Raw genomic sequence first — 72089 nt, 5'->3', positions numbered from 1 at the left:
GTTGTGTCTTACTAAAATCTGAGTCAAATACATCTATTGAAGAAATGCCCAGTCATAGTATAATAGTATAATATTTATATATGTTCATTTATGTCAATGAATATTTTTAAACATAAAAATAAATCTACTTATAACAATTTATTTCAACTTCAGAAATGGGAAGAAACAATTTTAATAGTGATGGAAGTAGAAACCAAGTGTTGCACATGAACATTTTATTCGCGTGAATCATCCACTTTACTTAAACATGAATTATAATAAACTGTTGATATCTTACTTGCTTCACTTGTTTGATTGGGGAAACTGTTGTACATCAATACAAAAAATATTAAGTTTTCATTATCTAATTCTCTGTTTATTTTTTCTGTATACCAATCACATAATAAATGCAAAACAAACAAAATGAACCAAAATTATGTTCGTCATTTTATGACGTTGAGACAATTTCATTAACAATATGAGGTTGTGTCGACGTTGTGTGGATGGTCGTGTTCACGCACCCTGGAGTATACAAAATTACGTTGAGATAATGTAGTAATATGACGTTGCGACGACGTAAAGTATTACGTTGTGACAATGTCCACCCAACGTCGAATTGTATTAGTGGCGGATGAGCGCGAACATTTTCAATCAATAACAAATATACTTCCGGTTAATATTTAAAAAAAATGTCAATGAATTATGAACTGTAGTAATTAAAAGTTACTCCAAAACAATCTTGTTTAAAAATTATTTTAATTGCTGTCATAGAATTATATGCACGTTGCTTGCACAAAAAGGCAGAACAATTTTGATTGACCAATTAAAATTATTCCCTCGTCCCATTCCAAATGCCCTATTCATTTATCCCATTCCAAATGCCACATTCTCCATTGCCCCATCCCTCATTCCCCATTCCCCATGCCCCATTGCCCCATGAAATTGGAAGTTTATCCCATACAGGTACTGTATGTGTATATGTTATGAATACATACATGTAAATACTACCAACATAACAGATATATCCTATTACGGAAAACAAGGCATCCGTGCAGGTGCGGGTGTCAGAAGAATAGGCCTGCGGCAAGGCTAAGCTTGTCGTAAAAGGTGACTAAATAGTGCTCAGAACCTTAGCCGGGGGCTAGGGCGCTCTGCCTCAGGTGGTGGAATGGGGTACCCATGGTGTGTTACATGCTGGGTTGTCTGGTTTTAATACGGAAAACCTGACCGCAAATCATAGTGGTATACCATGTTGGGAAAGATTCCACGTTCCTCACACGTTAAAAAACCCTTCTGTGGTATTCACCCGGAGTGGGAACCATAGGGTTCCGCCACAGGAGGCTAAATTGCCCGACTCTACCCACCTCTCCCTATTTCCAGTGGCAATTAAAATTTGTCGACCCCATTTTCCTTGTGTCCCATCCCATTTTTCATTTCATCATCCCTCCATGTTCATTTTGTCATCCACTTCATGTTCATCGCCTGAATATAGCTGAAATATTGCTGCTCGGGCGTTAAACCCCAACAAAGAACAAACAAAACAAACAGAAAACAAGGAACATATTAAATAAATGTAACATTAAGGAAATGGAGAAATTTACTACTTGTAAACCTGAAAAGAATACTTTTCAGTTGTTGCAGTGTACATGTACTATGTTTAATATTTAAGAAGTACTAAGGAACTGAAAATTATCATTTTCAATGGCAAATTACATTTGTTAAATAATGAATAAATTATAGGTACGGGTCGAATGCACTAAGTCTTGTTTCTATCACTATCCACACATACATTTGTACATGTACCCAGGGTAACAATCTTCATAGGGTATTTGTTGATATTGATAGAAAGAAGTGCCTGTGCTATGTGCATGCACTTTCAGAAAAAATTGCTAGTTCAAAATTAAACTTTTAATAATATATTTAGTTTACTAGTAAAGAAACCGACCATTTTTATCTTCCAGGAAGGGGGGGGGGTTGTGTGCATAGATTTTATTGTCAGATTATAATTGGTTTTTTTTCAATAAAAGGATGAGTTAAGAATCATAGAATTTATTTTCAAAGAGACAATACGATCTGGTCCTTCTTCGCTTACAAACATGGTGCCTATTACTAGATTTCTAATTTTCATGTGCTCGGAAAGTAATATATATAGCGTCTTAGCATAATATAGAACCTAATCCAAAAATGGCAAAATCGGTAACTTGTCATCTTATAAGTATATAAAAATCATGCATTAGCTATATTATATTCTACTTTAATCTTGAATGATTTTAAGATCGATACGACTGCCGTACGAGAATCAAGAATGAAGCTATAGGACAGTATATGTACGTTCTACATTACAACCTTTCACCCTTTTTGTTTACTTAATAATGTACGTGAGTTATGTCTTCATCGGTAAAATTTTAAGTTAAGGGAATTACCGCATATGCGACTTCGGAGGAAAATAATTTTTACTTTCTAGGAAACTAGAATCGTGCGCAACTTCCGGTCCAGATTGTTGAGAAAAATTTGTGAAAGGAAAATAACTATCAAAATCGATAATCATCTGTAACAAATGGTGACATCGTCCACAATAATTATGTGATAATGGATTACTAATGATTCATGAACAATATCCAGTATTGACCTTTCATCTCCATCGTGTAGTTCGAGTACAATGTCAATTTTGATCGGACGATACAAAAGTAAAAAATAAAAACTGTGCCGCCAGTTTTGAATTTGGATTTCTGTATTCTGTTTTCATGTGAACTACTATGTTATTGCCGACAGTTATTAATGAGTACAGAAAGATTACATACGAAAGTTTATTCGACGGTTTCAGGAATTACACGCTATTTGTGACAGATAGTAAAGGACATTGCATCAAGCGCGTATGTCCGTCTTTCTCTAGATTTGAAATCTTGTCGAAACCCGGCGCTATAGCAGCAGACGCAGATTTATTACAAGAAGTAATTGACAAAGTCAAGAACAGGAAAACGCCTATCGTCTAAGTTTGGTTTGTTACCTATGAAATAACACGGAAGGAAGGGAAGTATATTAAAATTAGGAAACCCTATGTCCAGAACATTTAAATCTGTATTGATGAATCCCAATACTTCAAAGACCAGATATTAAAAGCAAACCCAAAAGCAAAGGTCATATTCCCAGAGTGCCCCTCTTACTGCACAAATAAATTAAACAAACAGGGTAAGCAAAGGTCAATTAAACACAATATTGACAAAGAAAAAAAACACAGGTTGACTAAAACAACAATAATGGCCGCCAAGTAGGCAAGGGCAAAGAAGGTAGAATACAAGTACATATCAAGGGGAAAGGTGTAAAACCACAGGTAAACAAAACATCACAAAACAGTAAAAAAAACTCAAAGTAACAGTAAAACACAGAGAACAAACTGAACCTCTTTACGAGGAAGAAGAATTAAGTACCGTGGTTAAACGGAAAGGTCCAGGTTGACAGAATTTCACAGAACGAAATAGTAGGCAAGAAAAAGATAAAAAAAATCCTGGAACGGGAAACAAATTCAAAAAAATTACGGCTTCCTTCACGATTGTGTACATCCAGTTAGAAATCTCTCGACGCTCTAGATGTACAAAATTCTCAGACTAGCAAAGAAACTGAATCACCAGTAACCAGATAACTGTAGGTTTCTATTTACCTGTGGGTATATATTTTTATTACCTTTTATAAATCCAAGCGGGGAATCCTCGTTTTCCTTCGGTGTAACTATAAAAAAACGTGCAGAGCGTCACACATCTAAAAACGGGAAATTCTTGATTGCTCCATATTAAACTGCAAAGTGTAAATTAACTTTTATGTTAGTATAACTTCATATACATGTACATGATATGTTTTGTTTACTTTTATAAACCGAAGCGGGGAAGCCTCATTTTGTTTTGAGTGAAAATACATATCTATAGAATGTGCCTAACAGCATACGCATTCGTCTAAAAACGGGAAAGTCTTGTTTTTCGATATATATATATATATATTACCAATGTAAAACAGGAGTGGGCACGCCTTACTCGCAATCAAAAATAAAAAGGTGGCCTGCTTTCAGTACGTAACTAACTTGTATCAACCAATAACTAAGTCAATACTGGAAGTAGGAAAGCCTAACTTTCTGTTTATCAGTAGTACAATCAAATAAAAATACTAGACGTAGAAACGCATCACTATCCGTAATTTGGAGTGGGGAAGCCTCGCTCTCAACTTAAAACTAAAAATTCAATAAATACAATTGACAAAAGTATGGAAGCCTCGTTTCTACTGTAAATATAACCAAAGTGTATCTAGGGACGGGGACGCTTTGTCTCTTGAATAATATAAATCAATACTAACAACAAGACAGGCTATAACACCTTACTACAATGGCACAAGGACGAGATATGCAAGTATCTAATCTTATAACATCAATACAATCGCTAAAATTAAAAAAAAAAAAAACAAACAAACAAACAAACAAACGTTGTAGAATGGGAAGTAATATATGTCCAAAGTGTGATACGACATTGGATGAAAACCAAGATTCTATGGCGTGTTGTGTTTGTGAACTAGACTTCTGCATATAATGCGCAAACATTTCGAAGATACTAACTGCCGCTTTAGCAGAGGATATAACTGACAATTTGAAGTGGACCTGTAATGGATGTAAGCAAAATTTCCCTTGGATGACCGGTGTATCACAGCAATTAAAAACAATGGAACAAACTACACATGATCAAATGGCAATAAATAAAATTGAAACTATTGATAAAGAAATTAGAAAGGTAGAGTTTGGACTCACTAAAAGTTGATTTAGCTAATGAGGTGAAATTAGAAATTCAGAAATCCTTACAAAACGATGCTCGAAAAGAATTGCTAGAAATTGAAAACCAAAAACGTCGACAATTAAACCTAACATGCTTTAACCTACCGGAGAGCACCAGTAGTAACAGTCGGGAAAGCACCAGTAATAACAGTCGGGAAAAGCACCAGTAGTAACAGTCGGGAAAGCACCAGTAGTAACAGTCGGGAGAGCACCAGTAGTAACAGTCGGGAGAGCACCAGTAGTAACAGTCGGGAAAGCACCAGTAGTAACAGTCGGGAAAGGAAAAAGTACGATATTTCACATTTCAAAGAATTGTGTAAAGCAATTCGGGTACCAGACGTAGAAATTACAGTGTCATTCAGGCTAGGTAATAGAAAGGAAAATGTAGATAGACCGCTGAAAATTGTGTTAGACAACAAAATAGGGAGTATAATAGACAATACAACAAAAATCAGACAGTTAGAAGGCACAATATACTAAAAGTGTATTATCGTGAAAGATTTGACAGTTAGACAGAGAGATGAAAGAGTAATCAAGGGAACCAAGGTTATAGCAGTAATGAAAAGAATGTAATCCAGGTACAAAGACCAGACATGGAAAATAAACAAATAAACAACGAAAAAATGTACAAAAAAAGCAATTCAAACCGCATGAAGAGTGGATCGGAGGATCAAAGGTATCACGAAAAAAACCTTGGTCAAAATGAATATGAAACAACCATCCATAATATAGATATGCAAGAAAATAAACAAGAAGATCAATTAACATTTTCTCAATACCTATCACTGCCATTACTACATCCGCCTCAACGCCCAGCCAATGTGAATATGACAGAAGGATTCTAGCGATGTAACTGTAGTCGGAAATATAAACATTGACCCCCACCAAAGAAAGGTGTCAAACCAATAGATAATTTTAACGTTTTTAACCAGAATGTAAATAGTGCACTATTGTCAATAATGTACACAAGTGCAGACAGCCTGTTTAACAAAATGGATGAACTCGTAGTGTTGGTCACAGAGAAAATATGGTGTCATAGCAATGACGGAAATATTTCTTAAAAACCACTCCTTAGAATACAGTGCTAACATATGGAACATTCCAGGATACACACTTCAATGTCCAAGTAAAAAAAAAGAACATTTACAAGCAGAGGTGTCATAATATATACCACAAACTCGTTGAAGGGTTATGTAATTGATAATCCAACTATGAAATTTATTGAACATATCCAAATAGGAATTAACATTGAAGGTATCAACATATCAGTCACGTGTATATACAGAAGCCCAAGTACAATGGACATACAGTGTGTGTAAGAACTATTCCAAATTATTATCCAAAAGAAAAGTGAACAATATCAACTATGAATACATACTGATTTCAATTTTAAGGAAATTAACTGGGTTTTGTTTGTTTGTTTGTTTGTTTGTTGGGGTTTAACGTCCGAGCAGCAATATTTCAGCTATATTCAGACGATCTACACATCGCTTACGAATTGTGAACATCTAACAACAAAATTTCTTTGATAGAGTAATGGATACGTTCTTAATACAATATGTTGTTGAACAAAGTAGATATAGAGGGGACAATGTACCAAGCATTCTACACCTTATCTACAGTAACGGAAAAAGAATGATTGCTGACATCGAACACTCCATCTTCTTAGGAAATAGTGACCATGAAACTTTAGAGTTTATATTTGTGTATAATTCAAATAGATTACCAAATGAACATAGACAAGAAAAGCCACGATATTTTAAGGGCGACTATGATTCCATAAATAGGACGCAATGTAATGTAAATTTGGAACCGATTTCAGACACAATCAGTGTGAACGACCTATGGAATAGCTTTGCCGATAGGTTATCAAGTATATGTAAAAAGAATATACCAGTGTGCAAATCTACACCAAAGTCGCATAACACGCCATGAATGGACAAAGAAACATTGTTATTAGTCTGACAAGACCGTAAACTATGGATGAAATACATTCACTGCAGGAATCTGCAAAATAAACAAAACTATGATCAAGCAAAAAGAATAGAAAGCGCCAAAGTAAGGGAAGCTCGGATAAAATATGAGAAATCAGTAGCTGAAAAAAACAAAACCGACCCGAAAGCCTTCTGGAGATATGTCCAATCAAAAACCAAGGTTAAGAAAACATAGAATGTATTATGGACGAGAATGGGGTGATACATACAAGTAACAGTACAAAAGCTGAACTTCTAAATACATTTTACCAAAGTGTCTTCATAAATGAAACAAATCTAGACAATCTGCCACCCTTCAATGCCAGAACAGAAGAAACGATAGAAGAAATTGTCGTTACAGAAGACATGATAAAAAAAAAAACATCTCAACAAAGTAAACGAGAATAAATCGCAAGGTGCACACGCAGTACACCCAAAACAAATGAAAGAGACAGTAGATAGCTTTACCAAACCAGTAACAAAAATGTCTTTAGAAACTGGTGAACTGCCTGAAGATTGGAAAACCGCCAAAATCACACCAATACACAAGAAAGATCCAACTATAGACCAATAAGCTTAACTTCAATCATCTTTAAAACATTGGAGAGAATAGTGAGGGGTCAATTGGTAGAATATATGGAAACAAGCAAATGTTTTCAAAAGCACCAACATGGTTTCAGAAAAAGGTCGATCCTGTGTCACTCAACTTATAGAAGTTGTGGAAAAAAGACGAAAGAGTTAGATAAACAAAATGCTATAGATCTCGAATTCCAGAAGGCTTTTGCCACATTTCTGCACCGGCGTCTTATTCACAAATTAAAGAGTTGTGGTGTTTCTAGGAATCTGTTGAAATGGATAGAACATTTTCGGTCCGATAGAAAACAACGGGTCGTACTCAATGGTGAACACTCAGAATGGACTCAGGTCACAATTGGCATTCCACAGGGGAGTGTGCTCGGTCCTATCCTGTTTACGATATACATTAATGACCTTCCAGATGCAATCGAAAATATGGCAAAGCTATTTGCGGACGATACAAAAATTTACGCAAAAGTGAATACAAACGACGATTAGTACAGCTTGCAAAGGGATATTGATAGCTTAATGGACTGGTCAGATAAATGGCTTCTCAAATTCAACAAATCAAAATGTAAACATCTCCACCTAGGTCAAGATAACGGAGCACAAAACACCATGAACCAAGAAATAATTGAAACTACTACACAGGAAAAGACCGTGGCATAACCATAGACAGTAAATTAAATTTCCAGGATCATATTAACTTACAAGTTAAAAAAGCCAAACAAAAATAAGAAATGATCAACAGAACATTCAAGTATATGGATAAAAATATGTTTCTTGTGCTTTACAAGAGTATAGTGCGTCCCCATTTAAAGTATGGGAGCTCAATATAGTCGGTCATAAACAAAAAAAGAAGCAGTACAAATAGAAAACGTACAGAGAAGGGCTACAAGACTACTCAAAAACATCCAACATCTAAGTTGTGAGGAGAGACTGGTGTATCTAGGATTACCAACACTACAGTATAGAAGGGAGATATCTAATAGAAACATATAAGATCCTCAAAAATATTAATAAAGTTGAATGCGAAAACCTATTTCCAATGCGTGAATCAAACACCAGAGGTCACTAGCAAAAAATATACAAGCAACACTGTCGAACAAATAAAAGGAAGGCAAGCTTCTCACAAAGAGTGGTTGACAATTGAAACGGATTACCAGACAATGTTATAAAATCCAAAACTGTAAATAATTTTAAAAGTTCCCTGAACGCTCACTGGAAAAATTATCCAGTAAAATTTTGACGAGTTTCTATGGGCCGGACGTTGGCAATAGAAGAGTATACTCTATCAATATGGATCTAAGACGCGATGAAGCGTATAAACCGATCTCGGGACCTGATGAACCTGATGATGATGATGAAATAAAATTAAAACGTGTGATCAAATTTGATCCAGGAGATATTATCAGGAAACCGCCATTTACCACCAATATAAGATTTTTTCACAACTTATCCATCGAAAGAAATCATCGTTTTATAAATCTGTCAAGAAAACGGCACGATCTACGCTTGTCGTTTCATGTTTACCATACATGTAGAAAGCACTTCCGGCCACTCATATATTATCAACACGTGAATGTCGTTCCAGCTAAGAATCATGCAAAATGTGTTCCATGGGCAAAGGCGTACATATTTTTGTTTTTGATATTTTGTTTGAATTGCCATAGTAAACAGAAATTAACATTCAGTTTTTCATATAACCCGTGTTCATAAGAGATAAAAATTATATAGAATGCACTGTAAATTTCAAAGTAAAGGGAGACAACTCTGTAAATGACACTCAAATACAAAAGAACCTATTGGATTTACAATGTTGATTATCTCCTAAGAGCAGGCAGATTTGAATGAATAATTATATATTTCATGGTATAGACCCATAAAACAACTTAATTACAAAAATAAAAATATGTAGCCTTTTTTTGGGGTGTATCACATTTTTCAGATTTTGCATGATTCTTACAAAGACAACTACTTATTAGGTAAAATGTTTCATATATGAGTTTCCTAACCTTTTTTCGAAACACTTGATTCCAACAAAGTTAATAGGGTAGAGAGGTTTCCAGTGTATTCAGGGTTTGGTTTAAAGCTGTTTCACGGTATGCAAATGAGAACGTCCATCAATTCATAGAATCTTGAGTTGCTGACGTCAGACAAAGTTATACCGAACTGATAAACTAAAGGCGACAGACAGAAGCAATCGTCAAAAAGGAAAGTTTGCATAATAAATGGTAGTTTCAAGGGAAAAAACGGGAAGTTTTGGTCCTGACTTGGTACAGGTATTTTTGATTGAAAAGTGGTTTAAACCAGGTTTTAAAACGTGCTTTACCTTCCGCTTTCATTACGTTTAATTATTTCTGGTATTTTACAAAACAAACGGGCAGCACAAGCTTTCAACTAATTCAATAGCCAAAACAGTATAGAAGATATGACCTATATATGAAATACAATACAATTTCAAGGAAGACACAATTTGAAAAAAAAAGTCTTGAACTTTTGGGGAAGACAGGCCAAGTTCAAGAGGGAGATAATATGGTACAAGTTAAATTACAGGAAATAAATTTGTTGACACTATTAAAATCATCTGTTAATAATCTGTTTGTCGGAAAATAAAGATTTCTAAACATTATATGGATATATTGCTAGGTAGTGTATCAGACGTTTTTTCATAATTTTATAACCTTGGTCAGAAAGCATGTTCCACAGGCAATAATGGCGCATTAAGAAGTCAGAATAGTGGCAGCTAGCTCTAGCATTCCGAAACAACTGAAAAATATATACACAAAATGTAGAGGAAGCTGAAGTATTACTGCATAAGAAAACAATTTTTTTTTTAATTTTAAAATCAAGATTGCTGTCTTGTCATATGTTTTGTACTAAGATGACTATTGTGGTCAATTTCAAAGTAAAGGTCTGAAAATGACACGGAGGAAGCTGTGTCAGTAGTCTTTTTAATTTCTAGTTCTGGTGATTATGAACGGAAGCCATTCTCCAAATAAAGGATTAACTATAACATCGTCATGAAATTATCGACATTCGAAATTAAATGACCACCTTTTTTATCCTTATTTATACAAGTAGATGTTCCTGCTATGCAGCTTTGTGTGTATGGGTTTTTATGTAGTTATGGAATCCAATACACATAAGGTATAACGAGAATATATGTGGTGTATATGTCAATGAGACAACAACCCCACCGCGATTAAAATGTCAGCTCAAGGCCACCCATTGGTTTTCAATGAAAGACGAGGAAACACTCACACCACAGGGAAAATTGCGGCTGGCCCCAAAACATCATCATACACAGGTACAGTGAAAGAGTTACCCCTTTATATTCAAGTCAGATAAAAATAAACAAAAAACAATAAACTAAAAGGTGATAACGAAACAACACATACAGAGGCCAGAAATTATTGACTAGCGATAGGAGCAATAATGCGGCGGGGTTAAAGTTCTTTGGCATGATCACAACCCCCCTCCTTTAAAATCTTGCCACTATGGAAAATATTACACATTTAAACGCACCGAAAAATCAGTTCAAAAAAGCCTGAGCCACTTGTTACAACGGAAATAAAAAACACTGAATATAAATTACACAAATTTGCAAACTAAGGACTACATTTACTGGGCGTTAACTGACATGCCAGCTCCAGACCAGTTTTAACGTACTAAAAGTTATGTCCCCATCGTATGTAAAATAAATTCTAATTCTTCCCATGCGGGGTTGAGAATCACGGTATATTATAAATTGTAAAATAAGGACACGACTCGTGCCATGCCAAAAAGTGCTTATACATATGATTTTAAATTCTATGTAAAGTTCCTATGAGCGAATCAATTTTAATTCCAAACAAGTAAAAAAAGATAGCCGACGCAGTAAAATTTGTTCTTTTTATTTACAATTTTCGTCAGGAAATAACGCATGGCATGCAATTTCAATTTACTTTGTCCAACCTCACTAAGTTATCAGTATTTGGCCAATCTGTAAACAGAATTTTGATCAGATGACTTGCGTTTCCATAGAAGAGCGTCTTTAAGGTCAAACGGTAAAAAAGCAAAACTATACTTGTGTAGAAATATTACCGTAAAAAAGGGAGTGAGTGATACCCGCACGTATCAATCCTTAATAAACAATGTAAGTACATCACATGTATTTGAAAGTAATTTCCTTGTATTGATTGAAAAATTTTGTGAATGTTTTACAGCTTTTGATATCAAAAACCTTGATGTAGTAATTTCTTGGTTACACAAAGATTCCTTCCATTAAAATACGAATACGAGCAAATAGAACCAATGGTGATATGTAAACACCATATGATGGTAACAAGAGGACGTCACAATGTAAAAACGGATAGTTGACAATAGGGAAAGGTACATGTATATTAAAGATGATTTAGCTGTCCAATTTGTTCAGTTTTGATTTACTAAATTTGGCTGATAGAATGAAATAAGTTTGTAGTAATGCAACTGAAGCAGTAGCTGTAAGTAATACCTACAGAATACTGTGAAAACAACGTTTTTTAATCAAAGAAGATCGATAGCTTAGATCTAATTATTTTTCGCCTTTACTTCCTAAGATTGCCGACAGGACATTCGCCTGGGTTGAAAATACTTTAACCTTGGTAAAAAAATAACAATAAAGGATACACAGGTAAGCACGTGTGTTGTTTACATTTCATGTCATCAATTTCTTGATTAGTTTTCAAATAAATAATGACAGTTACTGAATATATTTGTGCCACATTATATCACAATACGTAAGCGACCCTTACAGCACATGCGTGGATTTAGGTCACCAGAAGTCACATGCATAAGAATTTATCTAGGTCGATTTTTTTTATCTTGCAAGACAATAAATATATAGACACTTATTTCATGTATTTAACGCATTTTATTTCTGGATATTAAATGAAATCATACAATTTCGTAGAAATAATTCAAAGTTAAGGCATATTTCAACAGAAAAAAAAATGAAAATGATAGCTAATGCAGCTTTAAGTCCTCAGACTACTTAATTGTAGGAACATTCGAAAGACTCATTAAGGCATTGTATGAATAGTACCCGAATTATTTTTGACTCCAAGTTATTTTATTAATTATTCGTAGTTATATGCTTTACACACAACAACATTGTTGTAAGATGCTTTATCGGCAGGGATGACAACACGAAGGGAAGAGAAATATTTTGCAGCTTCTTCGTCTTTGAACACTGTTTTAGGTCGATCGATCATGCATTGCATGAGGTTGCAAATGCAACTTTGTACCAAAGACATAACTGCTTTTACCCAATCTCACAGTGGGACAAATTCTGGTTCCCATTCATTCTCTCTCTTAATATTATGCTCTTGCATAATCTTAAACCAAATTAATTATACATTTAAATTATGGTACCAGTTTACTTGCCGCCGTACTCTAAACTTCAAGACATGAGATATCACTTTTTAGAGATTTCACATACATGCGGGGGTTTCCAACTTGCCGATTTTTATCCTGATATTTTCATTTGTTATATTGACTTTCCTTTTGACTATTGACAAAATTTATCAGTTCAGTAATTCTATTCATACCCTTCATTCTCATTTGAATAATGTTCAGATTACCAATAGTTACAGCGGAACAGACATTACAAAGAACAAAAAAATTTTCATTGGCATCCCATAAGAAAGCGGTTTTGTAAGGGTAGGCATATATTTCATTTTCACAAATTGCAAAACTGTGTGTGATTGAAGGTCTCGTGCGAATGGTATACTTTTGTAAAAAAAAAAAAACCTGATAGATATTCATGCTTCATTCTCATTTTTAACCAATACCGGTAGTATATTGTAAACAACTCTATTTCCAAAGCTTATTTTATCGCTCAGTCTTAGTTTATTTATCCCTTAGTAAATTATTGGTTTGTAAAAAGAATTTAGAACAACATTTACCTTGTATTCCAAAACCATAAGCTTTAAGCCCAGTTTAAACTACAGGACGTTTAACTGTTTAACGACCTTGAATTTCCACCAAAAATTATTGGTTTGCAAAACAAGTAGTATTACATGTATTTCAATATTTGCAACAAAACATACGTAAGCATTTTAAACGGTTTTAATAACAGTGAGTTTAACGACCTTATTACAATGTACGTGTAGAAGAACGTTCATGGTCATATTTTTTGCTTTTTCAGGTTCTTATTCGCAAGCTCAAACAAACATATCAAACTATATATATATATATATATATATATATATATACAACGTCTCCGAATGTGACGACTCTGTTCGCTACACTGCTCCATCGGATCAAATTGATACAGGGAAGATAACGTAAACTTATAGAAGGGTCTGAAAAATTCCCAACGATGTTAGAACTGTCAAATTTGCGAAGCAAATTTTTGGTCGTTCCCTCCGCGGGACTCGAACTCGTACCGCTGTGACATCTATGGCAACACCGCCTGCACTAAGTCCAGTGCCCTAGACCACTCGGCCAGCTAGGCTGTATAATATAGTTTTCGCTGGCCGGGTCATTCCTCCTCGTAGGAATAGTCTAGGGCTGTAACTTAGTACACGATGTATTGTAGTACGGGACAGTTCATCTGGGACAGTTCATCTAGGTGTTATTGTGTAGGATAGAGGATCAAATTAATGATGCATGTCACAACAAATCAATATTATACAACGTCTCAGAATGTGACGACTCTATTCGCTACACTGATCCATCGAATCAAATTGATACAGGGAAGATAACGTAAACTTATAGAAGGGTCTGAAAAATTCCCAACGATGTTAGAACTGTCAAATTTGCAACGCAAATTTTTGGTCGTTCCAAAATATTATTCTTTTATATTTATATAAAATACAAGCACAGTGTTTGGATATCAACTCGCCTTACAGTCCAGTACAACTTTTTATTAAAAAAAATCGAAGTATTACAGTATCCTATGAAACTGTCTTCCTAGGCTTAACATTTTGTTAAACATCAACCTAAAAATAATACATAACTGTAAAAACTAAGAAAAAAATGACTGTAAGAAAGGCAGCCGTCGAATACTAATATAATAATACTACTTCTATACTTGGTCGTTACAACTATTCCCGCTGAAATACCATTTCAAAACCTTGCCTTAAACCACTATATAACAAGACTCATTTACATAAATGTACACATTTAAATACTATAATAAACAAACACACGTGTTCATAGTAACATTTATAAATACATTGAATAAAACTTCGGCTTTTCAAATTATTTATTGATAGACGATCAAATCAGAAATAAAACATTCATGTAATAATAACTTTTTTATTGAAGATGGTTTTTTTGTGGTGTGGTTGGTGGTGCTCATTCTTTTTAATTTTTTTTATGGGAAATGTTGTTTATTTGTGTATTTTCTTTTACTTATTTTGCATTTTAATCAAATCAACTGTAAATCGGAGAAATGGTCAAATAGAAATAGGTAAAATTGTATTCAATTAGAAAAAAACTGTAATTTGTGTTTTAAAAGTTAAATTAGATTAGTATCAGTCCACATAAAATTCAGACACTGCCAATGGTAAAGTGATTCATGGTAAAGTGATTCATGGTAAAAGAAAGGCAACCACAAAACAAACAATGCATTTTTTCAGTCTACATACGCTATACTTCCATATAACGATAATCATTTCTGCATTTAGATCTGCACTTTTTAGAATACCTAGCTTGGTACTTAAACGTCATTAAAGTCGCGCATACGATTAGAATAATACCAAGCAAAATAACATTTGATTAAGAATCAGTTATTTCAAATATTTCCGACAGTCGACTATTACTCATTAGAAATTTTAATCAATTTATAATGTTTCCAATTTTTCAAAAGACTGTACTCAATAACCTGGTTTTGGTCAGTTTACATTTATCACAACAGTAAACTGCCGCTAACTATGTTATTCCGTATACATGCAATCTGTTCACAAAAAATTAGAAATATTCCTAAAATAAAAAGATGTATAATTTCCATCGCAGCACAGTATTTTGGTTTTAAAACATTAATTTTATTAAGAGAATATGTACATATTTTTTTTTATATAAGAGCAAATTTGTTTCTGATTATAAAAAAAATATACAAATCCCATATTGCCGGTCACCCGTATCCCACATTAAAAGAAAGTTATTGATGTTAATGTTTAATAAACAAAATGTATAAGTGCAATTCCTTAGAATATAAGTTATTAAATTAGGTTAAGACTCATTTTACATGTAAAACACTAAAACACTATTCACACCCCTTCTCTACAAGACACCCCAAAACTCAAAATTTCCAAATGAATATAAAAACCATTCCTCATTTAATAGTTCAAGGGCTGAAATAAGTTATTTTCCGAAACTCGATAAATAAAGTATTTTGAGTGGTATTCATACAAGTTTAAAAGTTACGTTTAGGTTAATAAAAACAGGACTTCCTCCCAGAAAAAAAATCAGCTTTAAGAAAAAGGGCTATTCGTATACCCAAACGTCCACGATTTCGTGAAGAATTTACCTTTCTTAGATGAACCTTTCATTAATTTTGTGAAGTATACATGTAATACTTTGAGAATTTTGAATGAAATGAACCCGGATAATACTGCATTGTGTCAACCACGGATTTTTAATTGCGTATTTTTAAGACAGTACGTTGTTTTTTGGCCTTTTCTGATCTTGGTTCAAAATTTAAATACAAATTTGTTTATTTTACAAAGATACATTTCGTAGCTTTATAACAAAACTACTTTAATCTCACTAAATTTACGAGGTACATTTCAATTTGATACCCTAAGGCGATAAAAGATGTCATAGAAATTAAAAGAAAACAAAACATATTTGGGGTGACTAAGGTTCAGCGGTTATACTGGGAAGGAAAGCGATACATGTTTGTCCACTATGAACGAATAAACGTGATCGATTCACGCTTGATTTAGTTGGTCGATTTTAGGTTGACGTCAGTGAGTTGATTTCAGACAGATTATATAAATACTGTTAAAACTGTCAGTTTCTCATTATTGCATAAAAAATAATCATGAACGTCCGCAAAATTTTGATGGTCCTAGCAGTGACCGTTGTCGTAATTTATGCGCAATGTCCCCACGATGATGCAACGCTGCTGGACTGGAATGATAGTAGTGCATGGCAAGATGGGCAGGTAGGTTTTTTTTATTTGTTTACCTGTCTGTCTGTGACAAATAAAGTGTGTCTGTTACTTTTATTTTAACATATTGTGACGCACTTTTATGATTTTTTTGGCTCCTATATTGTAAAATAATACAACATGCACATATACTACATTACACGATTATCACGACTTTAAAGAAGATCATATTGGGTATAGGTACGTTGGTATATATGTGTATAATATATGAAGGGAAGTTCTTATATTAAAGTTTTCTTGAACGTCATTAAATGCCGCGTAACTGTACTATCGAAACAAACTCGGAGTCTTTATTACTGACATGTGTAAAATCTATCCGGGGGAGGTGGGTCTCGCGGTTGAAACTGCACTTTTAAATTAAAGTTGTTAATTATTTCTTACATTTGGACAAAAAAAAAAACTAAATATAGCATCATTTATCATGTGATTACACATCGTCTTTCGTTCGTTTAATCGCACGATAAACGCACGATAGAAGCGTTTGTTTATATTCTTGTTGCAACTTTTATTTTAATATTTTTTAAATAATATATTTTCATTAATTCTTTTTGTTTCTTTTTTTTATCTTTCTCGGTTATTCGTTATTTGCTAATGTTATTATTCTTCATCGTTCGTTTATCGTGCATTTAAACGCACGCTATGAGCGTTCGTCTATCGTGCGTTTATACGCACGCTGTGAGCGTTCATTTATCGTGCGTTTAAACGCACGATTGAAGCGTTTGTTTTTCGTGCTTTTGGTGAGCGCTTAGCGTGCGTTTGGGTATCGTGTGTGCGGAACACCTAAACGTCTTGAGGAGTGTATACATTTGTATTTGAATAGGCAAAGTAGTATTAATGAAGGTATTGGAAAAATCACGCATTTTGTCCAATATCATCACCGTGTTTACATAAGTTTAGAATTGAACCTTTGACCACTGACATCATACAAGTAACACCAACTACATGTGATTAAAGTCATATACAATACAAAAAGTGTAAACCCACATTGTAATGAACTATGACACATGCAAATGTCAATTATATCTTTTCATCTTAAACATATTATAATTGTTTATTTGGTAGTTAGTAGCATTGAATTAACTTGTAAATAAATTTAATCGCTTTAAGTTATAGTATCTTCATGAGAACAGGCCGATTTTCCATGCGAACGTACAATTGCTTGCGGATCTTTTTCAATATTCACATAGAATATATTTCTTTCTTTTTTTTTTTTATTAAAACACGCCAATCTCATTTAGAATTATGAAGTTTCAAGAGTAGAGAAAACACATTTCTAGCTATTTATATAAACCACGCCGACAATAACCGAATCGGTGTTCGCCAGCACGGACGCTTAGATACAAGATGAAATATAATTGAATAAATATGTGAAATGTAATTATGTTTCACTTTTTTATTTTTCATCGGCGAGTAAAAGTTTTGACCGTTACAATGAAGCGCGCTAGCGCCATCCAGTCGAGCTGTTATGCATGGATGTCGAAACATGTCACATACGAGTATATATTCAAGAAAACTCATTTATAATAGTGAACGTATGAAAACTGTTCAACATGAATAATATGTTTAATATCAGCTGCAATTTTTGAAATGATTGAAGATGCTTGCTAATATTCCTATCGTTACATAATCATTTTAAATTTCTAGAAACATCATCTTGAAGTGAAATTGTATTGCCCGATCAGTGGGTCTTTGACATGCATGTTTAAAATGTTTTTTTTTTTAAATTTTTGCGTGATTCTTACAACTACTTATACTTAATCAGCAAAAAATTATTCTCATACACGTAAAAATAACACCTACGTCATGTTTAAATCGCTACAACAAGTAAATAACTACGGGTCTCTTTTAACGATTAAATATTTCATATTAACAAATTATATATTTGTAAATGCTCCCGAAGGGTTAACAATACACGTTGTATTATTTTATCACGCAATCTCGCCTCAAAGTTATCGCGTGTTCTATAATAAAATGTGACTTTTTGGTAGTACCTACGAAATATATATATAGTGGGCGTACCTCAAACATGACTCTGATCTCCTAGAATGATAATGCAGTTTTAACAGTTTCACTGTAATATAACATGATGTAAAATATAATTAGAAATACAAAAGACAGTACGAACGAAAACAATCAAACAAATACAAACATCAACAAAGAACAACAAAACAACACAAAACAAAGAAAAACACCTCCTCGAAAAAAAAAAGTAAAAAAGACCCAAGAACAACAAAAAGAAAGAGAAACCGACGCTCCAATTCTTTTGTTTACTTATGATTTACATAGACAGGTGTTCATATTGTAATTTGACAATATTTTCCCTAGGTCCCAGCAGCAAATACCGATGTCATACTAACGGGGAGGGTTTTATTCAATGCCCAGCCTCCAATTTTACGCCACCTTACCATAGCCCCTGGGGCCGAGCTGGTTTTCGACCCTAAAACAAATGTGCATCTTAGAGTCCAAGCCATATATATAGAGGGTGCAGTGCATATTGGTTCCGAAAGCTGTCTTTTCCAAGGAAACGCGAGAGTGTCATTTTTGGGTAAGATTAAACTGTTTTATGTCTTTTAACAGACAGTTCAAGCGTATTGTACGTGTACATGTATTATTTCATAACCAATATCCTTCTATTGTAATTCTACGTAAACGTGTATACATGCAAAGCTCAAACACTAGGGCTTTTCTGTCAAACATAAACCCTGACTGGTGTTAGTGATGGAATGTTTACATGTAATCGTATCCAATAACAGGATCAGGTGTACCTTCGATTTAAGCTTGTATTAAAACTTAGTAAATACCCATTTTCTATCCATTTTCCTGGTTTTTCTTATTTAATATGCGAAGCATACGCCATATAGATCATTTTATTTTTTTACAGGAGAAGTTTTTGAAGATAAAGTGTTACTGGTCAAATCAGGAGGTACTTTAGAAATACACGGAGAGAGAAAGTTACCATGGACCAAGCTTGCACAGACTGCCCCAAAACTAAAAGAGAAACCGGATGTATTGGACGGAGAGGTAAATCATTGCCATAGGTTTTTTCATTGCACGTTTAGTATTAGATAGGTTACTACTTTGTATCCATAGCGGATTTGATGCCCATTATTTCTGATGGACATACACTGTCTGTCTCACCGTTCATTTTCACAGCGTAGGATACATAACTACTTTAAAATTGAAACAAAAAGCATCTAAATAAAGAATAAAAACAAAAACAAAAACATTCGTTTCATTAATCCAGATTGTATTTTCATACATAATAATAGTTTGTATGATACATGTAGTTCTCTGCACAGCATTTGGATTAATTAAAACAAACTTACATTTTTGTATGTACATGTACATTGTATATTGACTGTGGTCATGCAATGTAATATGCGCCCATCCGTACGATAATCATTATAATATGTGTAACTAAAAATAAGCATGGGTGATAAGTCAAACAACAGATTTTCTGTCATCCCTTGCTCTAATATGTTTTTGATATATTTTTCCCACCAGGATAATCTCGACTTCTGTAACGACAAATGTAATAGAGGATTGCTTGTATACGAACTGAACCCTACAGATGGCAAACTGATCCAAGCACACCGATTTGATTTTATTGTCCACAAGTCTGAACTAGAGAATAGAATAAACCAGTTTTCAAAAATGATTGCTAGTACGTATATACATGTACTTATACTATATAGAAGAATCGACCGATCTATGTGAGGGTTAGGGGGTGTGACACCCTTTTGGTTGGAAAACTTTATGCAGAATATGGAGACAATGAGTGAATAGTAAACTGTAGTTACTTTATCTTAAACAGATTTCTGAATTTGACCCACTTTGAATTTCTGGATCCACCCTTAGAAGTGTAAAAAGAATACTAAGATGACAAAAGTACTGATACTTGTACAGTTATAAGACCCTGCTTAAAGTTCAAGTACATTTGCTTAAGTCAAGCAGATAATTTTTATTGATACATGTACCAAGGCTAAAAAAAAGATTCAGCATTTTAAAATCTGTCTACCATTGGACACCCTTTCAAATTTTCAGAAATGATATTGCCATTGTTTTGCTTCGTTGAACCCCATTTCGTTTAAAACTAATAACCATAATAGACTTAATACTTTCTACTATTTTATTGTGTGTTAAAGCGTTTAGGATTAACCATCAAAGTTAACATTTGTTATTTAAATTGCAATATTTTAGTATACATCAACAAACATGTATGAACAAGTCAGAGTTTGATAAATTTCAATTAAAGTAACACATAAAATATCAAAACTAAAGTGCTATAAATCAAATCAGTTTTTGTTGATAAAGATAAGAAAAGTTAAAAATGACGAAAAATTAATAATGATTACCCAATCTCATATATGAAAGTACATATTCATGGAGTATAAGAAGCATGTACATGTATCAATTCAATGTACAAGTAAATGCATGTACCTTGTAAGTTAAATTTTAATCTGAAGAGATAAAATTCAATATTTTCCTTTATCACAAACAATAAACTGCGACGAAATTCCCAGTCCAAATTTCTCTTTCAATTTCAGATATCCCTAACGGCAATATAATTGGTATTGGAATTAAAAAGCAGATAGTTCAAAATAATCTGAACTACGACTTGACTGGTGTCTTTGAAACAGTTGAAAAGCTTTTACCACAGGGGCAACAGACGCAGCTCCGTAACGTAGACCAAGGAAGTGCCTATGCTTTATTAGCAGTGAAAGGTATGATTTAACCTAAATGGCTGAAGTCAGCGACAAGAACGCGCTAAATCCTCACGTATTACGTGTAACATTGTTTAACGTATTGAACGTTGAACGAAAATCATGAAAGAAAATTCCTTAAACATAACAAAACATTCAAAATACTGACCATACCACACAACCGGTACATTTGGTCATTTAATCTTTTTTCTCTTACGATTATTTGTTTCATTTTGTACATGTATTCCCGATGTTTTTTTAATGTTATTATTTAAAATAAAACCTAGACTATAACCGGAGTCGTCCGCTTCTTATAAATCTGCACCTATGTTGTACTTTTTGTTAATTTGATATAATACATGTATATGTAGAAGTTGTTCAGGCAATGTTCCCCTGTTAAATGGCTTTCCTTCACCTTTTTTGATTTATTACATGCATATAGTAATGTAAGTTGAACAGAGGGCCGTGCCGAAAACATGTATCAGCTTCTAGTGTGTTTCATATGATATTTGAAGGAAGTATTGGGATCGTTATAACAAAATATTCTAGCGTCAGAGCGTCTCAAATCATTTTGCTTTTAACATGGTTATAGGTCTCCTGGATACAACAGTTGAGGCGTTTGAAGAGAATATCAAGACAACACATGAAGTGACCGCAAAACTCTACTACACACAGTATGCATACGTCATGGTAACTAACGTTCGGAACAATGCAGGGGGTTGTGAAAATAAGGTGAACTTTAGAGTGTATGACGATGCTCTGTACAGACCAACAATTACTCTTCTAGATGACGTCAGCACATGGCGTGCAGGTAATTTTTATGAAGAGAGAGAGAGAGAGAGTACCCAGAATGTAACGTTTTGTGACTTATTTAAGAAGGTAGACCTAAGGTAAGGGACACAACTCTTACAAATCCCCGGAACGTTTGTTTCCAGCATTTTACACCTATCACATGTATGCATCAAAGTACAGTGTAACTTGGATTTGTTTCACTCTGTTTCAAATGAAAGCTTGAAAGGCTTTGGTGGAATTGAATATGACACAAACATATCACCGATTTCAAGAGTTATGTCCCTTACCCTAGGTCTACCTCCTTAAAGCATCTAAATTATTATCACAATGTACAACCGAGAAATTAAACAGGCAAGTGAATAATCAAAGGGTTGAATTTCTTTGCACAAGAGGGTTCAACTCGTGGTCTTTAAAGTTGCAGTACTTAAAATTTATTTTTCACACATCTTGGGTGATTTTGTTTTTTTTTACGTTTCTTGCAGCTGTTTTTTTTTTATAATTCCACTAGAAACAATATTAATGTATCGATCACACGTATAGTTTGGTTTTATCGAAGCACGAACAGCTGTTGATGCACTGGTTGAATTGAAACTGATACTTTGTAGGAGACAAGTTGGTTTTGGCCTCTACAGACTATAGTAACAACCAAGAGGAAGAGGTCACAATACTCTCTGTTACATCCTCCTATGAACTTCGTCTTACAGGTAAGGGCATGCAATTTCTAATATCTTCGTGAAGTAATACATCCAACTTGAATTTTCGTAATAATGCTTATTGTTGAACCTTCCTAGATTTTCCATTTTCCATTCCACTCTCACAGAACAAAATATAGTGATCCTAATGTTGGCCACAATATACAAATATAAATGTAGTTTGTTAAATGTTATTTTAATAGTGTACATGTATTTAACGTAGAGTGGAACATTATATAGCGCCTTTAACTTCGAAATTTAGGATGTAGGGCTATCTGTTCAATGGATTTGTTTTTTTTGCGTTATAACCATACACTTTCATCCTCCCTCTCCTTCTGTCAGCTCCATTGAAGTACACCCACTTTGGACAGATATATAAAGGGGTTGACATGAGAGGAGAAGTTGGTCTCCTGACGAGGAACGTTAAGTTTGATTCAGAGGAGGCTTCTACCAGCAAATTCTATGGAGGTCACATTAAGGTAAACTAACCAATATTTGATATACATTGTAATGCTAATTGGAAAATATGCTATTTGAACATACACATGTACTAAAAAATCTTTACATGTACATGTAATAACATTGGGAAACTGTTGACAACATTAGCAATGAATGCTATATTTTATCATGTAATGTGAACTGGTTCAGTTTTGATCATTTTTTTTATGAATATTCATGTAAAGTTTATCAAATTACAACATAGCAACTAAAAAAGGAACGCCAACGTCTCTCCTGCATGATTTAATCCTAAGTATAAGGAAGGTAATAAAGTATATGTTATTGTTACCATTTTATCGAATAAATGTTAATATAGGTTTATTCAAAATATAGGAAAAATTAAAAGAGCTTAGGAATCATGATGAAGGGAAGTAACTTGAATGGTTATATAGGCAAGTTATACAAACATTGGCGGGAATATTTTAAGTTAATTTCCTTTGATTTGTAAATGGTCGAATCCTACTTCAATATCCAAGTCCTGCACTTTGAAATGTAAATTGACTACATGTATTTCTTAAACAATGTATTCAGCGATAATTTTTTTTGAGAAAAACATCCCGAAATATCCCAATTATTATTACATTTACTTGAGGTATATTACAGGTACTAATGGGTTTCGCATCAGTGCATATTGAAGGAGCAGAATTAGAAGATTTAGGGCAACAGGAAGTATTAGGTAAATCTAATGACAGAAAAATCATATGTAACGTATATCACTGTGGCACTTTGTTCTTCCGTTTGAAGTCAATATGTATGTTTTGGGTAACATTTTTTGCAATTTCAATTATTATCTGTGTGTCTTTAATGTTTAATCCACCCTTCGTAAGCGGGATTTACAAAGTAATCATACTGTTCGTCCGTCCCTAGATCCTATCAGCAACCCTATGGAACCCACTAAGAGGAATTTTATGAAACTTGAAAACATTTTTGTCATATGATCCCATTGTGAACTTCTTATTTTGCTTTTCCATCTAAATGATTGGTCGTTCACTACTCTCTAAACATTCCCACATTGGATTGATCTTTAGGTTTTTCAATTATGTTTCAGGAAAGGGCTGGTGGGGATCACCATGTGGGCTTTGGTCACATATTTTATATCCCCTGCAAACAAAGTTTATGGAGTTTATACGAATAACACTGTCTGTCTTTTGTCTGTCCGTCTGTCAGTCCATCTGTCCGCATTTCTTGTTAGCGAGAGGGATTGGAATGAAATTTTACAGAAAAGTTGGTCATCATATGTAGATGTGCATAAAGGAAATAGTCAATGTTGGAGGAATCCAAAACTAGATAATCAAATTGAAAGTTTTAACATGTTAAAACTTTCGGGGTTTATCGAGACAATCCTTTCTGTCTGTTTGTCCGTCCGTCTCCCTGTTCGTCCGTTCGTCTGTCTGCCCACATTTCTTGTGAGCAGAACTCATTCCTCATAAACCTCGAAAGGGATTTGGATGCGATTTTCCACAAGGTTGGTCATCATATGTACATGTACAGTATGCATATGTGCATAAATGAATATAGTCACATTTGGAGTACTCCAAGGGGGGATAATCTAACTTAAGGGTTTAACATGTTAAAACGTCGTTAGCGCAACTCCTCTTCAACCGATCAAGGACTTTTGATGTTATTTTAAAGGAAGGTTAAGTAAATGTACCTGTATCGTATGCAGATATGCACGCAGAAAGATAGTTCCTGTCCTAGGACTCCAAAGGGAGATAATTAATCTCACATGTTTTAACTTATACTTCATTTAAAGCGTTTTTTTTCTCTTTGTGAGCTTGGTCACATTATTTCTAGTTTTCTAGTTAATATCAAATTGTTTAAAAATTATGTAAAGTGTCCTCTATCTTTAGGTTCCTATTCAATTCACTTCCACATGTGTGAAGATGTTGAAGGAATGACCAACAGACCATGGATCAGACAGAACTCCATCCATCATACAAACAGTCGATGTGTTACTATCCACAATACCATGGGCGTATTGGTGAGTGCATAAACATCTATCGAAAAGAAATTGGGACAAAGATTTCTTTGAAAGCTGAAAGAAGAATCCATTAAAGGTTGTATTGGTATCTGTTTTGTTCAGAACACAAAATTGTATATTCGGAATAGTTTTTCATGGGATTATTAAACAAAGATATACGAAGATAGCGTGTTGAGATAAATCCTTATAGAACCGCCGATCTTTCAAATTCCTGCGAAATGTTGAAATTGGAGTATCTCGCATGATATTTAATAAACATTTATTTGTTATGTGAAACTGACACGCATGTACATACATTTCGAAAAAAGAAAATGACAAACGGTTTTTGTACCCCCACTGAAGGAATTGTTGATATAATGAAACCTCCTTGTCCGTCACTCTTCACTCCGAAATTCTTTGCTATTATCTCGGCTCCCAATGGATTGGTTAATTTCCAATTCGGTCTGTGGCTTCATATAGATATGTAAGAGAATTTGATTGCTGTTTGATATGCGACTTTCCCTAGTTTCAGCTCTCAGTGGATGAAATGTTTTCAAATTTGGTTACTCTTTAAACGTAGGGCATACGTTTTAAGTGATTTTATCAAATGGTATGGTGGATGAGGGTATCTTTAGCAGGACAACGCGTGCCAACTCATGTCTTTTTAAAATTTATTTTTAGATCCAAAACAACGTGTGTTATAAATCTGTTGGCCACAGTTATTTCTTAGAGGATGGTTCTGAACAGAAGAATGTGTTTGATGGTAACCTAGGACTGGGTACTGATAGACCACCAAAAGGATTCGGTCTTATTAAGACTGACAAGTAAATCACAACTCCTTACTTGGACAGCTTTACAATTTTCTTTTTTTAATACGCGACAGGTGCTGCGTGCACCCAAAATACACCAGCCCTGAAAAACTGTCAGTTAAAATAATAAAACACTCATAAATGGTCATGTATTCCCATGGGCGGATCTAGGAGGAGAGTTCTGGAGGTCGGACCACCACATTGTTGGAAATTGTTTTTTTATTGATTTCATGCAGAAGTTGGTCAAAAATGTGCAAACAAGAGCCAGGAAATCCCCTTCTCAAAATCTCTGGATACACCCCTGCCCTGTACTCCCGTCGGTGCTACTTGAGCTACCATGACTTTAGCGCGTGCTGCGTTGTATTCCTATCTTCAACCCCTATATTGCATCATATTGGTCATTGTTATATTACATGTGAAATGGAAATTTGGATTTTTGTGTACATGTATGTTCCATGTATGGAGCAATTGATGTATAGTATATTGTAGACACGTTCTATACACTCTTGGTTAACTGGGAATGCATAGTGCACATTAGATAGCAGGATATGGCAAATAAATATGTTTAAAATTCTAATTTACAGTTTCCACGAAATACATGTAGCTAGATATTTTACTTCTAAAGTGTGAAAAAGTGAATTATATTGGTTACGTTTTTTTTTCAAATTTCAATCCAATTATCTATAGTTGACTAGGATAACCTGGACTTCCGGTGATGTAAATGACGTTTCGGCATCTTTACATACGAATGATTGTAATATGCTTCACATACAATTAGGACTAACCGCACAGAATATAAAAATCCTGAATGTATATACAAGAGATAAATGTTTTACATATAAACTATTCCTCCTTCGCCAAGCAATACGACATAATTTTTTTGTAGCTGTCCTACAACTTTCTGGATCACAAATCCAAAGAATTACTACAGAAACAACGTCGCAGCCGGAAGTGACGTAAGTTTCTTTTCAACTGATGGTAAACAAATTGTCATGAGTGTTTTATCTTAGCATTGTTTAAATGTAACTACGATCATAGCATGCACATTGCAAACTATCACTTTTGCTACAAATAAATTTATCTCATGTTTGTTGAAAATACATATTATCATTAGAAATTAAACAAATCAGCTGTTTTAAGCCTGCAAAAACTTGACAGAAGTGAAAGATAATTTGTTGCTAGGGGTAAAACAACGCGACATAAATGGCTAGCCAGTGCTAAAACAATGATACAATGGAGTTTCTGTGATTTATTTCTTAATTTGACTGCTTTGACAATCACCAACCATTATACTTTTAGTGTAGAGGATTTTGGTTCAACTATCCTGACGTGCCCTTGACTGAGATAAATCCAACCAGATGGATGAAAAACAGAGAAGCCAGATTTACCGCTATCTACCAGTTTGAAAATAACGTTGCACATTCAAATGGTCATGTAAGTCTTAAGATAGAATGTGAATGTAATGTTAAAGAAAATGTACGTTTACAAGATACACGTGTTAATTAAGAGTAACCCGTCCTCTAAAGAGAAACAAAAATTATATTGCGCTATTAAAACCGCTGTAAACCGACACATCGTTCAGAATCATTTAAAAGTATTCACATTCTCTGCAGTTAGTTAGACCATTCACGAATGTTGAGTTACTGCATTTGATGTTGCAGGAAAGTGCATATTCGAATTAACTAAAAATGAATCCAATATGTGATTTGCCCACTTCAAAGTGGTAACACATACGTCAAACATCGTGTTGCTAACCCTTTGCATTTGGTTTGGTGTAGCATGTGGTGTTAACGAGATAGAGTTAGGACTGATTGAAGCCGAGTCAGAGACAACTGTGTCAGAATGAGGTGGCATGCCTACCTGCAGGCTGTTAATTCTGTGAGCTAGCACAAAAATGATGCAGCTAAGGATATCAGACAAACACATTTACAAGGCAAGGTCATTTTGATTGGTCAATAGTTTTCGTCCTAAAATGCATAAAATATATGTCGTAGGACATTAGACCATAATTAACCAATAAATTAACATACACAAGTTGTGAGAAAGTACATGCATGAATGTTTACACCTTGTACGTCATTTCAGGCTGGTCTCTTCGTTGACAATATTTTGAAACCAAATGGAGAATCAAATGGCTATAACAAGTACAGACCAATGAAGAATCCAGTAGAAAATAACTGTATGCAAAACCCCAGGAAGTGTGTTGACGAATGTGTCTATCTGAAACGATTTACAGGTTAGTTATTGTCATCCAAACAAATGTGTAAGAAAACCCTCCTAGGGGCTTGCTCCCATTTTAAAATTTGCAGCCCGAATAGTATACATGTAACCACGCTCAGGGACTTCTCACTATCAAATATGCAATATTATCATACTAATATGAACATGTACATGTATATACTAGTTGGGTGATATATATGATGGTGGGAGCAAGCCCCTGTGAATGAAAATAAAAGATTCTCGGTGGACAATCCAATTTACGTGTTGTTATATTTACTGGTAGAAGACAATGAATAGTGTTGTTATAACTTAACAATGTCTATGTATAAACTTAATTCCGTCAATCGAAAGATTTATTTGGGTTTTTATTGCAGATAAGTTTTCGAACATCAGGCATACTTGTATATGTATATTGAAACTATTTTATAGACACATTAAGATTAACCTGAAAATGATGTTTTCGTTGCAGGTTACAAGAACAGTAGACAAAATGCATGGATTAGAGGAGGGTGTATTCATCTAGAGTCTGCATCGTAAGTTTACTCGTTTGTTAACAGGAAAAAAGAAATACATTTTGTAGTACTAGTTAATAATAGGATAATTAATTGGAAAGAGTGAATAACCAAAATATTATCACGAGTGCCGAAGAACGCCTAGATTTAACAAGTGTACCGAACTTGTTCCTCGCAAAAGTTAGATTCTCCAGCGTTCTTGGCACAAGTGATCATATTTTGTTTATTCACGATAACCAATTCATTATCCTATTTCTTATATAGGTTTTCTTCATAATTTATCGATATTTTCAATATATATTTGAAATTTTGTAATTGGCGGATTGATACATATATCAAAATTATGACGTTTTGGCGGGAGAAAGCGTTCGAGTGAAATTACCGAATTTATTTGACAGTGTGAATTATCGAAATTTATTACACTGGGAACATTCGATAAAAAACTGCTATTTATATAATAAATATATATAATGGATTTTATTCTCACAACAGGTTAAGCAAATTTAATGTTGTTCCATCTCAAATTCGGAAATGGTATTTGCAGATTTTATACATGTATCACGTATGTATCGTACCTTCGTGTTGATGTCACTTTTTATTTTATTTTCATAACTACCATGGTTTCTCTTGACAGTAATTCATTAAATATATTTAAGACCTTTTACCCGGCCAATCATTGGTACTTGTTTGTGTTATATATGTACAAATAAACAGGTAATATTTAATTTCTAAATTTGATTTTAGATTATCAGACAGTCTTACCGGCGTCGTTTTTCTAAGGTTAGTGTATTTGCTGCTACCAGTTTTGTTTGTAATGCATGTGGGATGTGTAAACAGTGACCACATTATGAGGCTGAAATGAATATACCAAATATCAAAAGACACAGCTAGAAAATTCGACATTTCAAGATGACATGCACATGTTAAAGTGTACAATGTTTAATAAATGTACCAAGCCTATCTCGAAAAGATAATTGAAAATAATGATGTTCATCAATATTTACTGATAAACCAATTAAACTAATGTGAAATTGTAGTGATATTATTGTTGGGAATATTTCCGGATTTAAAAACTGTGTCGTCCGTTTTTGCACTGTACAGAATTTGCTTCACATTTATTTGAAATCTCATTTGTAAAACCAGAAAACGTTGTTAATCAATAACAAATGGCAGGGGAAATAGAGACAAACTGAATCATTTATTGAAATTACGAGGTTGACATATCTGAATATGTATTGTAGTTCTCAAATCCGGTTGAAGTTATTATTATTGTTATAATATGTCTTAAAAGAACTACACATTTCCTCTAACTTTACAGAGATAATGCTGCCACACAGCACCTAGAACGCAGTGTGTTGATTGGTGATTCTGACAATATGGGAGAGCCAGAAACGTTCCTGCCATCAAACAGCACTCTTCAGAGATCGTTTCCATTTGGAAGAAATTCGTAAGAATTTCAGTTTATATGTATGAATGAATAACTATTGAAATGACCCAACTTGATGCAAAGTATTACATGTATACTGGTTTTTGCATTATCACATACTCTATACATTTTGTTTCTCTATCACTTGTAAGTTGTAAAAGTACGTGCTGAACCATATGGTTATAAAGCATCCAAAACTCTTGGTAACTGCACCTCATTCTATCTCCTGTAGACCCACCAACCCCAGGTAATCCCAGGTAATCGTACCACAGTCTCCTGTAACAGCCCCAAGCCCAGGTAACCACACCTCACCCTCCAATAACAGCCACAACCCTGGTAACTATACCTCGCTCTCCTGTAACAGCCCCAAGCCCAGGTGACTGTATCTCGCTCTCCTGTAACAATCCCAAGCCCAGTTATCTGTACCTCACTTTCCTGTAAAACCACCAAGCCCAGGTAACTGTATATCGTTCTCATGTAAAAGCCCCAAGCCCAGGTAACTGTACCTCGCTCTCCTGTAACAGCTCCATGCCCGGGTAACTGTACATCGCTCTCATGTAAGAGCCCAATGCCAAGTTATCTGTATCACATTCTCGTATATCAGCCCCAAGGTCAGTTATATATACCTCGTTCTCCTGTAACACCCCCAAGTTCATGAAACTGTGCCTCGCTCTTCTTTAACTACATCAACCCTGTATTAAAAATATGAATGATATTTAAATGAATGTTTTAATTGTTTTAGGAACATGCGCTATAACGCCCACGTAGGGGTAGAATACGTGAAGGGTCCATCTTACCTTAACAGTGTCTGGTTTGCTGACTTCAGTAATACGAAAAATTATTACCAGATGGGGGCTGTTGGATTCCGTCGCAAGGATAAGTCCTCAATGTCACCTAGAAACACAGTCACCGATCTGAGGTTTGGCTATGCTGATGTAAGTATGCAACATTTCACTAGTATACTATTTTTCAAATACCAAAATCCCAATCCAACGTATCAATAAGGGAAATAACTGTATGATGTACAAGGGATTTTGGAGTAACTTTCATTTACCTCACTTTTATCAAATACATAGGAAAATCTTAATCGAAAAATAAGTTGTAGAAGAAAAGTTTGCTCATAAATCAACAATGTCGAAATAGGAAGCCAATAGAATATCTGAGATGTTCTATCATTGTAATATAAGGAATGAAGCTCCAGTGGTTTTCTTAGAAATTTGGAATTGCTAAAAAGTCTACACGTTCACATGTAAAATATGTATGCGCAATAGACTATAATAGCACAAGTTAGAGGACCTTATTACCATGATGTTTAAAATTACAATGATAGCATCAGAGTTAAAACAATGGAAATTGTTATAAAGTGTAAATTAAATAAACTATAAATTTCAATTAAATATAGATACTCTAAAATAACTAAGCACTCGTGTGATATCGTGTTGAACAGGTGCATGTATGGTCGAGCTCAGTTCAGATGGCTTAATAACTTATTAACAGGCCGCAAAAGGGGAGGGGCCGGAGAAATGAATAATAAAAAAAGTAGAATTGTATATTCCAAATACATTGTATATGTAGAGTTCTAATTAAGTAGAATGAACTCTCATATGAAGTAGCCACTTCGAAACAGTTGGGTCGAAATTTATCAGTTAATATATAGTAAATTTAGAACCGATGCGGGGAATGGCCGTGAGATCCGGTTATACTCCCCCCTTTCCGTCCAAAGTGATTATACTTTGTCTTGCAAAACTACAGTTACAACTCTGCAACGGTGACATGAATACACATATGTCCAATGAACAATGAATAAATAGGTCTCTTGACATTTCTGATTTACAATTTTACACAGCCCACGGAAGGAAACAGAGTTTTCGATTACGAAGAAGGAGATAAGTTATATACTGAACTTGACGGTGATGACACTTCCAGTTTCCGAGATGCTGGTGGTTCTGTCAGCGGAATGACATGCGCAGATCAAACTGTTGTCCCTACTGTCGTCAGACCGGAACCATTCCATTTAACAACTTCCTGTCAAACACGTGATAATTGGAATATGGCTTGGTGTTGCCATAACTTTGGTGAGGTAATATTTTGATAAACAGGGTAAAGCATTGGTAGCAGTCAATTTGAAGGAATACAAGTTTTTATATCAGTACTTGTTTGAAGTTTAGTCTTGATAAATGGATACATACAGAACTTTAAATATTTGAACCAAAAATAGAGACAGACAAGTTAAACACATTATGTGGAAGGTAGCTTGTAAAAGCCTGTTAGCTTCATTAACTAATTGTATTTTTTTTCACTTTAAGCTCTTTATTCGTCCCCTTTCATTTTACGATAATCATGATTACACTTATTATTGAGATCGGTATTACTTGAGTAGATTTTGTATATCGGCTTTTCTGGCTAAAAGAACAGAAAATCCTACTCTTATGACATGTCAGAAACGAAAAAAATGTATTTGACTTTAAATAATTATTGAAGACCATATAATAAACGCTCTTGAGTGAAAAAGGGATGCGAAAACACCGAACGTTTTTTCTGGAAGCTCCAAAAGACACGACTTCCTGTACGAATGAAATCAGACTATCACTGTTTCCAATGTACGATTTCATTCGCATTTAAATATCGTAATGAAGACTTCGTTCTCTTATATTCAAATAAATGCTGCTAATGAAGTACTTTCATAATATACATTTACGCAGTTGCGATTAAACCACAGACATATTAATATTTCTAGTGAATAAATTGCCATGTAACTATTTTTTTAGATTAAAGTTCACAATATGATGTCTGAATCCAGTAATGACCAGGTCGTTACCATGGTACGTGATGATGATATCACAGCAGAAATTGATTCAGACATTGAACATTTGGCGCCATTCCTTGTGATTCTTGGAGGTGAATTCAGCTATACAATGTTCTACAATGATTTAATACCATCAAAAATCAGACTTCAGACTGTCGGGGTTACTAAGTAAGACTTGTTTTATGTTCTTGATAATTTCCACTCATCCCCATTAGGTTAAAGGTGAAAGAGCACTTTTTCCGAAAGAAGATCTAAGGCGTTGTCAATCGGAACTTCGTATTCTTGTCATTACTTTAGTAACATATCGTAAGTATGCAGTGCATACAAATGTATTCGGGTGTGATTGGTGTCTTATAGTGGCATATGTAACTTGTAAGGAAGTATATAGGTGAAATGTAGGCACAATCCAAACCGACAATCATGAAAAAACAAGACAGTATAAATTATGCATTTTTTTGGCAAAACATATTTTAGCTATTAACCTTCAAAAGACAAAATATGCAATCTTTTCATAAATGATAGCTAAAATGAATGTTGGATTTTAATGGATATTTACAGCCATATTTGAATTCAATTCTTCAGAAAAGCACAGACAACACTTTTCGCATAACATTTCACAGCATTTTACATATTAACCACTTAATATAATATATAGCATTTTAGGGATGAATTATTTTCAGTAAAAACACTTAGGATGAAATGAATAAAGGTCACGAAACACCCATTCTCCCCATTTTGGTGGAAAGACATTTATTTCGTCCGGTTTGTCTGTCAGTCACATTTTATTAAGCACAACTCCTCATAAACTACTTCACTAATTTTCATTTGATTTTGTAATTAAATAAAACATGATATATAGTTGTGCATTTTTCAAGAAATGTAGGAATTTATGATCTTTGCATATTTTTGGAGTTAAAAACCTTTGAATAAATACCTAAAAAACAAACGTTAAAATGTATCTTGTCAGTTTTTTCATTATATTTTATTCTATTATGCATATATAAGCACAAGCAAATGCAATTAGCATATTTACACGCAAAACTAATGGTAGGACGTGGAAAGAAAGATAAATAGCTTACACAACATTCCGTACGTTTGTCCTTTGCATTTTGTTATTGGCAACTATATTTTGTCTGTGAAAATTGACAACATAATGGTTGTACATTACCACCAAGAATATCACAAGTAAAATTACTTCAACGGTGAATTAGAGGATATGATAGGTATGACCAAATTTGGTTTTTACCTCAATTCTATTGTTGTCTTTTATCAATTTCATTTAACGTATAACGTCTTATATCAATAATCAGCTGAATTAATTGTTATCATAACACGATTTTGATTACGATACATGTATGTTCTATTACCAAGCTACATGTAGTTTAAGCTAACATTTTCTTTGGAAATTCAGTACATCGTACTTTACTATATATTTCAGTACGGATTATGTACGTATTGGTGTCTGCTTACCTCCGAATGCAGTGTTTGATTTACAAGTGTTTCACCCCTCAAATTTCAATGGAATAGCCAAATGGACGCGTGTTACATCGTTGAGTGAGCTAGACATGGATACAACTGGTGGTAAATACTTCTACCATGACAATTCTGGGTAAGTTTATTTTTGTTTTTTTGAACGTTGATATTTTTAGCTAAACACTTTACTAGGTGTGTCTTTCTAAGTTGTAATACTTGCACTTACTCGCCTAAATAGGTGAAGTAGGGCAACTAAGGATTATATTTTAACATAGTTGTGTTACATATGCAATGTTACAATTGACTCTGCGGATGTAATTTTCGTCTTACTTCAATACTATTCTAAGATCTTATTGAATGCGTCACATGATGAAATGTGAACAGAATTTTAGAGAATGCTACTTGATATATGACTGAGATACATGTAGTTCGATAAACATACTTTGATACACTATTGCAGAGCAAAGCTACGAGGTTTGGAAATGACCTTTCGATAACAACTTATAGATGTAAAATTATGATTAAATAACTATGCAAGCCATTATCATGCCGTGATTAAAGTTGCTCACTGTTCTTTAGAAAGATAAAAATATAGACAATATAAGGCATAATCTAATTATAATATAGTATAATTTTTTTTCATATTTACATTTACATTTCAGATACTTTGCTGCAATTTTGAGAAACAAGGAGGACTTTCTTTCAGATGAATTGGGATCAGATCCTAGATCACGTGCTGTATTCTTGACCATCAAACTGACGTCTGGTGACAGAACTCAGACAAGGTGTTTAGAAAAAGCACGTGATGAAATTGGTGATCTCTCCCCTCAGGTAATATAATGATGACACTGGTGGTACGATTCACCATCATGCGAGTTTAATGCTTATGCTATGTTTTATATGAAAATTTACTTAAGATTTCATTACATAAACCACTTTTAGATTCGCGTTTTGAAGGATTTTGAGGGAAGTATAAAGTAATCAAGGAAACCAAGAATCCAAATGAAATCAAAAGAATGTAATCCAGGGTCAAAGACCAGAAACGGAAATCTGACATACACAACAAAAATTAACAAAAGTAAATGAGCAACTTGGACTCCACTAAATTCTGAGAGCATGGATCAGGTGCACCGGTATGGTAAGCGTCCTCTGCTTTTTCAGAAACACCCACGGAGTTGCTCATAAAATGAGGAAAGGAAAACTATGACACAATGATCAAATCGTTTTCATGGTGCAGACGGATACACCGTTACGATCCATGATTTCATGATGACGACCATAAAACTTCTGCATTAATGACTTCAACTTTGTAGCAACATGGCAATGTCCCTGAAGCCTAAGTGTGAGAAGTCTGGTGCGGTTAAAAAATCTGCGTATTTACGGCAAGTTCTTGCATAACTTATGAGTTGTGCTGAGGGGATTTAGCCACAGAAGAATAGGTTTCTTACATTTTTTACGAATGTTGAATTACATCAGAAATCGTGAAGCTGATGTATCATATATTAAAAGTACAGACATAATTTAATTCATAACGAATTCCATTTTTTAAAATATATATATATATATATATATATATATATATATATATATATATATATATATATATATCATATAAATTTTTTACAAGTATTATTTAATCGTAGTCTGAACCTACCCTAAAACAAGCAAATGTTATAGATCGATCATTCGTCAAATAAAAAAATAAATGTCGTATGTCTTTGTTAGATAGTTACAGTTGCTAAACGAAGCTTACGGGGTCTTCTGAGGGGAATTCGTCAGAAGAGACAAACATCACCGGTCGTCGATACCAGAGTGTTACCAGCTGATTCAAGTACACCACCATCGGTATGTAGGCATATTGTTTGATTACTGAGCACCAGTTATTTTTAAGATTCGGGCATAATTTGGCTAAGTGATTTATTTCAAAGACCTCACGATGTCTTTTTTTTTAATTTTGATGTGCGGTTGTCACAGAACCCTTTTTTTCTCGATTTTTTTTAAGTTTAAGTAAAGTTCGGAATTATAATATGAGGTTATGCAAGTATCAGAGTTGTCTCTCTTAAAAAAGAAATGCCCATACCATAATTATTTTTGCCACAAAACTACGGGTGATATATAAAAAGCCGAACGCAAATTTTAATAATCAGTAAATTACATGTATAACCTAGTTCTACATTTTCCAAATGGGTTAGAATTTTCCAAATAGGTTGGAATACACTCAATAATACTAATTGGTCAAACAAAAAGTTTACAATTGTTACATTGAAGGATATAGTATTTATATTTACCACACTCTTGTATTTGGTTTATGAAAAGCTGTAGTTTTATCACACTGTGTAAGCCGTTTAAATGTCTGTCTCTGTAAGACTGGCAGTGGGTGAAACATTGTATGAAAAAACACTATTTTGAAAATTTGACTATATGCATCATCAGAATCAAAGAAAAAAAGACAAGATTTTTACTATCATTTTGGTAAATGGAATTATACTTTCCATGAAATGCACTAAAATGAACATGTCATGGGATGATAACTCTGTCAAAAGCTTCATTTTTAGCTCACAAGACCAAAGACAATGTGAGTTATTGCCGTCCCTTGGCGTCCGTCGTCCAACGTCGTTAACAATTTTTCCAAACTTTTCTTCTCTGAAACTACTGGAAAAATTAGAACGAAACTTGGTGTGAGTGCTTTGTTAGGGATTTTTGCTTTAAACTAATATTGGGATTATTGATCTGTCAAAAAAAATGGCTGCTATTATTAACAATAGAACGTAGGGGTCAGACGGACGCTTTTCTTATATATCTCAAAAATCGTTAGGTTTCGCTAAATTGGGACCGGGGTAAAGGTGTTCAGAATGGTGGGATCTATCTGTGGTGAAAGTTTCGTATACATTCATGAAGCCATGTAGGAGTTATTGCCCCTTTGCAATGTTTTTTAGGCCGTTTTTAAAGTTATTACTTTCAAAAATATTCTCCTATGAAACTTGTAGACCAATTTAAACAAAACTAGGTATGCAAATTCCTTTGGGTATTCTGTTTCATTAATTTAATGTGGACATTTTTCATTTGACGAAAAACAAAACTGAAAATAGAACATAAGGGTCAGACAGAAGTTTGTGCATATATCCCCAAAATCGTTCGGTTAAGCCAGATTCTGACATTGGATAAAAGTGTTCACCAAGAAGAGATCTGTCCTTAAGCAAATGATCGTTTTAATCTGCTAAGTCATGTTGGAGTAATTGCCCTTTTTCGATGTTTTCCCTTATTTTTAATGTTCTTTTTTTTTCAAAAATCTTCTCCTCTTAAACTACCAGACTAGTTAGAACTAAACTTTGTAGGACTATTCCTTGAAGGTATAGTTTATAGATCTGATATGGGGATTTTGATCCATTGAAAAACTTGGCCGCTGTTAGAACAAAGGAATCAGTCAGACGTTTTACTCATATATCTCCAAATCTGTTAGGTTAAGCCTAATTCTTTAAATTGTCAGAATGATCAATTTATTAGGCTTACAGAAGTTTGCATTTGATCATAGTTGTTAGACGATCCCTTGTCAAAGTTATTGCCATCGAGAGGTGGAAAATGACATTTTCTTTTTCAGTTTTAAGCCAATATATTGTAAACTATGATAGATAAAAAGAAACTTTCAATTGCTGAAATAATCCTGATGAAGAGGCCTACAAAATGTGTCGGGCGACTTGTTCTTAGAGTAATTCCCCTTGAAAAGGGAAAATGATGTTTTAGCAGTTTCCATCCAATATCTTGAAAAATTAGATTGAATGACCCTTATAATGAGTTCTACCAAAGTCTTCTCGAGTCAAAATTGTCGGACAACTCCTTGGTGGAGTTACTACTCTTGAAAGACACAAATTTAACCAGGTGAGCGATTCAGGTTCCTGGGAGTCTCTTGTTCGAACATTATTTTGAAAAATTTCTGAGCAAATCCAGCCATGGAAATATTGAAAAAAAATGGTCTTTTCAAATAGAGAAAGCATCCTTGAGTGAAATCTTAGTGTCAGATTGGTTGGGTTTTGACATGTATGTTTCTGATTTTTCCGATTTTGTATGATTCTTACAAATACTTACACATAACACTAGTGTAGCATAGTGTTATGTACTAGCTTATGATTGGCTAACCATTTTCTATTCGTTTAAAAATGTAAGAATATAAATTTACATTTATTTATTTTTAGACTTGGGGTGCTGGATCGTCTCACGTTCAGTGGAGTGGTACACCTACTGATGAATGAACATTTGAGCTAATGGCGTCTTTTTTTTTATATTTTTACATTTAAAAATAAATTATAATGAAATACAATTGTTTGTGTATTTTAGAAAACACATGTGATAATTTTGAAAACAAGTCGATGGTACGGCCAAGTAAAATGATATAATCGTAGAGGAATTTGGTTGCTATTTGACTGTTAACATGCTTGATTATATTTGCCCCTTACACCATATGACCGTAGAAAATTCCAGTCCCATTTGAATCTTCGCTGCATTTGTCCTAAATATCATACTATTATTAATATCAATTTGATGAAGTCTATTTTTAGATACTTAATTTAAATGTTGATTTTGTTTACATGAATATGACTTATTCACATGTTCATATCCCTTCGGCTCCTGCGTATGGAGTGTTCATATCACAACTCATACGTTATGCCAGAGCTTGCCGAAACTACGCAGACTTTTTGTATCGCGCTAGAACTCTAACAAAAAGGCTTCTGGAACAGGGTTATGTTGCTACAAGATTGAAGTCCGGAGCAGAATGCTATAAGGTCAGCCTCATAAGAGTGAAGGAATAGGTCAGCAAGTAAAGGAGCACAATTTGTTCCCATTGGAATGCCGACCGTTTGTTGAAAAACTCGTCCATCACAAAGGACAAATATGTTGTCGATTAATATTCCAGCATTTTGTAAACATCTTCCTCTGTTTATTTGGAAGATTGATTTGGAATTAATTCGTACAAAGTATGATGAATCTCCACCAAAAACTATATATTTGTATCTAAGTATAGCATCTTTTTTGGAAAAACAACAATGTATAATGTTTTTAAGTCGGGATTTTAACTTGTTTGACCTCATTCAAGTATTGGATTTCTGTCAAGCTTTGAATAGCGTCTGACACTGGAACTTACTCAAGACACTACAAAAAAACTTTTCTGTAAACCCAAGAATCTTGCAATGCCAGGGGATGACGACTAAAAACTTCAAAGGCCTTGTCTGATGACTAGAAGTTTCAAAAGACGTATTCAGATTCTAGACAAAATCAGTCATCGTTTGAAATGACTTTACAATATGTAACAAAACCACTTGGCATTATATTACACATTTCACTCATCCCTTGTTATCCCTCCTCGTGGAAATATAGTCACGTCGTTCACACACACACACACACACACATATATATATATATATATATATATATAAGATGACATATTCCTCCCTTCAAATTACCGACCCATACCACTGTTACCTTGCATAGGGTAGGTAATGGAGCGAGTAATATATAAATATGTGTATAACCATTTGATAAATATCTTCTGTATGAATACCAATTAGGGTTTTTGCCAAAACGGTCAACCGTACATCAGCTAATCGAAATCTATAACACTGCTTCGAACAGAGATGGGGTAATTGTAATTGTGATCATTAATCAGCTGTAATTGATTACATTTCTTCAAGTAATCATTGCAATCATTAATCAGCCAAAATATCTGATAACTTGTAATGTAATTTAATCAAATACTTTTCAAAATACCCTGTAATTCTGATTACTTTATGATTATATTATGATTACAGATGCTATCACTTCTAACCTCTCTTAAATTCTGTCAGAATCTGTCAAGATTTCTGTTCTACGACAGCAGATAGAACAGAAATCTTGATAGATTCTGACAGGGTCTGACAGAGGATGTCCTGGGTCAGGACACATTTTGCTCTATTCCCTGACTGAAACTGTCATGGGTCGTGACAAGGAAAATAAGAAAAGCTGTTCTAAACTGTCATACCCCTGGACAGTTTCTGACACTAAATCTTTCTATTCTGTGTGACGTAATTTAAGACAGGAAGTCCGCGAGTATTAAATGAAACTCTGACTAATGAAAATAACCTAATCCGATTAGGAAATATATCTTGATTTCAAAATTTACATTGAATTTCCAATTATGTATATATAGCTCGTCACGATCATCATCCCACAATCACTCGATCGTGGTACATTTGTCGATCACGGTCCAGTCAGTCGTCGTTCAAAAATCATCATTGTTTACATGTATTATTTGTTTACATTCTGTCATACACATGTGATATCAATTGAATGAAATTATTTAATTATAAAATTAAAGGTCTTTGTTTTCGTTTTAAGTGTATAAGTGGTAACCGATAACTTTCAGATATTTGGTAATTCTCACAAAGTTCAAGGTTGACATGTTACTTTTTGAGTGAAAGCTACTTTTAACGAAATAAGGGTCACAAATCATTCTAAAAAATGTTTAAATTGACAATTTTAGCAGTAAATGGGTGACTAATAACTAAATATTTTGGTCAAAATTCTCCAAAATGCCACTTTTAGCAACGAATATGAGTGTAAACAATTCCAATTGACCTACATGGTTTTATATGTGGAAAATGTAGAAATCGTTTTATATATGGAAAATGTAGAAATCGTTTTATATGTGGAAAATGTAGAAATCGTTTTATATGTGGAAAATGTAGAAATCATTATGTTAGTTTCATATTAGTGACTGTGACAACTCTATTCAAGGAAACATTCTTCAAAATGTATGAGCGTGAGCAGTTTTAATTTTCATAATGGCCTACAATTACTGAATAAAATGCTTATTTTTTTCAATATAACTATCATGTGGGTGTCTGTGACACATATATTTCTGACAAAATTCTTCAAAAATGTCATGTCCAAGCATTTGTATGAGTGCCTACACTTTTAATTTCTATGAGGGTCTAAAATTAATGACTACAATGCTATTTTGTTTAGATAATTATCCTGTGTCATGTTCTTGCAAAATATGTGAGAGTGAGCACTTTTAATTTCCATGAGGGTCTAATATTAATGACTGAAATGCTAATTTTTTCAATATAACTAGCATGTGGCGGCTGTGATACATTTGTTTGAGTCAAAATTCTTTATAAATGTCATTTTCCTGCGAGGGTATTATGCAGAATATGCTAATTTTTTCAATATAACTACCAAATAGTGGCCGTGACATATCAGTTTGAGTCAAAATTCTTCAAAATGCCATATTCTTGCAAAATGTATGAGTGTGAGCAGTTTTAATTTCCATGAGGGTCTTAAATTAATGACTGAAATGCTAAATTCTTCAATATAACTATTATATAGGAGCTGTGACACATTAATTCGAGTCAAAATTCTTTGTAAATGTCATATTCTTGCAAAATGTATGAGTACGAGCACTTTAGATTTCCATGAGATTCTAAAATCATTTACTAAAATGCTATTTTTTTGTAATATAACTACCTTGTGGGTGATTGTGACTTGACTTATATATTTCAGTCAAAATTCATTCAAAAAGGTATATATACATAAGTCAAAAGATATTGGACTGAATTCTTTGGGTTGCAGATCTAGACACCGGTATGAGTATCTATACAATTTTAAACAGTTTATACAGAAATTGTAGCCCTTTATGCAACTTTAAAGTATTGACACTCATACACTTTGAAACAATTTGACATTTTTGAAGAATTTTGACTTATGTATATATACCTTTTTGAAGAAATGGTACGAAGAAATAATACCACCACCCTCCCTTAAAAGGGTTGAAAAAACCCAATATCTTCCTTTGAACCAAATCGCTTGATGAATATTGATTCATTTAAGAATCATATTCATTTCAGTAACACTATCAAATGTCTCAGTGTAAAATAATTCAAAATGTCCTACATGTATTACTAAAAGGTATTTCATCGAACATACCAATGCAAATACAAATTCCCAAAATTTATATTTTTGAGGGATCGATCTTAATTAAAAAGTTTATAATAAAACAAAATACATGTAACAAAATCATCCAAATGCCAGCAAAGAAATTTAATTAGTTTATTATATCATTTGTACACACTGTTGAGAAATATGTCTTGTTAAAATGTTTTGCATGATTGTATTTGCACAAAACGTTGATGTTAATCACAAATTAGTACTTTATAATACAATCAAAGTTGCCATTAAAGTATATCCTTGAATAAGGAAATAAAACGATCAACATTAATAAGACACTTGTAACACGCCTTCATGGCGGAACTGATAGCTATGAGTTTCCGAGTACAACCTAAACAGATTTTCGTTTCTAATACAAGTTTACATTTACCGTACAATGATGCCCATATATACTTTTCATAAAAAATGAATTTATAATTTCATATCTAATAATATATATTGCGTATAAGCACGCAACATATTAAGTGATTAATGTTACGAAACTCTTAGGAACACATGTTGAGCGTCTTTACTAAATTTTAAAATGCCAATGATCATGCAAGAATTAAACGATTTATGCATTTCTCTTTCTAACTAAATAAAAATGTCTCTAAACCTTGAACGTAAATTTAGGTTTGGAAATTCTCGGAACAGGTTTGTCCGTTATATCTATAACACACACACACACACACACACACACACACACACACACACACACACACAGATATATATATATATATATATATATATATATATATATATATATATATATATATATATAGAAGGGTCTGAAAAATTACCAACGATGTTAGAACTGTCAAATTTGTACCCTCCGCGGGACTCGAACTCGTACCGCTGTGACATCTATGGCAACACCGCCTGCACCAAGTCCAGCGCCCTAGACCCCTAGAATGTATATTCTTGAAGATTGTACAACGGTACCGGAGAAAAGATGTTGTCCTGTAAGAAAATATACATAAACATACTTATGCTCCACTAATGACCATCTTCAGCACACCAAACACAAACATTATTTATAAATAGCTTATTTACTTCACAAGGATTTAATCATCGACATTTTCTTTAATCGTAAATAAAATTTAACTTTAGCATGACTTTTTAGATTGTGTATTCTCCAATACATTATACCATTTTAGCTGAATGAATAAATGAATACTTTATTGCAAAATCATATACAATGTACATGCTATGGCAAAAAACACAGATAAAAAATGACAAATAAATTCATTACAGACAACGTTAGTGGTATATTCTACGAAATAACATAACATCTGACATCCAAGTTGATTTTAGATAATTAAATAAATCGAAGTGGGAGATTTACAGGAGGCATGTAATAAAGCAAAAAAGTTCACGACGATTCGGCCATGAAGAGCATTTTATCTCTCAAAAATCTATGAGTTGGATATACTAATATAAAATGATATTTATCTTCTATAACGCCCATATTGCCATAAATCATCAAAGGCCGAAGTCTTCAAAGTTGCTAATCGTCAATTATTCTATGTCACAGTGATTTTGGCTTGCTTTTAGCATCCGAAATGGCACGAATGCGATATGGTCTAAAATCTTGGTTTCCGTGATATGATTACTCTTACGTTACCGTGCTGACATGAATGTTTCTCAATCAAAACAACAACTGGTTACCTGAAAGTGCGGTAAATGTTTTCGTTCCACATGTTTCTCTCAATTTCAGATTTTAATGTAAATTCCCCGTTGTCATACAAACAACAGAAAAACAAAAAAAAAAACAAAAAAAAAAAAACAAAAAAAACAAAAAAAAAAAAAAAAACACAAAAAAAAAAAAACACAAAAAAAACGTAAAGCACATGTGTATGATACATTTGACTGCTTTAACTGCCAAATTTTTCACTTTTGATTCTACTGAATTTTGCTAATTCAATGAAATAAGTTTGTAGTAATGCAATTTAAGCAATAAATATCGGTACTACCTACAGAAAATTGTGAAAACAAAAATCGATAGCTCTAATTAAATTATTTTTCGCCACTTTCGTAGATTAACCACTTTCGCTTTCCAATCATATTTTTGTATAAAAAATCAACTGTTACAGCACATGCGCGGATTAAGGATACCAGAAGTTAATGCATACGAAATTTATCTTGGTCGACTTTCTGTCTTGGGAGACAACGTATGTATCGACACCTATTTCATGTATTTAATGCATTTTATTTGTGGATATCGAATGATATGTACATGATATGTACAGGTAATGTACAATTCACTACAAATAATTCAAAGTCAAGGTATAATTCAATAAAACCAAAAAAACAAACAAAAAAAAAAAAACAAAAACAAAAACAAAATTACGGAAATGACAGCTAAAGCAGCTTTAATAATGCAAATCATATGCAAATGTAAAGAACTGAAATTACAGGTGCAAGAAGTCGCTAACAATATTAGGGTCTTAAATAGTGATTAGCTCTATCAACATTATTATATTTTCTAATTCAGATATTCAGTCTGAGTGTTCCACTGTGTATGTTTTAGATAAAAAAAAATTACAATTATAATTATGATATTTTTCTATACCAAAACTTGTTTTAGGTATACATTATGGTAGACTATATTTTCATTGAATTACATCTGCTGCGCAGTATTTTGTTACGGTATATTTAAACGAGCGAAACTTAGGTTTGACAATTTTTGATTGGTTTTAACCGTCCTAAGCTCGAATGCAGTTATATATAGTCGTGGACAATTTATTTGAAAACAACTGCTTTTAAAGCAAAATGTAAGTACACGTATAATCAATTTATTGTGAAAACTTGATTAACACCACTCATTTTAAACATAATATACAGGTACTTATCTATTTTTCGACATTTTTTATTATGCGTGCTCACTCGAATACAGGAATGTCGAGGATTCGTGCCTAACTGACAGCAGTAAAATTTGTGGTAAATGCTTCTTTACAAAGCATGCATACGGTATTTATGTAAAAGAGTTACGACTGGATGGCTCGGAATCAGAGTTATGTGTGTTGGTGGACTGTGTTGGTTCTGTGAGATAGCTTATCATGTTCCGACATGTCAGGTATTAGAACAATGCGTTCAATTAGTCAAAATATTCCTGTTCCGGTAATATTAAGAACCAATGCAGTTAGAGTTAGTTATGCATTTGAAGGAATATAATGAGCAAAGTTCATTTAAATAATTGTATAATAATAGTGATTCAAACAGCAGACAAAAGTAAACACAAATGTTTGTAGATATTGATGAGGATGACATAAATTATCAGATTTCATCTGAAGATTCAAAATCAACTTTTTTAACATTCGGAATTTGAAAGGTTTTAAAGGAAACTCTTAAGTATCAGTTCCTGTATGAATCAAGCAATGGGTGGAACATGGTATGAAAAAAATGATTGTGTTACTTGACTATTTGCACCATCAGAATCAATAAAAAGAAAAGATTGTCCATATCAAGTTTAACCATTGAATTTCAATTTCATTAAAAATCACTGGAAATGAACATTTTAAGGGCAGATAACCTCATTTTATGGAAATTTTCTAAGTAAACCAGTGATGCAGAGATTAAATAGTGTTATTTTCAAATAGAGACAGTATCCTAGAGTGATATTTTATTGTCAGATTGAGTTTTTTTACATGCATGTTTCTGATGTGTCCTATCTTGTCTTATTCTTTCAAACACTTACACGTTATGAAGTCATGAGAAATAGCTTACCAAACTAATCAGTACTGGAAAGGACATTGAATTTGCTACATTTAAGTGGTAAAAAACCCAAACTTTCGCCCTGGAATTTGAATAAAGTGGACATGCGTTTGCATATTAAACAGACTGATGGCAAAAGTCTTCGTGACACTGCAATCCCTGACGGCACTGTTGGTGGGAGTTGAATATATGCTAGGCTAAAATGATCCAGATTGTCCAGTTTCGTCTTTTAATCTATTACTTATCTAAAGTGCACCCACATATAGACGACAATATGATGTCAAAGCAGAACTTACACGAAGATATACAAATCATTCTGTTTGGGCTAAATGTGTCAGTTCCTCAGGTGAATCAGGTATTAAAGCAAGACATATAATGCGTGCACATGGACACAGAAGTAAAAGAGTAATCAAGGGAAGCAAGGTTATAGCGGTAATTAAAAGAATGTAATCCGGGGACGAAGATCAGACATGGAAAACAGACATACACAACAAAGAACATATAGTAACTAAAATCATACATACAAAGTAACAAAAGTAAACGAGCAACTCGGACTCCACTAAAAACTGGGAGCATGGACTAGATGCACCGGTAGAGTAAGCGTCCTCTGCTTTTCTAGAAACATCCGCCGAGTTGCTCATAAAAAGTCAAGTTCAGGATAGACATCGAGGAAATGAAAACTATGATTCGTTGAATAAATCAGTTTTCAAGGTGCAGATGGATACATCATAACGATCCACGAGTTCATGATGACGACCATAAAACTTTTAGTGATGACTTCAATCTAGTAGCAACATAACCCTGTTCCAGAAGCCTATTTGTTAGAGTTCTAGCGCGATACAAAGCGTCTGAGTAGTTTCGACAAGCTCTGGCATAACTTATGAGTTGTGATATGAACACTCCATACGCAGGTGCTGAATCTTCTATTAAAAGCGCTTCCAAACGTCCTAGTAAAAACAAGCAAAGGGAAATGTCCGACATTTTAAACAAAGCTTTGAATTTCAAAATGATCATGGTTATGATAGTTAATCAGGGACTTTTCCTGATAATGTAAAAATGAGAATAGTATTCAAAATCCATCAGATTAGAACCCACCCTCATTATTTTATCTCAGCTTTTGCTAAAATTGGATGGAAGTACGCTTTCCTCTTCACGGAATCTTGAGATTGAAAAAGAAAACGTACTTCCTAAAAACATGAAACTTTTTTTAAAAAAATACTCAAATAGGGAAACCTTGGCGGAATACTGTGAATCTGTACCCGAAATCGTATGCACAAAATCTGTTTTGTAAATTTAAACATTCGTACATGATTAGTTTGAAAAAAAAGTTCATATATACATTTTGTTATTTCAACACACTTATTTGTCGATATTTTGTTATGTTTTTATTTGTTGCATTGTACATATGTAAAGACCTGTACTTAAAATCTGATGTAATGACTTGATAAAAAAATTGTACATTTGAACATTCAGTATTGTAAAGTAAATAACATATAGATAATATGGAGGTGTTCAGCGGTAAAATAGGGATTTGATAGGTATAACTTAACAGGCACAATGACCCTACAATGACAATATTTTGTTGTTTTTTTTTAGATCTAATTATTCATTCTACTTGGTGATTACACAAGAAACCTCTTAATTTTTTTTCAAGAAAAGGCTTTTATTTTCACTCTATCATGCCATAAAAAACTGTATACTTTGGGTATATTGTAAGAAAGTAAGAACATGCTGATGATTTAATGTCTGTAATGTGAGTCACAGATGACTAAGACTAAGACTAGAGACTTTATTTAAAGTCGGTACATATAAACATACAGATCATAAGCTCTGACATGTATCCGACATTACAACAGTAAAATAAACAACGTACATGTAGCAGCACATACACACACATACACAAATATTAAATACATAAATATGGCAAAGCAAAGACAAAGCAGAACTAGCATGCTGCATTACAAGCACTAGCAACCAATTATAATCCATGCACTATTAAAACAAATTAAAAAGAAGCACTATAAAAGCACTAGTAACTAATTATAATTCATATCATATGATATAGCATAAGACCTGCAGGAGCCACATCTGCAAGAACTGCCATTCCAGTTGTTAATCAGGTTTTTAAACTGATTAAGGTTGGACTGTTGTCTGATATTCTCAGGCAGTTCATTCCAAAGTGCTGCTACAGCATATCTCAGTGAATGCAATTCAAAACTGGTAGTTCTTACCTGTGGAATTTCTACAGTATGTTGTTATCTAAAAGAATAAGATACGTTCTTGAATTTTTTCCATTTTTTTTAGTATTACCCTCTCCACAAAAGTGCCAAACTACCAGACAATAATTAAAATTAGACATAATATATGAATAATAAATAGTTAACCTTCCCAATTTAGATAAATGTTTGCCAATTCTTTTAAGCACATTTTACTGCCTTGAAGGTTTTTTTACATATTTCAGATATTTGTGTATTGAATTTATTGAATTTTGGTAATCGATTGTCACACCCAAGAGTTTTACTTCATTTTCACAAGAAATTGAGTTACCATCCAAATTAAATTTAATGTCTTCATTTTTTGATTTGCTCCCAATGGCAATCGCCTGAAATTTATCTGAATTAGCTTTCATTTTATTATTATTAAACCAATTGATTAAAATTTCACTTTCATTTTCTAAGAACAGCGGCTATATACATATTTTCATCAACAGCTTTTTTCCCGTCCTCAATGAGTTTTAGGAGGGCTGTATTACAACCATAGCCAGGCTTAAATGCTGACAGATAAGGATTGAAAATATTTTCAAAATAATCAATGAGCTGCTGGTGTATGGCCCTCTCAAAGAACTTCGACACAACCAGCAGGATACTAACAGGTCTATAGTTTCCAATAGTTTTAAATTTTTTAGTATGAAAAATGATATATAATAACATAGATTGAAAATGCATCAACAATAATGAACTATTGTGTTTCAAAACGCAGCTGCATTAATGAACTTTTTAGTTTGAAAAAAAAAATAACCTGTATATTTGTTTGAAATAATTACAGGATTGAAAACAGCACTTCCGAAGTTTCTAACTACACAAGAACAACGAATCTTGACCTATACGATAAAGTACATCTAAGATGTTACATGTCAACGAAATTGGAAGATATAGACAGACAAATATTTGAAAAAGAGTGGACTCCAGCTTTCGTTTTTGTTTCCATCTTAAGTGTCATTGGAACGATAGGAAACATTGTTGCTTTACTGGGCTTATATAAAAAATGCACGTGGCTTTCTTTCAAGGGATACATCGAATTTCCTTTTGTTGTGGTTTTTATCGCCAATCTCGTAACTTGCATAGTCTGTGTTCCATTGGAGGTAGTACAAATCCGTTACACACTGACTTATCCATTTGTCTCGTTGTGCAAATTGACGCGTTATAATACACATTTTTTCAGTCTAGTAGTTGCGACACTTCTTGTAGCAAACTCTTTAATTGTACGAACAATTAATATTAAGTATGGAAAGCAGCGCCTAACATGGAAATTTGAAAAGAGATTTACTGCTATAATGACATTGATATGTGCAGTTATATCAGTGCCAGTTATTTTCGTGTACGACGTTGTTGAACATAAAATAGAAATATGTGGTACCATTTTAATTGGTTATGGGTGTAGAGGTATTCAAGCGGGAAGCTCAATAATGGTTAAAATATATGCAGCATTATTAATTGCCATAGTTTCGCTTGGCTATGTTGTAATTCTGTTCGCCTACATTCAAGTTATTCGGCTTAAGCACTGTTTTCAAAAAGATTTGAAAACTACTATCAGAGAGTTTGTTGATACAGAATTAGTTACTTCTTCATTAGAGCTAGTTAACAGATCGGAAAGCACTGTATATGCAGAGTGGGAAGAGTTTTTGACCTTGTATCGTCAACTTAAGAAAAAGTATAAGAATACTAAGAATACATTAGCTACGATGAAAATGACGTTAATAGCGGCAGGATTTTCATTTACAGGATTTTGTTTGTATATTTCCTCGTCAATTATTGACAATCAAGCTATACATCTCGTCGATTTCGATGTCATTAGCTCTTTGCTACCAAGGTGTTATCTTTTACAAAGTGCGATTCATCCAATTGTGTTTTTGTTATTTAATCTAAAAATGCGGAAGAGATGCACGAAGGCCTGCAGAAACTATATTCGGAAATGATTAAGATGTAGGTTATCAAAATAAACTTCATTTTATTTATACTGGTCATTCATCTTTGAATTTTCAAATTACAAATTTTATTTCATTTCTTATCCGATTAGTTTAAGACAGTAATGGTTCTTTTAAATTATTTTCTATGTTTTGTGCACTAAGATGTTTTCTTTATGAAACACATTTTTTTAAATTGGCTGGTATGCCAAGAATAATAACAACGTCACAAATTTAGATAAAATGTGCTTCTTTAATTTTTTTACATTCTTGATTTTACTAATTACTTGCGATTTAGCCTCACGTATCTAAGCCAACGTCTTGTCCACAAAAACAACTTCAAATTCATATACATATATTGTGCTATTTATAACTACATCAGTTTTCTGACTTATTAGTTGATGTCGAGACATTAACCTCGAAGTCCTATAGAAGGGACTGATTGATTACCTCGAGTTATCCGAGGTTTCGGTTCAACTAAGTTCGAGTCATCCGATGTTAAATTGTATTTGAGTAAGGGTAGTTTTGCTGGGACTTAGTAATTAGTTCGAGTTATCCGAGATTTCGACTAATCCGAGTTCGACACATCGAGGTTCGACTGTATGTGTATAAATAAGGTTTAAAACAGTTTTCCTTGTGATATTTGCAGAATTTGTATTATTATTATTATTATTATTATTATTAAATTTGAGATAAATTTCATTTCTAAACTGTTGAAACAATAACGGTACAGCTCAGAGATACTATAAGATTACCATTAATACCATAACTTTTCCTCCATTCCATATTGCTTCGATCCCAACCCACTACTAAATACACCCATTTCCACAATCCCCAGTGCCTGTTTTGCACCAGCTGAATTATGTACTTCCTTATTCTACGCCATTCGAATGGTAGCTTTTATCAAATTAAGGTATATTATACCTGATATTTGTTCGTAAAGATTTTCACATTTTTTCTTAAGATGACCTCGAATGACAATTCAAATTTAAAATTCTAACGTTAAAAAACAAAGTTCAGCAAACTTTATTTCAACATAACTGAGCATAACATAGGCAATCTTTTACTACAGTTCGAAAATAAATTCTTTCAAATTATAAATTATAAGAAAAAACACTTATCTGATATCTTTTACATATCAAGAAGTAAATTCTGGATCATACAACTTTTTCACTTGAAACACTTAAAATCTCTGTTACATATCTATAGAACAAATCCCTCTAATATAAAAAGGATCTAAAATCCCACTTTTAAGACATTTAATTTTATTGGTTGTTTTTTTTGGTTGTTTTAAATCTGTCCCCCTTTTATTGGTTTTCTTAATCTCAAGATATCTCTCTATTATTTTGAAGGATATTTAAAAATGTCTTTATTATATGATTTTTTTATGAATATATATGTCTTTAATTTAAGTTTGGCTTTTGATTAAAGTTTCTTAGTTTTTGCATGTTAATTCATATATTTTTCACACCATCTTTACTTTTTGTCAATTACAAGTTTAAATGATTATAGCTAAATATTAAGTAGCTGTCTTTGTAAGAATCATGCAAAATCTGAAGAATGTGATGCACCCCAAAAAAGGCTAGATAATTTTATTTTTGTAATTAAGTTGTTTTATGGGCCTATACTATGAAATGTGTAATTATTCATTCAAATATGCCTGCTCTTAGGAGATAATCGACATTGAAAATACAGTAGATTCTATTGTATTTGAGCGCCATTTACAGAGTTATCTCCCTTAATTTTGAAATCTACAGTGCATTCTATATAATTTTTATCTCCTAAGAGCACGGGTTATATGAAAAACCACAAGTTTACTTCTGTTTACTATAACATTTCAAACAAAATATCAAAAATAAAAATATGTAGGCTTTTTACCCATGAATCACATTTTACATGATCCTTTGCTGGAGTGCTACTTAATTATCATTTTAACTTCTTCTCATTTCAAATTTACGTAATGTCCCTTTGACATGTTAAAGAGTAATCAAGGAAACCAAGGCTGTAGCGAAAATAAAAAGAAAGTAATCCAGAGACAAAGACCAAACATGGAGAATAGACATACACAACAAAGAACACTAAGTAACAAAACTAATACATACAACGTAACAAAAGCAAATAATTCGGACTCCACTTAACTTTATTCATTTTATATCATTTTATATTTCTACTGATTTATTCTTAGATTTCAGTATACATTTTAATCGGAGTGGTTTTTCATTAGGTTAATAGTTTCAATACGTATCCACTTTATAACTTTGTCCTTGAAATTTTGCGCAACATATAAATGTATCCTATTTTTATATATTGTACAATTATTACATATATATTTTACATGTTAAGGAGGATTTGGAGTAGTTATATATTGTATAATAAGATAATACGCAATTCAAATGCTATGTAAAAAATAATTGTTTCCCCTAGACATATACTTTTTGAATAATTGTGTATAAATTTAACATACTAATTTCTATGTAAAAACTTTAAAATTCGAACACATAAAATAGGAAATGTGAGACAGTCACCCACCAAAATTAAAGCAACAAAAAGTCCCACGGATGACCACAATGTCTTTTATGATAGACAAAATACATTGAGAAGATTGAAAAGCCTCAACAGACACGAAGAGACTGTTGATAACAGACGAAAATTGACCTAATCTAATAAAAAATATGTAAAACGAATAAAAGTGAACATAAAAATACAATGACAGCCACTAGACTGCATGTACCTTGCCTTGGACAGCCACATACAGTTTTTGCATGGTTGAACATATTAGTGAGTACTCAACCCTTCCCCTAAACTAGAAGAGTGGTCAGCAAATACAATAATAAAACCATTCGAAGTTAGCTCCTGGGATCAATACTGAATAAAAGCACTTTTACAAATAGTACAAAAAGCAACAAGCTGTATCTACCCAGAAAGTATACTAGTTTTTTTCTGTTAGCTAGTTTTAAATAAAAAATCAACTGATAAGCACATTTTTTACTAGTGGTAATGGTGCCCCTTTCGGAGCAGGACATGCTAACATTTTCGGAGCATCTATCGAAAAGGCGATTGATTAACATATTTCATTTGGTTTCACTAGGACATTTACCTCCGTTTGTTTTATTTACTTTTTTTCCATATTCTAGTAACATATTTTATGACTTTTGAAAAGACTGTTAACAAGGTATGTCAGATTGTAAAAAGATAATGAAGGTGGATTAAAATTTGAAACCAGCTATGAGTGAAGTTCACCTAAAAAGTACAAAGAAATATATATTATCGAAAATATACAAAACAGCATCTAATGTCTCTCTTTTTATTTTTTTTTATTTTGGAAAAGGGGAGTGGGGTAAGTTCATATTGCTAGTGCATTAGATTCTTCTGTGAGGTCTTAATTTTCCTAATCTTTAGTTTGTTGTCTTTGTTTGCCTTGTTCACGTTTAGGCAAGTTTTGGATATTTTGACGTATATCCCACTGGTTGTCGATTTGCCGATATTCAATTTTGTTTACTGCTTTGAAAATACATATGCATGATCTACCTAAAATATAAGTGACGGCGAATAAATACGTTCTCCTCGTTTACAATCAGAATACTCCACACAAATAACTCGTAACCTTAATTCTTTTCTCCTAATCCCATTCCCATGAAATGTACCATAAAATTGAAGCTTCTCCTTTGCTGAGTCGGCCAAGCTGACACCAATTTGTCATTTACTGTCACATACATTAAACAGATCTAATTACATAATTAAATAATTATCTTAAAATGATAAAGGTCCTTGATAATTCACAACATCACTTTAAAGCTTCCCGTGTTTCAGATAAGATATTGTCTAGCAAATTTTAAACGTGTATGGTCTGTTCTTTTTTCTTTGGTTTTCGTCCAAAACATTACATTGCTAAAATTTGATAGAAAAACAGAGAACTTGCTCTTACAGCCATCGGTTTGTTTCTATGGAAAATTATTAGAATCAAAGTTATATCATGGCAAAATTGTTTTACAAAGATTAAGAAAACATAATAATTATTGTAAGTTTCACCAAGTCGTTATTAGATATGGATTTTATAAAATCGATACTTTGAGACAGACGAAATCAACATTACAAACGGATTTTCCATATGACAAATCCGCTTGGTAGTTTTCTTTTCCCTTAACTTTTATGAATAAAAGGTCTGGTAGTCACAATACATTTGATTGAAAACGTTATGTCTTTGTTGAACAGAGATAGTAAAGCATCGAGTTTACGAAATTCCACCTTTACGGTAACCGTTACAGGTGGAAAGAAAGCTGACACCCGAGAATACTGAACGTAATTCCAACGGCCCATTTATGGCTTAACTGGAATTGCATGATTCAGCTGGCCACAGGGGCATTTAGTACTAATACACTATTGACTTGTCAGTTCATTAAACAATCAATATGTAACAAAATGTCGACAGCTCGATATGATTCTGTACTGCACACGAACGAAGAAGTCGAGATCTGCCATTCGAAGCCTTCCTATCTCAGTTTATTTTCATTAATGGAGAAATTTATTAGTTGAATACTTGTTTTCGTGCTTCCAGTCCACCAACAAAGAAATCACGAAAATAAAATAAGTACTCCTCAAAGAAAAATGAAACCACATTTAGGAAGGTTTTATTTCACTACATATGTGCTTAAATAAGGCTTATTGAATTTCACAGAACTATTCTATTGTGCCACTATATCCTTCTGTTTTGCGTTTTAAAAATATTTATACACTCACACAGTACACGCGGTGTGTTAAGGAAAAATGTCATAAATTGTCATATTTTCATCAACGAAAACAAGCTACTTTTAAACTCATCGTAATACGTGAAATTTCGTCGATGTTCATATTTTAAGTATACAAGTGCATAAAATAAACTTCCTAAACGCACGAAGATCAACAAAGTGTCAAAATATGCAATAAAAATGAGTCACGTGATCGGTTAATCAAGACTTGGTCGGATCACATAAATGTCAAAAGTGCAGTGGGAAGATGACAAATTTGTATACCCAAATTTTAATGGAAGGCCAATGAATATGTATATTTTTCAAAAAATGCTGCGGGATGTATGACAAATCTACATGGAACTTACAAAATGGCTCGTAACTAACATGAGATGAGACATTTTGGCGATTCCTTATATTTTGACGATTATTCAAACAAAACGCTTCCGATAGATAACTTCCCGCAGCAGTTTTCTGGTGAAATGAAATATGCTCTTTCAAATGAAGTATAAATCAGGTAAATCGACATAGCGCAGGCCACTGCACTTTTGCATTTTCTATACCATATAATTTTTCACGTAGAGGCAACATTGAAACAAACGCACTGGCGACCTCAGATATGTTGATATGTAACGGAAACGTGTGAAGAACCGATTTAGTTGCGATAGCAGACTACGCTTTGATTATATAAAATAAAACTTGCAGAAAACTTAATAATTGTGTTAAAGATGTCTCCTTTTTCTGTTGAACAAAACATGGTTACCCCCCTCTTTTTATATGGTATCGTAGAAAATATATCCAACAATTTCATGGCAACATTTCCTTACATTAGAAATTTGTTATGACTTGTCAATCTCCGAAATCAACATAAATGAATCCATTTTGTTGTTGTTGTTGTTTTTTGTTTTTTTGTTTTTAATAACTTAGTATGTAGCGGCTTAGTATTTGGTGTAAATGTGATATGATTAAGACATTGTATGAGTGTACATGTACAATTTTTGCCCCATACATAAATAAAATAGTTCAATGATAGTGATTTTGTCATAACTCCCCCCCCCCCACACACACACACATACACACACATATACACAAATACACTTCACCATAGTAGCGAATGAAGTATCATTCAAGAAATACATGTATATAACAGTTACTTTAAGGGTGTATATGATAAGCTTTATTCAGCTTTATATACGTCTGTACATCACTAAATGTTTATTTGTTTAAAATATGCTAGGGCTAAGTGTTGATACATGTACATGTATATTCATGCAATAATTCAATGATTTTCTCTTATATAATATGGCAATGAAAATACTTAAAGGTCTGTTTTATAGTTCATAGTTAACACATACATGTATGATTAGCAGGAAGGGTCATGCTTCTTCAAATTTTCAGTTTTTAACTTCTGTTCAGATTAAGATTGCAAAAGAAAAGGTATGATCTGTTTTAATGAATAAACACATTTTGAACATGTACTGCAAACAAAATCCCTTGCAAAATATTTTTATATGAATTAAGTTTTTCTTAACATTTTATTTTCAAAATAATTATGTATACATACAAACAATATTAAGTGTTAGCACAATTATAGAAAGTTATGTTAATCACATGGATCACTGTACCTGTCCTATAGGATATGATTAAAATAACACCTCCATCCAGTCATTGGAATGCAGTTAAAACACATTTTGTCACAAAACCTTTTTTCAAATGCACTTTTTATTGAACACAAAACTTGTATTCAATGTACATGTATAATGTACACATGAATTATGGCAATTAAATGCTTCCTTCTGTGAACTTTGCAGTTGTTAACAGTTCTTGAAATCAACATTGAATCCTGCATCTAAGTTTCTGGGAATATTTAGTCACAATTAATTAGTCAAATTTCTTGTCAGTCTCAGTTGAAATTCTGTTGAAGTTCGGTGATATTCTATACTCATATTCCATCACCAACGTTATAGAACTATCAACCACAAGTAAATTTAACCCTGCTGTTCATGGTTTTGAAACAGCTTGGAGTTGGTAAATATCTCTGTAACCAAAGACAGTAAAATTCAAATTATCATTTCTTTCATGCAATTAAATTACTGGTAAGTCATTTAAAAAGTCACGCATACGGCCACACAGGTAGAAATGAATTAAATAATTCTTCACCATAATACAACAATTTGACATGTCATTGTATATATCATTGACAGGAAAACAATAATTTGCATTCCTGTTTAGATAGTGTTTGTTTAAAACAAGTACTTTACAATTTGATTCCAACTAATAAAAGAAGATAATATAGACAGTTACTAGTATCAATTTACAAATTTATTTATCATTTCAATACGCAGTTCGGCAGATGAAGATTTTTCGTGTTTGGAACTCGATGTATGTTAGTAGGCTGGTGACAACCGCCTTATACCCAAACAAAGAGATTTTAAGATACAACTTACCCAACCTTGGAGAATTGTTGTACTGGTAACATGTATGACTTCAGAATATTCGTCGATGAATGAAGTGTAACGTCTCGGTAATGCAAACATGACGTCTTATTTGTTTACTACAAGTGCTCTGACGTTTTAAGCTTCTCTGTGACGTCAAAATTGATACAAAAATATGTGTCAGTTTTGTTATGTTGTGTTTTTCCATAAAGATGATGGTCTATGCAATCGTTAATTTTATCGATTAAAAGAACTGAGGACTACATTGAATACTAAAAATATTCTTATGTGTTTTTTACAAAGATTTTGGTTACTTCCGGAAAGAATTCTCCCAACTTAAAACGTCACGTTTTGTGCGGGTGATCAGACGTCAACCAGATGTACAAGAAAACTCGTTAACATACCCTCGTAATTAATTTATATAAACTAGGTCTCATATAAGTTTCTACTGTGAGCTGCGGAGATGTAGAATATAGGCGATGCCAATATTGCACCACAAAACATTGCAGCATATTATTCTGTATAAGTGAAGAAAAATATCGAAATATTACAAGAATCGCCTAAACAGTAAAATATAAATTTCTGACACTATTATAACCCCCCTAAAACAAGAGCAAAGAATACAAACAAATTAATTATTCACTTCTGAAAAGGTTACAATATCACTTGATATTTAAACAAGGCAAATTCAATGAAGAAGGTTTTTGGCTCAACTGTTTTGAAAACAATCCTTAACTTTCCATGGCAGGTATCATATATGATCTTCTCTTTCTTATTTTCATCATTTATAAAGTACTCTATTTTCATTTTAAATATTAATCGTTCTGAATCTAAAGGGCATAGTAGAATATAAATACCTTCGTTCACTTAAAAGTGCTCAATAGTTTGCCAGTTAAACAGATTCATTTCTTGTATGTAAAAGCAGTTACAGTGTTTTATGTCAATGATAGTATTGTAATGCTGACTGTGTGATACATTTGAATACCGCTCTAACACATTCCACGAAAATAAGCGCTGCACATGAAATAAATGCATGTAATGCACCTATGGTTATTATGTATATCACACTTTTTAAGATGCATCATATTTAAACAAATGATTAAGGCGTGGTATATTTTTGTATACATACTTCGTTACATAACGGAAAATCAATAAATTGGTAGTGGACATGCCACCATGCCATTCTAGATCAATAAAACCATTACAGCCTCATTACTGTACATTCATCATTATATCTAAACCGTGGATTCACAGATGATGTCAGCTGGAAATGAATTAAAAATATATAAGTAGTTCCGAGGACTATTTGAACTCATTTTAATCATGTTTACCGCACTAACGCTCACCTCGACGTTTGCACCAGATATTTATGTTTGCGAAAGTTTTAATAGTTCAATAAGCATGCATAAAGTGGTTTAATACATTGTATTTACATGTTGTCCATATAAAGTAATGGAAGTGATAATTCTCTTTTACATGTAACGGGCAGTGTATTAACTAAAGAAAAACGTTTATGTTAAACCGTGACCTACTTCTATAGCAAATGAACGATTTATTTTCTGTGACGTCAAAAGCATAGTAAAACTTCATGTTATACCATGATTTATAGTGCTCAATTTTAAGTTAGGATTTGCATTATTTGACTGAGGGAAAAATTAAATGTTTATGTTACAAAACATAAATATCCATGTATATGTTTTCTATTACTGGAATATTTATGGGGTATTGTTTTTATCATTATCACTACAAGAGTGATGCGAGTTTATATTCTGGTGTTTACACAGTTCTGCTCACTTCAAGAACTAAATTCAGATTCACTGGCTGCAACATTATAGCATTTGTATGACAAACCTTTCATTGTTATCAGTAAGTCATATTTTTAACTAACCAATACCGGAACACATTTAAAGGACTTTCATTTTCTAATGTTCACTGAACAAAGTAATTCGCATTAAACTTTGTGTCTTAATCAAAAAGAGGTTACCATGTATTTCAATGTATTTTTGTGGGTTTTATATTGACTTATTGGTATTTCCTTAAGTTATTGAAGCTTAAAACTTTTGTTTGACATATAGGTCCATAAATTGAAAGGTGTCCAATAACAATTTAATTGAAATGCATTTACTGAGAATCATTTCAATTTGAAAAGAAAGTTTTAATAGTTATCTTTGCGTCATTGTACTTCGAAATTTTTGTAAAGCCAAAACCACTTTTACGAGAAACTTAATTGGCAAAAATATGTTAACAACCTGACTACTCCGAATATTACCCACTAGTTCAGTGGAAAAAAGCACGAAAAATCGGTTTAGTTTACGATATTCTATTCTATTGTTTCCATAACAAATGAAAATGTCCCAGTCATAAGTGAGTTTCATACTGTACTTGAAATCAACATTTATCAGAAAATGATGAATCACATGGTACATAAACGTATAATAGAATTCACTCATGTTACAAGAATGGCAGAATGACAGTATAAAACATGAAAAAAAACTGATATGTTCTCAGACCATAACCATGTTTGATTAAGTGAATAGTAATCTTTAAAATCTTTTACTTATTACATGTGAGTGTTTTTTCCCTTGTTTACTTGATAGCAAGTATTAATTTCAGAAATGATATTATATGACCTGAACATTAATCAAATCAAATATGCAAGTAATGACACTTATTCTATTTTTTAAAAAAATACGTTAAGCTTAATCCAAATTCTGCTTGGACAGTTATAAAAATTAAATAAATTAACCTCCGTTATTCGGTACATTTCCAGCATACGGCACGTATTTAGTTGAAATTTAGGAAATGAAGATAAAGCATCATTTCGTTTTAACCTCCACTTTTGTTTCATGTTATTGAAGTATAATGGGGTAAATCTTTCGCTTTAAGCATTTAAAATGATGCTTTGGGCACCGCTGCAGCCTAACCTGTGCTGTGAGGGTTTCTTAGTCGTTCATTGAAGACCAATGGGCGGCCTTGGGATGACATTGTCATACAGATTGGGTTGTTGTTTCCCTGACATATTCACCATACCTAGTATCGTCATATAAAACATAACAAGAACAAAATGAAATAAAATAAAATAGAAATAATAAATAAGATTGAACAATACTAAACTAGAAAAACGATCCCATGGTATAAATGTAGCAATTTACATAGGAAAAACATCGGTCAGATACCACCAACAATATTCTAGCTAAGTTGCTTGATAAAGTATTATGGATGTTCCGTTATTGTTAATCACCATCAGCTGTCTTCTTTTCAAGTCGTAAGAAATTCCAATCGGTTGGTAAATGTCGTCTTCTTTTGTCAGAATTGTATTGAAATTCTTGCCATTTTCATCTATTTTGTAAATTGTATTCCCAAAGTTCTCCGATACGTACAAATTGCTTACATCATCGACAGCTATATGTCTTTCATCAGTGGAGCAAAATTCGAAAAAGACTTCATCCGAGAAATAGCCATGCATATGTGTCTTTTTAACGACGCGTATCGAATTCCCTGCAAGTTCTGCGGAGTAAATTTCTCCTCTATGATTGGCACATATGTCCCAAGATGTGAATTCTGTTGGTATTGGTTTTGGTGTTTTCTCCTTTGGATCAATAGTAGTTATTGTTTTTGAGGTACCGACTCAAATCGACCCATTTCTACTGGTTATACCGGCACAGTACCCACCTACATCATATCTATAGTTTGGTGAAATATCTTGGTAGTCGATGAACTGTATTTTCCCGCTATCTCCTAATGACACTACCGCCTGCTGACTATCACAAGGCGAAACAAAAAGAGGTGTATGCTTCAGTTCGGTTGATTTCAAGCCCGTACCATCATATTTACACCCGTAAATATACGGCTTTTCAAACGAACATAAAAGAAGGCGTTCGCCTTCAATAAAGCAACCGCTTGATATTCTCAAATCAGGTGAAATATATGAAACATCAATAGACCTTATTCGTCTCAACGAGGTTTTACCTTCCTGTATTGGGGATATGGTTTGTGCCCCTGGGTAAAAATTAATAGATATTGGATCGATTGAAGTAGTTTTCTTTGAAATTATATTACCCAAAGAATCACAGACTTGATCGCATTGTGCTAAACATTCGGATGGCACGAGTTTCAGAGAGGTTACTGTACGGCTCATCTTTTGAACCTCATCTTCTTGACTTTTAAATTTTGCTTCCAATAATTTCACAGAGCAGAACAAATCAGGGTCGGTTGAATGTACTTTATCCGAAAGAAGTAGTTCTTGGCATGTCTTCACTAACTCTTTTTGTTCTTTATACATCTCTATATCCTCTGATATCGAGACATAACATCCCTTATATTCAATATCTAGTTTTTTCATCAGTTCTTCCTCTAACTTGTCAATTTTCTTTATAAGTCGTGATTTAAGTTTGAAAATTTCGTCTTTGACTTCCTGCTTTTGTGTTTTTATCTGTTGAATGTTTACCGTCGATGCATGTTTCCTTTTCTGCAAGAACTTATATAGAATCGGTAATTTTCTTTCTAGGTTTTCGATCAAAGACCCTTTACGAATTTGGTTAGAAACATCAAGCACTGAGACACTGTCACATTTACCATGCATCTTTGAAATACATAACACGCATGCAACACTGTCATGTTGTCTGCAGTAGAGCTCTAGTATCTCTCCTGGATGAATGTCGCACATCTTGGTGATTTGACCTCTATTGACATGTGCAGATGCTGAATCTTGAACAACGGATTTGTTGCTTAGTGAAGCTGTGTCTGTCGTACTTCCCGGTTTTTGTTTTAAGCTTCCTGATTTTCTTTGACTATGCGTACCCTTCTTAGACTCCGTCACACTTTTGCTTGCCCGATCCATTAGTTTTTGATTTTAAATTGAATTCTCAATCCTGTAATAGACAAATGACATTAAATGCATACACCTGACACATTTTTGAAAAGCGTTTTATTGCCATGACAATCGGTAAACACTATCTTAAATCTATGGTGTTTCACTCGTACTGTATGTAAGGGCTTAAGAACGGGATGTGTTGCTGTGTGAAATATCATAAAATGTATTTTGAGCAATAAAACGATAACAAGTTTATATTGAATACTGACCAAAAGTGTGGAGGTATACATTGTTTTAATTAGTTAAATGACTAGTTCCCTTTGTTCATTTGTTCAATTGTATCATTAGTTTCGTATCCAAAAGTTAATTGTAAGTATAATTTTCAAAAAATTTCGCCTTCGAAAAAGTAATGTACAGTATAATGTACCGGTAGAATGCTTGTTTTTAGTAGTTGTCAAAGAATGTTCTTTGAATATGTGATGACTGCTTGCCGAAACAGGAAGTGCCAGTATCGGACAATGTTCCGATTTGAATATCAATGATAACATAATTTGCTTAATTGAAAGGTAATGATTTTTTCAGAACGCAGTTGGAGAATATATTGTATTTACTTCTGTTTTAAAATTATGTTTACACGATCTTAACAGGTGAAATTAGAAATATTTGCAAAGGACAATACCAAAGCGCCAGCTGAAAAAAATAAGAACTTACTATATATGACAAATCAAAACGTAAAAAAAAACAGAAATTAAGACACACAAAGAAAGAACACGTGTACAGCGGACATAATATTCTAACGAACAATAGAATCTGTTTAAAACCTTAAATTAACGCTGTCATGTATTTTAAATACATAGACATTGTATTTAGGTGGTCCCTTCGGCGGGACTAGAACTCGTAAAGCTGCTTCGTTGACAACATCGCCTGCGTTAATTCCAGATCCTCAACAACCCATAAAATTGAGAATCAGTAATGTATTTGGTTTAAAAGAAATTAAACTAAGATATGAAGTCCTGTTACGAGGTCAATTTGAAGATATGAATGCGTGAGCATTTTGATAGATTACCTGAGTCATATATTATACAACGTCTCAGAATGTGACATGTCTATTCGCTGCACTGCTCCGTCGGATCAAATTGATGCAGGGAAGATAACGTCAACTTATAGAAGGATATGAAAAATTCCCAACGATGTTAGAACTGTCAAATTTGCGAACCGCCACTTTGAAATTGCCGTTGTCCCAAACTCAAATAAATAAATAAATAAGTAAATAATGGTCCAAAAAACTAAAAAACGTAGAAGATTAACCATATTTTAAAAAATAGGACATCACAAAGGCTTTCAAATACTTGTATTGAAATTTAAAAAAGGGCCGCTATTCTAAGGTTGGCGCCACTAAGAAAAATCTAAAGATTCATGAGACCATAGATACTGATTTAAAATTCTCCAGTGACCATGGGGGAGCTGAGGAAACATTTTTGTACTTTATGCAAAACAAAAAAAAACTGGTTGCTATTGAAATACCCCACCCCCTCAGTGAGTACGAAATCTATTTTGAATTAAAAAATAAAAAAAAATGTAAAGAGGATGATTTGTAAGAGTGCGCCATGCGTGTGATATTACATATGTTTTGTTCTTCTAAAATTATTTTCAACACTGTATTTAACACGTCATCATAAATGATGCTTATATCATTGTAAAAATTGTGGACTGGCAAAACGTATCGATTTGATACACCAGACTGAAGGAGTAATCAGGAGAATCAAGGTTATAGCAGTAATCAAAAGAATGCAATCCAGGAACAAAGACCAGACATGGAAAACAGACACACACAACACAGAACATAAAGTAACTAAAATCATACATACAAAGTAACAAAAGTAAATCAACAACTCGGACTCCCCTAAAAACTGGAAGCATGGACCAGGTGCTCTGGTAGGGTAAGCGTCCTCTGCTTTTCTAGAAACACCCGCCGAGTTGCTCATACAAAGTCAAGTTCGGGGTAAACAAACGAGGAGAGGAAACTATGACCCGTTGAATAAATCAGTTTTCATGGTGCAGATGGACACACCATAACGATCCACGAGTTCATGATGACAACCATAAAACTACTGTAGTGATGACTTCAATCTTGTATCAACATAACCCTGTTCCTGAAACCTATTTGTTAGATTTCCAGCCATAATTTTTCGTCCGCTGAATCTGCAAACTCCGCTTTTCTTAAAATTCCTTACGGAGATTCCCATTGTAAACATGTTTCTATCTTCATCGGCTAGCTACATCTAATTTGCATAAATTCTCATAAAAACAGAAGGCTGGCTTTTACACTATTGTGATTTCTCCAGGAACAGGTGAGGAAAAGAAAGATTGTGTTACATGTATTTCTTTTTAATGTTATAAGGCCTGATTTGAATTACATTTATTTTGACTGGATTGTAATCTTATCTACATTCATGTATGTAGGTCTAATAGCAATCAACAGGCAGTTTTTAGTTTGCTATTCAGTCCTTACCATTATGTACTATTATATTTATTGAATTGAAGAACCATGTAATAGTTATATCATGGATGCATTTGATATAAGGGGTTAACTCACCGATAAGCATTTGCCAATAAGTAGCAGTTCTAGTTTTTGGTATTTACATACAATATCGGATATTTTCAACTTTTCTTTATCTCTAAATATCAACTGACTTATAGAATATTCTAATTTATTTCTGATTTGCAATATATTATTCAACAAAATATGTAGATGTAGATACACATTCATTATACCTTTGTTCATTTACTAAGTACATTATTGCATTTGTGGAGTAGTACTGTTCATCTAACACATATTATATGTGGACACGATGCTGCAGTTAAGATTTCGTGAGTTTATGTATATATATATATGCTTATTATATACATACATGTTAATTATAATTTTCATATTATTCAGAACAATGTAAACTGCTTGACCAAATGAAGAATCATGAGATCATTAGTTGGACTGATTTTAAGAGTAATCAAGGGAACCAAGGCTATAGCGGTAATCAAAAGAATGTAATCCAGGAACAAAGACCAGACATGGAAAACAGACACACACAACAAAGAACATAAAGTAACTAAAATCATACATACAAAGTAACAAAAGTAAATCAGCAACTCGGACTCCACTCAAAACTGGGAGCATGGACCAGGTGCACTGGTAGGGTAAGCGTCCTCTGCTTTTCTAGAAACACCCGCTGAGTTGCTCATAAAAAGTCAAGTTCGGGTAACAAACGAGGAGAGGAAAACTATGACCCGTTGAATAAATCAGTTTTCATGGTGCAGATGGATACACCATAACGATCCACGAGTTCATGATGACGACCATAAAACTTTTGCAGCAACATAACCCTTGTTCCTGAAACCTATTTGTTAGAGTTCCAGCGCGATACAAAAAGTCTGGGTAGTTTCGGCAAGCTCTAGCATAACGTATGAGTTGTGATATGAACACTCCATACGCAGGAGCCGAAGGAATGTTGCCACAGATTAAAGGAAAGTTGACGATTAGAATGAAAAGTCATCACGTTTGTCGTAAAGTTTGGTCAATAGTTTTCCTTTACCACGATTTCTAAGTGTAGGTCAAGATATGAGGCTGACTTCACAGTGTCTGTAGTATCCTTTATCTCAAGTTCTTTTGGGTAGATGCGATGTATCAAATCCCCGAAATTAGGATTGTGTAGAGATAATACGTCATCTATATAGCGGAAACTGAGATTGAAGGATCTAACCAAAAGATATTCTTTCTTTCTGATCAGATCAGCTATAAAGTCAGCCTCATAAGAATGAAGGAATAGGTCAGCAGGTAAAGGAGCACAATTTGTTCCCATTGGAATGCCGACCGTTTGTTGAAAATAACGTCCACAATACTGGACAAATATGTTGTCGATTAAAAATTCCAGCATTTTGTAAGCATCTTCCTCTGTATATTTGGAAGATGATATGGAATTATTTCTTACAAAGTATGAGGAATCTCTACCAAGAATTATATATTTGTATCTAGGTGTACCATCTTTTTTGGAAAAACAACGATGTATAACGTTTTTACGTCTGGATTATAACTGAGTATGGGGAATAAAGTATACAGTGTTGAAAAATCATAGGTTTTAATGCTATTATAATCAGATAATAGTTTGAACTGATTGTCTCCAAAATATCTTTCGAATTTTTCAGGATCCACATTGAATTAATACCACTACGGGAGTAACAAGTGTTGTGGTAGGACTGCAGACCCTCTTTGACAGTTGTGAGTATAGAAGTTAAAAGTTTTGAAGAGGTTTGGTGGTACATTTTGCAGATCCAGCTATGAAACGTTGTTTGTATTGATTCTTGTGAAATTTAGGAATCCAGTACAAAGACGGCAAATTACAATCATCGTCCTTGGTAGAGAGACCAAAAGAGGATAGCACAGATTTATGGTTTTCCACAATCTCTTTTACTGTTATTATTTTCTACGTCTACCGCTGATAATAAACATTGGATATAAAACGTTTTGCGGACAAAAACAATGTTGTTTTGGGCCTTGTCTGCAGGTACGACAACATATTTGTCATGTATAGTAGACAATGTTTTCGCTACATCGGGGTCTTTGAAAACTGATATAGCCTTGGCACTCATTTACCTACTCATAACTTTCATTCGTTTCAAAATTAAAGACCTCACGGCCTCTAACCACTCTGACAGAGAAATCAATGTCTTCTTCTTCTCGTTTTATCCATTTTCTTGCATAGTCCTCGACGGCATCCATAAGAACTTTAAAGTTATAATTCCAATTTATGGAGCGTGGTTCACGGTACTTGGGACCTTTAGAAAGGATATTACGCAGAGATTCGTTTTCGATGATGGTTAAATCTCCCGTAACGACGTGACCAGAAGGACCATATTTGAATGGAGAGGTTTTGCAAGAACAGTCAGGTGGTTTAGCCTTGAAGTCCTCAATCCCGAGGTTCTACAATAGCCTTTTATAATTGAAAATTTTGGATGCGATGGGTGAAGTATAGGAATATGAAATAATGGGTATGGTTTTGACTTTGAAATATGGGGGAATTTTGACGGTAACGTTGTTGTGGTGGAGTATGTTAGCCAAATTAATTGCATCTATACATTTGTTGACTGACGGTAGTGGAAGAAATGATCGTTTTTCTTCATCTTGACTTTTCCCACAAACTGGTTTAAAGAGTCTGTGGAAACCAATATCCCAAATGATGGCAACACGTCTATATAATGATGAGGTGGGGTCAGAAACAGGAGTGTCAAGACTTGTTTTGTAAACGGAGTGTAGTAGAGTGAGAGGTATAAAATTAAGTTTGGTTCTAATGTGATGAAGTCCAAGAGGTTTTTGTATGAAAGGAAGGAGACCATCTATGGAGATATCATGTAACTTAGGTGACGTATAGTGGCGATAGCCATGACTCCTTTCCCGTCTTGGATTTTTGTCAAATAAATTCATCACATGTATGTTATATTGGCTTGAAAGGTTTCTTATACTTTTGATGTTGTCATTGCATCCGTAAAGTATTGCGGTACCTAGTCTGCGTATCCAGTACTCCTCTCTTTCCCTAAAAAAGCATGTCAAATAATCATTTATATTTAAGTATTGATATATGTAGATAGAGTTTTAGGACATATAAAGAAAAGAACGTAACTTTTTTTTTCAACATTGATATAATTAGTTCATAATTAATTATACATACATGTACGTATGTAAGTACATGTATGAATACAGATACATTTGCTTTTTATGTATTTACAATTTAAATACACATGACAGATAATATTAAGGTACACTTGATGTTCCAATAAAACATTTATCATAAAGTTTGAAATAATTTTAACTTAATCACATCTTTTGACATTCTTGCATATTACAGTTTTATACATTGTATGTATATTTAGTTAATATTCTATTAAAATTTAAACATGATAATAATAGTAATTTTACAAAATAAGTTCTCCTGTATGATTAAAATGTGTTTGCAATTTATTGAGTTATTAAGTTTGTTCAAATAGCCATTCATGATTGATTTAATCAGGCCTGAAATATATTGCATTTTTTTTTCGAAGTCCACTCCACAATGATACAAGAAGTAACCAAGTCAATGCGCCAGAAGAAACTGAAGAGTTGATATCATTCATCGGTGGATAGCCTATATATTTTTATTTTTGATATTTTGCTTCATATAATTAGACGGTTACAGTGTTGAGGTGATTCATGATGACGAAATACCACCCAAAAATTACTACTTATTTGATCAATGGTTACTGTTCGTAAAACCATACATATTGAAGATATTTTTCTTTGCTTTTAAAAAAAAATCCTAGAGAGGGATTTTCTTTACTAGATTTACGGTATTATACATGTAATATTCTTATTTACTAGGTTTGAAATTATACAACGCATCAGTATTCCGAAAAATATTTGTTGGAAGCTTAGTGTAACTGTAAAGAAAGGGATCTTTCCGTTCATCTATAGGTCTCAGTATCGTATTTATTTTCCCATAGACTTCTATGGTGAAGTGCATATTTTTAGCATTTAAAAAAAAAAATATATGTAAATTGATTCAATAAAACTTTTACTCATGTAGCATTTCTAAGGACATGTGACAAAATAATTTCCCGCAAAGAAAATAGGGTGAGTCAACGAACATATGACAGAAAAGTAGTCTTGAACTATAAATAGTCATTTTCTCTACTTTTACTTTCGTTTTGCACTCATCAAACCAACCTTTTCATTAGAATATTTTTATGTTAGATTTTCTTTTCCAAAAATTCTTCATCTTACAGTATGATGTTTGTTCTATTTCATAAGTCATTGCTCATATCTTTTGACAAAACATTAGTTTGTAGAGAGGCAAAAAGAAAATGCACTATATTTTTATTGCATCCATGTTTTGACGTACAACCGCTCAGGGATATGCAATATGACATTGGTACCTATACCATTATCTTATACGATTTAATCCTATGGCTATAATGGACGTGCTCCATGAGCTCGCATTGTAGACAAAACAGGACTCAACACTTGCGCAATCGTCTACTTCCTTGTGGACAAATTTAACCACTCCCGTCAGAATACTTTTTTAGCTATTCATAGTCCTGGTTTTTCATTTCTTCATATACAATGTGTATATGACGTCGCCCGCTGACCCTTCATCCATATGCAATTGAAAGATAAATATATGATCCCATGCAGTGGCCTTGGTTTAATGATATTTTTAAAAAAAGAACTTTATTGAAATTACCTTGTTAAAAATACTTTCAAATTATATAGTTTACACCGTATAACACTGCTTCCCAAACTAGAGTGGGCTGTAAATTTACCAGTAATATGACCAAATAATCTGCCGTTCATAAACCGATCTGCAAGCAGAGCTCTATGATGCGCATGCGCTTCCCCTAACTGCACAGTACACTACTCCTACTATTTCCGTACTAAACAATAATATCATACACATAATCTGGATCATCTAGTGAAAATCTATCATTTTTATCAAAAAGAATAACATCCGAGTTAGATTATGTGCGGGCGTTCAGAGTGAATCGATATATATTGCGTTACCATGGTAACAAACCCCCCCACACAAAAAAATCACCATTTTATGTGATTTTTCAGATGATTTTTCTGTATGTTGGAAAATTGACTTAAGATGTCTCCACCAAACTTTAAAGTTATATAAAACCATATAAATGTGATTGAATGCATATTTCAGATTTGTCTAGTTGGCTGCCATCCAAAGTAAGGTACCCTCTTGGAAAATTATGTAAATGTCATTAGAATCTTATCAAACTTATTATTTAGGTTTAAAATTGTATGTTCAATTCAAATATTTTGGAATGTTGACCTATAGATGTTCACTTAAAAAAAAAAAAAATTAAAAGGGGGTGCTTCGGTCGAAAAGGGGTATAGGTCGTAATTTAGGACATTGTGCCATCTCATTAATCTTAGTAGCTTTCAACTTCAAAATTGGTGTGGTGGTTGCGTTTGATGATATCTATAGTATTATCCAAAAAACACTGACTTGATATTTCATGTGTTACCATGGTACCGACAAAAAAGCACAAAAAACCCCCAAAAAGTTTGTTGATTTTTGTGCTTTTCAGATGTTTTTCTTCTAACTATAATTAAATTCATACTGTAATATACCATTGAACTGACAACAGAGGAAATAACAACAACTAATTTTATAAATATTTATTATAGAAAAACCTGTGGAAAAAAAGAATTGAATATAAGGTTCAAAATTATCTATTGATTTTTTTACGAATGAGTACTCACTTGTACGATATTTGACATTTTAAAACTAAAATAACACTTCGTAGTTCTATAAAATGAAATCATTTCATTTCAATAACTTGATATTTTACCTAGATCATGTAAATTGTGTGTCATACACTGTTACTGTTGCGAAATGTGTACTTTTCAATTGCAATTTTCATACTTTCACTTTGGTGTCAGCTATGTTGTTTGTGTGAATTCTAGTCACTTCGGCATCTGGTTAAATCGGCACCAAATATAGTTACTTCGGCACCTGGTCAAATCTATTTTGTAACAATTTTGTTAATATATGTAAAAAGACTGAAAATTAAAGAAATTGGGAAATCAAATTTTTACCTTTTCTCGGAAAACCACTTGCCCCATAAAACCAATAATGAAAGGACTCTGAGCTTTTGGCATTATTATCTTAAGAGGAGATAGCGACTATTGTATTACCTGTGGAGTGACGAGTCTGTCAAATTATGGAATATACACAGAGACGTATTTGTTGAAGGAATAAAGTGAATCCTGGACTTTGATTATTTATTGTAAATTTTTATTGTCTATCAGGAATTTTCGAATCCTACTCTTGTTTACTATTAGAACGAAACTTCCTCACAAGTTTGGCCTCACCCTACCTATGTGTACACAAAAGAAAATAAATAAATAAAATAAAAAAATGAAAAGAGGGGTGCTTTGGCGGAAAAGGGGGATAGGTCATAATATGAAATAAAAAAACGAAAAGTTCAGCTGATTTTTCAGATGTTTTCCGTTAATTAAGGAAAAACTTCATGAGATATCTTGATCAACCTATTCATTTATATATATATAAATGCATATTTTGAAATATCCAAGGTGGCTGCCATTTCAAATGGCCTCCATTCAAAGTAAGGTGCCCCAATTATAAAAGTGTTGAATTCATCAAAATTTTATGTTATGTTAGCTTAATATTATATGCAGATTTCGAAATTTTGAGTTCTGAGACTATTTGGGGAACGTGAGGGGACTTTTGTGACTTGCTTGCAAGCACAACTTTAAACTTGTTATTATTATTAAGTCCCAGAACACGAACTGTCGGGGTTTTCTTGTTTTTGCACCGTTTCTTCTGTATTATTATTATTATTTTTATCGGTAAACTTGTCCGCGCGTTTTCTTGGAAACTAAAAGAGGGATTGGAATGAAATTTGCGGAGAAATCGAACCTCACCCCAGAGATGTGCACACCGCAAAAAAAATTGAAAGGAGGGGCGCTTTGGCGGAAAAGGGGGATAGGTCATAATTTAGGACGTTACGATTCTCGGAATATATTGGGATTATATAAAACCATCCTAATTTGATTTTAATTTTTTAGATTTTAGATGGTCACAATTTAAAATAGCCGCCATCCAAATAAGGTCCCCTCTTAGAAAATTAGATAAATCTCATTAGAATTTTATGAAACTTAATATTTAAGTTTCAAATTATAAGCTAAATTCAAATATTTTGGAATGTTATTGGTGTTGTAGCAGAGTTTGATGATCTTTATAGTATTATTCAAAAAGGTGACTTGGTATTTCATGTGTTGCCATAGCAACGTTTTCTTCTAGGTATGATTGAATTCATACTGTAATATAC

The 72089-nt window shown here is 33.3% G+C and overlaps 3 protein-coding genes across 3 annotated transcripts; 2 read left to right on the top strand and 1 right to left on the bottom strand.

Moving 5' to 3' along the window:
• Positions 1–16323: 16323 nt before the first annotated feature.
• On the top strand, positions 16324–38685 carry LOC148598726 (cell surface hyaluronidase CEMIP2-like). The gene is made up of 24 exons (XM_088561765.1): positions 16324–16474; positions 18806–19025; positions 19362–19501; positions 19985–20144; positions 21028–21204; positions 21776–21994; positions 22581–22679; positions 23010–23146; positions 23769–23841; positions 25016–25146; positions 25807–25949; positions 26821–26890; positions 27234–27368; positions 28019–28169; positions 28623–28686; positions 29410–29445; positions 29984–30112; positions 30834–31026; positions 31938–32171; positions 32860–33065; positions 34336–34506; positions 35033–35201; positions 36096–36215; positions 38561–38685. Exons 1-24 carry the CDS (start codon positions 16352–16354, stop codon positions 38615–38617), a joined length of 3357 nt encoding a protein of 1118 aa, XP_088417891.1. The 5' UTR covers positions 16324–16351; the 3' UTR covers positions 38618–38685.
• A 6339-nt stretch (positions 38686–45024) lies between these two features.
• Positions 45025–51664, top strand: LOC148598725 (uncharacterized). Its single transcript, XM_088561951.1, has 2 exons — positions 45025–45100; positions 49086–51664. Coding segments are annotated over exons 1-2 (1152 nt in total). The 5' UTR covers positions 45025–45098; the 3' UTR covers positions 50236–51664.
• An 8911-nt stretch (positions 51665–60575) lies between these two features.
• Positions 60576–62222, bottom strand: LOC148598724 (uncharacterized). Its single transcript, XM_088560252.1, has 2 exons — positions 61040–62222; positions 60576–60721 (listed from the first exon to the last, which is right to left on the bottom strand). The coding sequence occupies exons 1-2, from the start codon at positions 62220–62222 to the stop codon at positions 60576–60578; spliced, it is 1329 nt and encodes a 442-aa protein (XP_088416378.1).
• Between the last annotated feature and the right edge of the window lie 9867 nt (positions 62223–72089).

Source organism: Perna viridis, chromosome 14 (assembly GCF_037379345.1).
Source record: "Perna viridis isolate PV_CMFRI_1.1 ecotype Kerala chromosome 14, ASM3737934v1, whole genome shotgun sequence".
Taxonomy (NCBI): Eukaryota; Metazoa; Mollusca; class Bivalvia; order Mytilida; family Mytilidae; genus Perna; species Perna viridis.
The sequence above is the reverse complement of the archived record's forward strand: the minus strand, read 5'-3'. Positions and strand labels throughout refer to the sequence as shown.

What these genes read in the sequence shown, in the direction of transcription:
- LOC148598726 (XM_088561765.1), top strand. Translation starts at nt 16,352, where the DNA reads ATGAACGTCCGCAAAATTTTGATGGTCCTAGCAGTGACCGTTGTCGTA. An exon ending in CGTCAGCACATGGCGTGCAG is followed by an intron (nt 21,995 to 22,580) that starts GTAATTTTTATG and finishes GATACTTTGTAG; the next exon opens with GAGACAAGTTGGTTTTGGCC. An exon ending in ATTCATCTAGAGTCTGCATC is followed by an intron (nt 28,687 to 29,409) that starts GTAAGTTTACTC and finishes ATTTGATTTTAG; the next exon opens with ATTATCAGACAGTCTTACCG.
- LOC148598724 (XM_088560252.1), bottom strand. Translation starts at nt 62,222, where the DNA reads ATGGATCGGGCAAGCAAAAGTGTGACGGAGTCTAAGAAGGGTACGCAT. An exon ending in TGTAGGTGGGTACTGTGCCG is followed by an intron (nt 60,722 to 61,039) that starts GTATAACCAGTA and finishes TTTACAAAATAG; the next exon opens with ATGAAAATGGCAAGAATTTC.